This window comes from Aquarana catesbeiana, linkage group LG13 (assembly GCF_042186555.1).
Source record: "Aquarana catesbeiana isolate 2022-GZ linkage group LG13, ASM4218655v1, whole genome shotgun sequence".
Taxonomy (NCBI): Eukaryota; Metazoa; Chordata; class Amphibia; order Anura; family Ranidae; genus Aquarana; species Aquarana catesbeiana.
In genome coordinates this window covers 73912908-73984996 of record NC_133336.1, presented here as the reverse complement: position 1 = coordinate 73984996, position 72089 = coordinate 73912908, and the positions used below count along the sequence as shown (strand labels likewise).

Here is a 72089-nt window from a genome sequence, read left to right as displayed (position 1 = left end):
TAGTTTAATCCGTTTAAATTGTTTTCGGAATTTGTTTCATTTATCCGTATTCAAATCGATTCGAATTTTTGGAATTCAAATAGTTTTGAAATCAATTTCGAATGGTTTTCGATTGCGAATAGTTTCCGATTCAATTTCGAATAGTTTTCGAATGCGAATAGTTTTCAAATTCAAATTCAAAAAGTATTTGAATAGTTTTCTAATTCAAATCATTTTCCATTTTCCAAAGAGAAGAAAATAGAATAGAAAATAAAGGAATTGAATAATATAGAATCATTTTTTAATAATAAAAAATATTATAAAATAAAAAAGAATATAACAGAAAATAAAAGAATATAATGTAATGGAAACTAATAGAATAGAAAAAAAGAATATAATAGGATAGAAAGAGTATAACCATCTTCTGAAATTCAAATAGAAAAGAATAGACTAGAAAAGAATATAATTCAAAAAACAATAGAATAAAATAGAAATAATATAACCATTCCCCAAAATTCAAATAGAATCAATTTGAATTTGAATAAAATATCAAAGAATAAAATAGAAAATAACAGAATAGTATAAAAAAAGAAAGAAAGAATAGAATAGAATAGAAAATAACAGAATAGTATAGAAAAAAACATAGAATAGAATAGAATATTCTAATCTATTCTTTTCTATTCTATTCAAATTTGAATCGATTCTATTTGAATTTTGGGAAGTGGTTATATTCTTTTTATTCTATTCTATTGTTTTTTTAATTCAATTTTTTTTCTATTTGTTTATTCTTTTCTATTCAAATTCAAATTTATTCTATTCAAGTTTTCAGAAGATGGTTATATTCTTTCTATTCTATTCTGTTTTTTTTCTATACTATTCTGTTATTTTTTATTCTATTCTAATCTATTCTTTTCTATTCATATTCGTATTGCTTCTATTTGAATTTTGGGAAATGGTTATATTCTATCTATTTCTATTTGTTTTTTTAATTATATTCTTTTCTCTTCTATTATAGTCTATTCTATTCTTTTTTTTTTTATATTCAATGCTTGTATTTTCTTGTGTATTCGAATTCAAAATTAAATTTCTATTTGAAATTCGAATTTCAGAAGATGGTTAGATTCTCTCTATGTTATTCTTTTAGTCTTTATTTATAAATAAATAAAAAAGAATATAACAGAAAATAAAAGAATATAATGTAATGGAAACTAATAGAATAGAAAAAAAGAATATAATAGGATAGAAAGAGTATAACCATCTTCTGAAATTCAAATAGAAAAGAATAGACTAGAAAAGAATATAATTCAAAAAACAATAGAATAAAATAGAAATAATATAACCATTCCCCAAAATTCAAATAGAATCAATTTGAATTTGAATAAAATATCAAAGAATAAAATAGAAAATAACAGAATAGTATAAAAAAAGAAAGAAAGAATGGAATAGAAAATAACAGAATAGTATAGAAAAAAACATAGAATAGAATAGAATATTCTAATCTATTCTTTTCTATTCTATTCAAATTTGAATTGATTCTATTTGAATTTTGGGAAATGGTTATATTCTTTTTATTCTATTCTATTGTTTTTTTAATTCAATTTTTTTTCTATTTGTTTATTCTTTTCTATTCAAATTCAAATTTATTCTATTCAAGTTTCAGAAGATGGTTATATTCTTTCTATTCTATTCTGTTTTTTTTCTATACTATTCTGTTATTTTTTATTCTATTCTAATCTATTCTTTTCTATTCATATTCGTATTGCTTCTATTTGAATTTTGGGAAATGGTTATATTCTATCTATTTCTATTTGTTTTTTTAATTATATTCTTTTCTCTTCTATTATAGTCTATTCTATTCTTTTTTTTTTTATATTCAATGCTTGTATTTTCTTGTGTATTCGAATTCAAAATTAAATTTCTATTTGAAATTCGAATTTCAGAAGATGGTTAGATTCTTTCTATGTTATTCTTTTAGTCTTTATTTATTCTAATGTATTCTATTTGTTTCTTTTCTATTCTATTCTCTTTTTTTATTTTCTATTTTGTTCTGTTTTACTATATTATATTCTTTTATTTTCTGTTATATTCTTTTCTATTCCATTCTATTTTTTTTTATTTTATTCCTTTATTTTCTATTCTATTTTATTCTCTTTGGAAATTGGAAAACTATTGGAATTTAAAAACTTTTAGAATTTGAAAACTATTCAAAAACTATTTGAATCCATTCAAATTTCTTCCAAATCTTTTTTCGTTATTTCGGATTCGTTTAAATTCGATACTTTTGTAATTTGTAATTTCAATTCGAAATGAAATGAACTGCACATGTCTAATCATCATTCAAATAGGCCTAGTGCAGAAAAATGGCTAAGAGCCTTTCTTAAAAGGCTTTGGGCTTCAGAGATGTCAACCCGGGCAAAAAAAATTATAAAGTGATAAGGGATGCAAAGTGTACCGCTGTAAATAGATGTGATGGCTTATTTAATGAAGATGGTGTTGCTATATAACGTGATAGAAAGAAACACTGATATAAATTATAATTGAATACACACTGTTGCAATGCATGAATCTATCTATTGGTGCTAGAGGGGGTGGCAGGAGAGAGGAGGCAGCGCCATGCGCCCTTATGGACGCACCGCCACTGATGGGCAGACTGGTTAGAGATGACAGAAATGCAACAGTAACTCAAATAAGCACTCGTTACAATCAAGGTATGCAGAATACCATCTCTGAACGCACAACACATTGAACCTTAAAGCAAATGGGCTACAGCAGCAAAAGACCACAGCGGGTGCCACTCCTTTCAGCTAAGAACAGGAAACTGAGGCTACAATTCGCACAGGATCACCAAAAGCGGCCAATAGAAGATTGGAAAAACATTGCCTGGTCTGATGAGTCTCGATTTCAGATGGTAGGGTCAGAATTTGGCATAAACAACATGAAAACATGGATCCATCCTCCCTTGTATCAATGGTTCAGGCTGGTGGCAGTGGTGTAATGGTGTAGGGGATAATTTCTTGGCACACCGTGGCCTACCTGAGTATTGTTGCTGACCATGTCCATCCCTTCATGACTACAGTGTAACCATCCTCTGATGGCTCCTTCCAGCAGGATAATGCACCATGTCACAAAGCTCAAATCATCTTACCACTGTTTTCTTGAAGATGACAATGAGTTCACTGTACTCCAATGGCCTCCACAGTCACCAGATATCCATCCAATAGAGAACCTTTGGGATGTGGTGAAACGGAAGATTCACATCATGGATGTGCAGCTGACAAATCTGCAGCAACTGCGTGATGCCATCATGTCAATATGGACCAAAATCTCTGAGGAATGTTTCCAACACCTTTTTGAATCTATGCCACCAAGGCAAAAGACAAAAGGGGGTCCAAACCCGTACTCGCAAGGTGTACCTAATAAAGTGGCCGGTGAGTGTATGTGTTTTAAGTATATTTTATGGGATTTATCACTGCAAAACCAAGATTTAAAAATATTATGCAATAACAGGGATAAATAAGACGACACATAACGATTACAAAGATACAAAAAAGAAAAAAACAGAAATAGTCAAATAGAATGCTCTAGAGCTCCCCTGTCCTGGAACCAGTGGAGGCTGGTGCTCAAAATTTTTGGGGGGGTGCAAACTAACTAAAATTCTGAAAAAAAACATCAATTCCAGCCTCACTGTGCCCATCAATTGCCCCCACTGTGCCCATCAAACGCTGCCACTGTGCCCATCAATTGCTGCCACTGTGCCCATCAAACACAGCCACTGTGCCCATCAAACGCTGCCACTGTGCCCATCAAACGCTGTCACTGTGCCCATCAAACACTGCCACTGAGCCCATCAATTGCTGCCACTGTGCCATCAAATGCTCCCACTGTGCCATTAAATGCTGCCACTGTGCCCATCAAATGCTGCCACTGTGCCTATCAAACGCAGCCACTGTGCCCATCAAACGCTGCCACTGTGCCCAACAAACGCTGCCACTGTTCCCATGGAATGCAGCCACTGGGCCCATCGAATGCTGCCACTGTGCCCATTAATTGCTGCCACTGTGCCATCAAATGCTGCCACTGTGCCCATCAAATGCTGCCACTGTGCGCATCGAATGCTGTCACTTTGCCCGCCCATTCGTTGTCTGCCTGGCACTTACTCTGTCTCGGTGGGGCAGCGGGTGACGACGGGGGGTGGTGGGTGGCGAGCGGTGTCTCTATGCTGCTCAATGTCCTCAATGGTAACAGACCCGAGCACCTGATTGACGGAGAGGCGGTTCAGTGTTAGGAAAGCAAATATTCATTTGCTTTTCTAACACACCTGGGCCAAGCATGGCGCTCGCAGGTCACCTTTTTTGGCGCCTATTAGAGCCTATGGCTCTAATCAGGTGCTTAAAAAAAACAAAGAATAGGGGATAGCAGCGGTGACCATGGAGAGATTCATACAATGCATGAATCTATCTATTGGTGATAGAGGGGGTGGCTGGAGAGAGGGGGCGGAGCCCATGCGCCCTTATGGAAGCACTGACCAATATGTGTTCTTCTACAATTAAAAAAAAAAAATCGCAATAAGCACATATTGATTGGTTTGCGCAAAAGTTATAGCATTATTGTATAGCATTTATTGGCATTTTTTATAGCATTTTTATTGTTCTTTTTTTTTTACTAGCAATGGCGGTGATCTGTGATTTTTAGTGGGACTGCGACATTGCGGCGTACAGATAGGACACTTTTGACACTTTTTTGGGACCACTGACATTTATACAGAGCTATAAAAATGCACTGATTACTGTATAAATGACACTGGCAGGGAAGGGGTTAACACTAGTGGTGATCAAGGGGTTAAATGTGCTCCCTGGGAGGTGTTTCTAACTGTGGGGGGAATATGCTGACTGGAGGAGAGAGATCGCTGTTCCTGATCACTAAGGACAGACGATTTCTCTCCACTCCCCTGTCGGAACGGGGATCTGTTTGTTTACATTGACAGATCCCTGTTCTGGCTCTCTGTGGAGCGATCGCGGGTGACCGGCGGAGATCGCGGCCGCCGACCATGCGCATTGGCTCTCCCTGCCGTGCAGCGTGCGCATGCGTATGCCTCCAGCGGCGCGGGCACACCTGCTATAGCTCTTAAAAGAGCCGATGTATGGCTATGGCGATTTGCGGGAACGAGCCAGCCTGCCTCGGTATAATGACAGGGGCTGGTCGGCAAGTGATTAAACAAGTTTTCCATTAAATAGGCCTTATACTATATCTAAAGCCTAAAGCTATTTTGTCTAGTTTGGGACACCTGCCAATTTTCTCTTGCTGTCTGTGTACCATTGCGGAGAAGTTCCTTTTATCTCTGTCTCAGTGACACTACAGGGAGTGAGAGGACACCTTCATTCACACGGACACAAAGGCCTGTAAAGTATGAATGAGCCACTTGTTCATGTGGTTGGAGCTGCCTGGAGTTTCATGCAGGCAGCCAATGTTACTGAATGGGGAAACATCAGCTGTAAGGACACCGCTGCACATCCTAATTTGACATGAATGCGGGGGTGGGTGTGCAGCCCTGAACTTAGCTACTGTGCTGGAGTGCTCCTTTACTCGCCTTGCCTCAGTTGTGGGCACAGTCTCCTTTGATTCTTTTACCCACAATCACCTGGGCTCCTATCATCCACTGAACTCCTGGACATGCCCAGGGGTTATAAATATCAGCTCTGTCCACCCTTCAAGGCTCAGAGAGATTCTGCTTGATGGGGTGGCAGCGACTGGGCATGTGAGCTGTACCAATGTGCCTTGGCTTTCATTACTATGTCTGGCATGCAGGCCACCGGAGGAGAGCACTAGAGGACACAGCTTCTTTTATGCTCCAGTCACTATGGTGGACACTGTGCCAGCAAACTTTGGAGTACTGCCCTTCAAGTTGGCTGGCATTGCCTTCAGCCACCTGAATCAATGTAGCAAAGACTCCTTCAGCCATACTCTTGCGGAGCGTGCCTGGGGATATTTGCTGCCAGTTACCTGAACTATCAACCACGGCCAGCCTGCTAGTGAAGTTACTTGTGGTTCCCTTGGAAAGGGATGTAACTGCTGGGGGTGTGGAGGATCTAGTACAGTGGTTCTCAACTCCTCTCCTCAGGACCTCAGATTTTAAGTGTTACCTTGGGGAGATGCAGACTAGAATACTGCAATCACTGAGCAACAAATTATATCACCTGTGATGTATTTCAGTTATCTTGCAAACCAGGCCTGTTGGTGGGTCCTGAGGACAGGAGTTGAGAACCACTGATCTAGTAGGTTAAACTGCTTTTTGCTGCCCCTAGACCTAAACAAGCATTTATCCCTTGCAGTGCAAGGGCAGCCCCTCTGCAAGGGGGGATTTTTTTTTTCTTTCCCAGAAGATGGGCTTTAAGAATATGTAAATACTTTAGTATCTATAGTCTGTACACAAATGTTTAAGCATTTTTATTCATGCATTTTATCTAACTCCATCAGTTTTGGTTACAATACTTAGATTTAAGCAGTCTGGATTTAAGATGCCCTGTTTACTACCACATTAAATCAATGAGTGCATAACTCATCATTACTGCACTGTACAGATTATAAACTGTCCAATGGATTATACTGGCTTCACTTGTCTCATGAAATTTTGAATCAATATCGTACTCCATCAGGAGTGCCAAACTTAAGTGCTTCTGAACATTGGCAAGTTGTCTACCTTTTTTTAATTTTTCCCCTTGAAGTCTGTTTAGAGGACACCAAGCCAAGCTGTGAGGTTTTATGTCTAGAGACGGGAGCAGGCATGCAGTAATGTCAACTTGAATCATCAAATTTAGTTTTCATTAATGAATTTAGTTGTTTGAAGTGCTAAACTAGGGATTTCTGCCAACCTGCTGTACAAAGTCCTCTGTTCTAGCTGCTTTAATTGTAGATGAAGTTTCATATTTGCCAAGAACGTCATTAGTGTGGCAAATAACAGAGCCAGCCCACTCAATAATAACACAATATTTGATATTTATTTCTCAGTTTGCACTTCACTTAACCAAAGAGACTAGGGGATATCTCATATGTAGGCACAATTTCACTCCTGTCCACATGTAGGGCCATAGAACATCTGGCTCAAAAGAACACTTGTTGTTAAAGGTGGGGTGGGGGGAAAGGGGCATAAGAGGATCCCAGCACTACTCACTGGGTAAAATGACAGCTAACAGAACAGGTCCTTGCATTCTAAATGATTGCTCTTTCAGAGTGCCACATAAATGCCTGGATTGAATTACTCAGACTGTCACTTGGATGAGAAGCCAGAAGCGCTTGATGTCCAGAGAAATACAACTTGTAAAGTACGTGTCAGGGACGTGCTGGCCATAGCACTACTAATGCTCAAGGCGGAAGCAAATGCAAATGCGAGATCCCGCAAGTGAATAAAATAAATGAATAAAATGGTGCTGCGCTAATCCTAGCAGGAACACAAATGGTATTATTGGAATGCTCCTAGTGGATGCGATGGAACACAATAAAATAAAAGTAAATCTCAAATAACTAAATGCACCAATAATAAGTAGTAGTGGTCTCTTATATATAAAAGGATCGGCCACTAAAAGGAAATGAAAAATTAGTGAATTATAAAGTGCACTAGTGCTATAATAATAACAGTGACTCTATATAACAATAAATACCGAAATAGTAGAAATAGATGTAGCAATAGCAACTCCTTTATAAAGTGCAAAAAAAATCCAATGTATAAGTGAATTCCAACATGTAGCATACATGCAACACTAAAAGTGACTATGTGCAAAACAATATAAAAAATAAAAAACAACATCCACGTGACACTTGAAATAAACAGTTCAATCAAAGTGTTTCAGCATAAAAAAGTCCTCCTTCATAAAGTGACAACAGCTTCCTAGCATGCAAATATGCAGTGAAGTGCTTGATTGTGACACAATAATGCTCCTCTTCGTGTTCACACACACACTAGTGGGTAGTAGCCCCTTACCTTAAGGTAATGGGGTAACAGCAAATGACCAGTATTGGGAGTACCATCTTTTATATTCCTCCTCAATCCTCACGGTCCTAGTCTTGGAGCATATTCCCTCAGATGATAAGGGGGCACGGAAATAGAAAAAAGGAAGGTCCCACAATAGTATAGTATTGTCTGGCTAAAACTGGTTTTTATTAACACACAGCATGGGTACTCACAGTAAACAAATAAAACAACGCTTATCTCCAATGAGCGGTGACCTCGTAAGCCTCTATCAGCATCGGTGCCTGTCCTGTCCCTACGCGTGACGTCACAGCACACGTGACTTCTTGATCCCCTGAAGAAGTCACGTGTGCTGTGACGTCACGCGTAGGGACAGGACAGGCACCGATGCTGATAGAGGCTTACGAGCTCGCCGCTCGTTGGAGATAAGCATTGTTTTATTTGTTTAATGTGAGTACCCATGCTGTGTGTTAATAAAAATCAGTTTTACCTAGACAATACTATACTGTTGTGGGACCTTCCTTTTTTCTATTTCCGTGCCTCCTTATCATCTGAGGGAATATGCTCCAAGACTAGGACCGTGAGGATTGAGGAGGAATATAAAGGATGGTACTCCCAATACTGGTCATTTGCTCGAGCACTTCACTGCATATTTGCATGCTAGGAAGCTGTTGTCACTTTATGAAGAAGGACTTTTTTATGCTGAAACACTTTGATTGAACTGTTTATTTCAAGTGTCATGTGGATGTTGTTTTTTATTTTTTATATTGTTTTGCACATAGTCACTTTTAGTGTTGCATGTATGCTACACGTTGGAATTCACTTATACATTGGATTTTTTTTGCACTTTATACATGAGTTGCTATTGCTACATCTATTACTACTATTTTGGTATTTATTGTTATATAGAGTCACTGTTATTATTATAGCACTAGTGCACTTTATAATTCACTAATTTTTAATTTCCTTTTAGTGGCCAATCCTTTTATATATAAGAGACCACTACTACTTAATATTGGTGCATTTAGTTATTTGAGATTTACTTTTATTTTATTGTGTTCCATCGCATCTACTAGGAGCATTCCAATAATACCATTTGTGTTCCTGCAGCACCATTTTATTTATTTTATTCATCTGCCGATAGGGTCCGGTTATACCCTATTCGGTGCAAGCAGCTTTTCTTTATAGCTCTTATGCCCCGTACACACGGTCGGATTTTCCGATGGAAAATGTCCGATCGGAGCGTGTTGTCGGAAATTCCGACCGTGTGTGGGCTCCATCGGACATTTTCCATCGGATTTTCCGACACACAAAGTTGGAGAGCAGGAGATAAAATTTTCCGACAACAAAATCCGTTGTCGAAATTTCCGATCGTGTGCCCCCAGGCACTATGTATTTGCAGAAAATTGGGCCTTAGGTGTTGGTGGTGCCTTGCTATTAAATATTATTTCAAAAATTGTAATTACATGTCCGTGTTAAACAGGGGCAGAAAAATTGGGCCTTAGGTAGTGGTGGTGGTGCCAGAACACTGTAACCCCTCACAGTTACGCTTGTTGGGCGCAGGAACGTGCCCTGCTATGAAATATTATATCAAGAATTGTAATTACATGCCCCTGTTAAACAGGGGCAAAAAAATTGGGACTTAGACAGTGGTGGTGTTGGTGGTGCCAGAACACTAACCCCTCACAGTTACGCTTGTTGGGCGCAGAAATGGGCCCTGCTATGAAATATTTGATCAAAAATTGTAATTACATGCCCCTGTTAAACAGGGGCAGAAAAATTGGGCCTTAGGCAGTGGTGATGGTGGTAGTACCACAACACTGTAACCCCTGACAGTTACGCTTGTTGGGCGCAGAAACACGCCCTGCTATGAAATATTTGATCAAAAATTGTAATCACATGCCCCTGTTAAACAGGGGCAGAAAAAGTGGGCCTTAGGCAGTGGTGAATAGGATATTGAGGAGGAATAGGATAGTCACTGCATAGGCAGTATTCAAGGGATCCCACATCCATAGAAAAATCAATCAGTTACATCAGTATCAGGTGCTTGATAGCTGCTGCTGATCCAAGACTGATTCATTTTTATGAATGTGAGCCTATGAACGGAGTCTGTGGACAGGTGCACTCTATGATCCATTACAAACCCTCCAGCAGCACTGAAGGTGCGTTCAGAAAGAACGCTGGATACAGGACAGGCCAGTAGCTCAATTGCATATTGAGCAAGTTCTGGGCAGTGGTCCATCCTGAAGACCCAGTAACCCAGTAGATGGTCTGTTGGAAAGGTCTCTGAGTCTGCTCTTGCCCCAAGATATTCCTGCACCATGTAATGTAGACGATGGCGATGGTTGCTTGAACCGATCAGACCTTGGCGCTGAGGACTAAAAAATTGTCTAAAGGCATCGGTCAATCGGCCACCTTTGCCACCGCTCTTCCTCTGACTGACCGAAGCCTCAGCAACACGTTGTCCAGCACCAGGGTCTGGAAATGCATTGCACAAACCTTTCTTCATGGTCTCCTGAAGATGTTTCATCCTCAGCTCCCTCTGCGAAGGCAGGATGAATTCTGCAACCTTACCCTTGTAACGTGGATCAAGAAGGGTTGCCAGTCAGTAATGATCCCTCTCCTCCTATACGAATCCTAGGGTCCTTTCGCAGGCTTTGCAGAATCAGGGAGGCCATACAACGTAAGTTTGCAGACGCATTTGATTGTGAGTCCTCTGGGTCACTGAGGATGACATTGTCAGGAACTACCTCCTCCCAACCACGTACAACTCCTTGGGTTTCTGGCGAATGAAAACCATCCCTTGAAGACTGCTGCTGAGTGTTATCCTCTACATCCATGCTGACACAATCCTCCTCCTCCTCTTCTTCCTATGTGTTTGGCCCACAGGAATGCTATCTGGATAAAGGAGGCCTTGAGAGGTAAGGAAGTCCTCCTCTTCCTCCAGCTGTTCTGCCTCAAGTGCCCTGTCCATTATTCCAGGAAGCGTGTGCTCCAACAGGAAGACATGAGGCACAGTATCACTGATGCATGCATTGTCGCTGCTCACCATCCTCGTGGCCTCCTCAAATGGTGACTGGACAGTGCATGCAACCTTGATCAGTAGCCACTGGCGTGGCGAAAAAAGCCAAGCTCCCCTGACCCTGTCCTGTGCCATACTCACACAGGTACTCATTGATGGCCCTCTGCTGTGAGTGCAGCCACTGCAGCATTACCAACGTTGTGTTCCACCTGGTGGGCATGTCACAAATGAGACGGTTGGTGGGCAGGTTGCATTCCCTTTGAATGTCAGCCAGCCAAGCACTGGCATTGTATGCCCAGCGGAAATGGCCACAGACTTTTCTGGCCTGCCTCAGGAGATCCTGTAAGCCTGGGTACCTGCTCAAGAACCGCTACACCACCAAATTCAGGACGCGTGCCAAACATGGGTCAAGTGTCCCTGTCTGAGGGCGGAGAGAAGGTTGGTGCCATTGTCCCATACAACCATTCCTGGCTGAAGCTGGCGTGGTGTCAACCACCTCTGGGTCTGCCCCTGCAGAGCAGACAGAATCTGGAGTGTGACTCCTTTCCCCTAAGCAGGCCAACTCAAGCACCGCATTACATCTTTTTGCCTGAGTGCTTGCGTAGGCCCTTGATCGCTTACAGAGCACCGCTGGTTCAGAGGAGAAATCAGAAGAAGAGGCCACAGAGGAAGAAGAAGATGAGGGGGTGGAGGAGAGAGCTGCGGCAGAATGACCACTAGCATTTTGGAGCCGTGGTGAGGGAACAAGCTCCAACAAATAGTGGGGTTGGAGATCACAGATGAGGAGCAAGGAGAAGTCCGTCTTTTTCTTTGATGTGGGTCTTTCAAGTGCTGTTGCCAACGGACTGCATGGGAGGTCGTCATATGTCTAGTCAAGCATGTGGTGCCCAAGCAGCTGCTGTTCTGGCCACACTTGATCCGCTTCAGACATAGGTTGCAAACAGCAATGGTGCGATCTGCTGCACTTGTGTCAAAAAAGGCCCACACCAAGGAACTTTTCAAAGTCAGCGGAGAGTCAGCAGCGCCCTGCACCTGTGGAGCTCTGCGGCGTGATGCAGTAGGGTGGCTGCCCTTAAGCTGCCCCCTAGAAGACATTCTGCCTCTTTGGAGTTGTGCCTCCTCCTCTCTTCTATCAGGCACCCAAGTAGAGTCAGTGACCTTATCATCACCTCCCTCCTCGTCACTGGAGCAAACTTGGCAGTATGCTGCGGCTGGGGAAACATGACTGCCAGTTTCTAGTCCTTCTTGGGCACCCCCTCTCTCTAGGCTCACGTTACTCCCTTCCTCAACCTGGGAACCAACATCGGAGCCTGCTAATTTCTGCGCATCCTCCATCAGCATGTACCCGACACTGTGGTCAAATAGTTCGGGGGACTCCTTTGTGCATGATGGTGGGGCTACAGACGGAGTGACTGTGGGCAAGGAGCCGGTGGAATAGGCCACTTCGGCAGCTGCATTGGAAGGCAAACTACTCTGAGCCTGGGTGACAGAGGATGAGTAGGATGAGGACGGCTTTGTTATCCACTCCTCCAACTCTTCTGCATGTTCTGGCTCAATAACACGGCCAGCAGCAGAAAAAAAGGACAAATGTGCCCCACGGCCACCTGCAGAGGATGCACCATGTCCACGACCAGCACTGTTGACTGTAGACACAGAGACTGCTTGCCCTCTTTTAGTGGCCCGTGAGTGTCTGCCTCTCCTTGGTGGCCTTCCGGACATGATGTATATTTTGTTTGGCAACACCACACTGCACTGTATTGTGTGCTGTGTACACCACCAGAAAAGTAGGAGCAACTGCACTACGGTTGCACTGTTTTGTGTGCTGTGTACACCACCAGAAAAGTAGGGGCAACTGAACTACGGTTGCACTGTTTTGTGTGCTGTGTACACCACCAGAAAAGTAGGAGCAACTGCACTACGGTTGCACTGTTTTGTGTGCTGTGTACACCACCAGAAAAGTAGGGGCAACTGAACTACGGTTGCACTGTTTTGTGTGCTGTGTACACCACCAGAAAAGTAGGAGCAACTGCACTACGGTTGCACTGTTTTGTGTGCTGTGCATACCACCAGAAAAGTTCGATATTTGACAAACGGGCAAACACCCGATGTTCGAATCAAACTCATGTTCGACCCGAGCATCAAGCTCATCCCTACTCATTTGGTATTCTGATGATCAATGATTACGGTAACCATTTGACCACCAGGCTTTTTTCTGACGCCTTTTGTTTACAACCAAAAATCTGTATTTTTTGCTCGAAAATTACATAGAACCCCCAAACATTATACATATATACACATATATACAATATATATATATGGCAACAAAAATGAGTACACCCCTAAGTGAAAATGTCCAAATTGGGCCCAAAGTGTCAATATTTTGTGTGGCCATTATTATTTTCCAGCACTGCCTTAACCCTCATGGGCATGTTGTTCACCAGAGCTGTTATTCACCAGAGCTTCACAGGTTGCCACTGGAGTCCTCTTCCACTCCTCCATGATGATATCACGGAGCTGGTGGATGTTAGAGACCTTGTGCTCCTCCACCTTCCGTTTGAGGATGCCCCACAGATGCTCAATAGGGTTTAGCTCTGGGGACATGCTTGGCCAGTCCATCCCCTTTACTTTCAGCTTCTTTAGCAAGGCAGTGGTCGTCTCGGAGGTGTGTTTGGGGTCATTATCATGTTGGAATACTGCCCTGCGGCCCAGTCTCTGAAGGGAGGGGATTATGCTCTGCTTCAGTATGTCACAGGACATGTTGGCATTCATGGTTCCCTCAACGAACTGTAGCTCCCCAGTTCTGGCAGCACTCATGCAGCTACAGACCATGACATTCCCACCACCATGCTTGACTGTAGGCAACTTTTGTTGCAAGCGGTTTAGACATTAATGGCTGTGTGTTGAGTTATTTTGAGGGGACAGCAAATTTACACTGTTATACAAGCTGTACACTCACTACTTTACATTGTAGCAAAGTGTAATTACTTTAGTGTTGTCACATGAAAAGATATAACAAAATATTTACAAAAATGTGAGGGGTGTACTCACTTTTGTGAGATACTGTATATTAGCACAGGCCCTAGAGAATAAAATGGTGGGTTCTACAATTTTTGTATGTCACACAGTATTTGGGCAGTGGTTTTGTCTCCTCTGCCCTTACAAGCATCTGATCACACCAAGATCGGTGTGTTCAGATGCTTTACCAATTTAAAAATGGCGCTGTTTACAACCGGGAAACCAGAAGTGACGAAGATTCTTGCCACTTCCAGTTTCCTATACCACAAAGATCATCGGGACTTTACAGTCCTCAATAATCTCTGTGGTAACTGCAGGCTTTCCTTCCAGGCTCACGACCAGGATGGTAAAGCCCGGAGAGGCACGGGCAAGCAGCGAGAGTGGAGGGCCGGCGAACCCTACTGCCTGTAAAAGCCATCCAGAAGCTAATTAGCCACTAGGATGGCTTTTACAGAAAAACCGGCCACTGGCAGAAAAAAAACAATATCATGTACTTGATTTGGCTGTAAGTGGGTAAGCAGGACAAACAGAGAGGGTAAATCTCCCTAACGGGACATAGACAGCAATAAAGATGTTCTAATCCTCTCCGCTCTAAAATGAAAAAAAAAAAGTTGTGCCTTTAGTTATACTTTAACAGACCAAAAGTGATCAGATAATAGAAGTTCATTATTAGGGTTTACAAACACTTTAACCTACCACCATAGGTGAATGCAGCCTATTGCATTAGGGTGTGCACCCCAAACCTCAAACACACATACCTTTCTCTGCAGTCTCAGCTGCATGGGACAATGAATGAATGAGGAGTGCTCTGTGCTCAACGGCTTCCTGTTCATTCACAAATTGAAGCATAGTAAACACAATTTACTATGCTTCAGTTATGAAGGAACAAAGTGCGTGAGTGTGTTCACTGTGTTCATTTAGAAAAGAAAGGGAGCTGTAAATTACATATTCACTAGCCCCTTCCCCCGCTCTTCATCCTGAAACATCCGCAGCAGCAACTGGGAGGAGAGGAGGGAAGACAGAAACACTGCGGGACAGAGGGCCAACAGGGGGGGAAGCCCAGGCCTTAGGAGGAATCTGCACCACATGTAGTGATTAGGATGTGCCCAGGCACACCTGGCACACCCACTGCGCACGCCTATGACTACCACTGTGTTTTCATAGGAAATCAGAGAACCTAAAGAAAACATTTTCAAACACTGAGACAACAAAAAAAAATACTAGACCTCACAGTAGAAGTACTAACCATTTATTCACCTCATATGAACAAAATTAGGAATTATAAAAGCGTATTTTTCCTATGTTCTACTGTACTATAGGCTAGCTAGAAAAAAAACAGTCTACTTAATGACAGCCTATATTTTCCCTCTAAATCACATTTCTGTGTAATCATAAATCCATTTATAGTCATTACTGAAGCATATGTTTTTGAGTGGCATTTCCTACTGTAATGCTGTGGCCTATTAATTTCACCCACGCATGTTATCTTGTGTTCCTTTGCATTTTCTTCCTGCTTTCATCATATATAGCAGGGACATTCTTTAATGTAATTTACAGAAGCTTCATTGAAATTCTCTGATGGCTTACTAGGGTAAAACACAACCCATGCAAAAGCTGACAGTTCCTCCGATTGTTGGTTTTCTTCTGAATATATTGTAAGTATCAGAACAGCCTATGCTTCAACATCTGTTATGGAGCTTGTGTTTGGTAATCACTGATTTTATTTTATGATGCTTCTCCTTTAAAGAAATTTTAGAACTGGTTAAATGTGCAGAAGTTTCATGTTGCCAAGAGTCTTGCTGGGTCTCAAAACAGCCTCCAGGCTGCTCCATGCTTTAGTTAGAAATGGGTGGCTTTGGCCAATAATGGTGTGCTTTTTGGAAATGTGATTACAAGAAACTGGATAATGAAATTTTTTCAAGGAACACAAGTTTCAAAGGACCAATCCCACCTTGCACGTCACGTCAGCACCATGTCACATAAAACTTTGTTCACTCATTCTGACAACTACCCGCAGTATTGCACAATGGTCTATACTAGCAACTACAACATTGCCCGTTCCCAATTGGATCCACCAGTTTCCACTGTAATTGAAGCTTACACAGGGCAGAGGGTTTCCCCATCCCCCTGAGACAGCACTTGGACAATCCTCAAGACTCAGCACTGTCATACTGTAAGCAATGATAGGAAGCAGGGCGCGTGCTTTCCTGGATCGAACATACCATTATTTTCTTTGCTCTTGGCAGCTCAATAGAGGATTTTGCTAGTCACTGAAATTCAATTATTTGCTGCTGGGGAGGGGGTCATTAAAGCAAACCTGTTGTTTTGCCGTGATTGGGCTCCAACTTATTTCATTGTAAGCAGCAGTGAGGCTTGTACCAAAGGGCTTGCATGGCTCGCAACTGTTCCTGATATTTAAGGACTGTCCCTGATTTGGAGCAATGTCCCTCTGTCCCTCCTCTGTATCCCTCATTTTAGTCTGATCTATATAGGTGTATATAAAATACACTATTTATCTTTCAAAAGGTGTTTCCCAGTGCTAAATCTTTCATCCAATTTCTAAATTGCTGAATTTGTAAATTTCAAAAAACAAAATAAAGGAATAGTAGTGGTAAAAAAAGCCCTTGCGGGTCTAACTAATCTTTTTGGGAGGGTAATTCTTCTATAAGGGGGCATGGCAGGGGGCGTGTCCTATGCCTACATACTTTAGTTAGTAGGTGTCCCTCATTCCCATCTCAAAAAGTTGTGAGGTATGGGCTTGTACCAAAGGACATCACCTTTCCCTGAATCACAATGACAGCTAAACAGTGCCCTGAGATTCCTTTGCAGCACAGGTAGTAAGCGCATGCAGTATTGTTGTCTCTGCCTGCCACCAGTCGGTCCATAACTTTTTTTTTTAAATAAAGTATATTGGTTATTATGGCTCTTTGATACAGAAAGACAGACATTGTCAATATACAGTACTTTACACAATAATCAGGTACATCATAGAAAATAAGAAAATGCCAGCAATCAAAAAACTGAGCCTCAAGAACTCGAACGTGCTAAGTGTATTAAACCCAGGACAGCACCTGACAAACTCAGCCCCAGTGAAATCTACAATATAGATTTTGCTTCTCTTTGAGATTCTGGCCCGGGGGGACAGGGATAATTCAGGGGCTGTTGGTGACTGGTAGCTATTACCTTCACAGTAGTGGAAAGCACCGAGCATAAATGAGGAGCCACACAAAGAGAAGGTAGAAGAAAAGTGTGGAGGGAAAAAAGGCAAAACAAGAGGGGTACATGAGGGGGGGGGGGGGGTCAGCCAATCTTAGGAAAATGTAAAATAAAAAGCATATGTAATGGTTAAAGAAAGGGCTTTAGTTTGGCAGAGTTTGGAAAATCAGTCCAGGTGTACTACAGTATCAGAAACTTCAGGTAACACTCCTGAAGGCAAGCAGTTATTAGACTTGTGCACAACAGGAAATTTTGTTTAGTTTTGGTTCGTTGGCATTCGTAAAATGCATAATTTTGTTCTGTTACATTTGTTTTCAGATAATTTGTTATTATTCGTAGAGTGTCGATATACATTATTCTGAATCTCGAATCATGTCGAATTAATTCGTTATATCTGCTATAATTTCTTTTGTATTAGTTGAAATTCGATATTTATGTATGTATATATATTCGTGATGATTCGTAGTTTGGAAAGTCGTTTGTTTATTGACTCTATTAACACACCCAAAGACAATATCTCTTCTCCTCTGCTCAGATACAATACAACACCCTTCTCACTCAGTTCTCAGGAATACACTTTGCTAGTAATCCAACCTCCAGCACAAAATTAATCAGCTGATTGGACTGTAAGATTTACTTTGAGTTGACCTTTTTTTTTCATTAGATCTTTAACGAACTACCGAATCATGTCGAATTCATTCGTTATATCCGCTATTATTTCTTTCATATTAGTTGAAATTCGATATTTATGTATGTAGAGTCTGGCAAAAAATTATTTAGTCAGCCACCAATTGTGCAAGTTCTCTCACTTAAAAAGATGAGAGATGCCTGTAATTGTCATCATAGGTATACCTCAACTATGAGAGACAAAATGTGGAAACAAATCCAGACAATCACATTGTCTGATTTTTTAAAGAATTTATTTGCAAATTATGGTGGAAAATAAGTATTTTGTCTATATCAAAAGTTCATCTCAATACTTTGTTATATATCCTTTGTTTGCAATGACAGAGGTCAAACGTTTTCTGTGAGTCTTCACAAGGTTGTCACACACTGTTGCTGGTATGTTGGCCCATTCCTCCATGCAGATCCCCTCTAGAGCAGTGATGTTTTGGGGCTGTCGCTGGGCAACACAGACTTTCAACTCCCTCCAAAGGTTTTCTATGGGGTTGAGATCTGGAGACTGGCTAGGCCACTCCAGGACCTTGAAATGCTTCTTACGAAGCCACTCATTGGTTGCTTGGGCGGTGTGTTTGGGATCATTGTCATGCTGAAAGACCCAGCCACGTTTCATCTTCAATGCCCTTGCTGATGGGAGGAGGTTTGCACTCAAAATCTCACAATACATGACTCCATTCATTCTTTCATGTACATGGATTAGTCGTCCTGTTCCCTTTGCAGAGAAACAGCCCCAAAGCATGATGTTGCCACCCCCATGCTTCACAGTAGGTATGGTGTTCTTTGGTTGCAACTCAGCATTCTCTCTCCTCCAAAGTTGTGTTTCTACCAAACAGTTCTACTTTGGTTTCATCTGACCATATGACATTCTCCCAATCCTCTTGTGGATTATCCAAATGCTCTCTAGCAAACCTCAGACAGGCCCGGACATGTACTGGCTTAAGCAGGGGGACACGTCTGGCACTGCAGGATCTGAGTTCCTGGCAGCGTTGTGTGTTACTGATGGTAGCCTTTGTTACGTTGGTCCCAGCTCTCTGCAGGTCATTCACTAGGTCCCCCCATGTGGTTCTGGGATTTTTGCTCACCATTCTTGTGATCATTTTGACCCCACGGGGTGAGATCTTGCGTGGAGCCCCAGATCGAGGGAGATTATCAGTGGTCTTGTATGTCTTCCATTTCTAATTATTGCTCCCACAGTTGATTTCTTCACACCAAGCTGCTTGCCTATTGCAGATTCAGTCTTCTCAGCCTGGTGCAGGTCTACAATTTTGTTTCTGGTGTCCTTTAACAGCTCTTTGGTCTTCACCATAGTGAAGTTTGGAGTGTGACTATTTGAGGTTGTGGACAGGTGTCTTTTTTATACTGATAACAAGTTCAAACAGGTGCCATTAATACAGGTAATGAGTGGAGGACAGAGGAGCCTCTTAAAGAAGAAGATACAGGTCTGTGAGAGCCAGAAATCTTGCTTGTTTGTAGGTGACCAAATACTTATTTTCTACCATAATTTGCAAATAAATTCTTTCAAAAATCAGACAATGTAATTGTCTGGATTTGTTTCCACATTTTGTCTCTCATAGTTGAGGTATACCTATGATGACAATTGCAGGCCTCTCTCATCTTTTTAAGTGGGAGAACTTGCACAATTGGTGGCTGACTAAATAATTTTTTGCCCCACTGTATATTGATTCGTGATAATGATTCGTAGTATGGAAAGTCGTTTGTTTATTGAATCTATTAACACACACAATGACAATATCTCTTCTCCTCTGCTCAAATACAACTCACTCAGTTCTCAGGAATGCACTTTGCCAGTAATCCAACCTCCAGCACAAAATTAATCAGCTGATTGGACTGTAAGATTTACTTTAAGTTGACCTTTTGTTTCATTAGATCTTTAATGAATTACCAAATCATGTTGAATTCATTTGTTATATTCGGTATAATTTCTTTCGTATTAGTTGAAATTCGTTATTTTTTTATTCGGACATTCGGATGCATCCGAATGTCCGAAAGATGCAACATTCGGCCGAATTTCGATTCGTTATGAAACGAATTGCACATGTCTAGCAGTTATCTCTTCGATCCTCATGATGTAATTGAGCTCTGCTACTCATTCCTTGATTGTAGGGATGGTAGATGTTTTCCAGTGTCTGAAAATGTGCAGCCAGCTGATAAGAGAAAGCAAGGCATTCCCTTTTTAATCTTCACAATTGATCTAAGTATGATTAATTGAAGTGCTACTTCCAGGGTTTCTGGCCAGGTCTTTCCAGGGATTAAGTGTCAATGCTGAAAGATAGATTTCCTAAAATGTCTGATATAAGAAATGGTCCACCACAAGAGGCTGCCACCCGGCTCTCCGGACCTCCAACACCAATCAGGGATCAACGGAGTGATCTTGGGTAAGATGGCCAGGCTTCTATACCACCTGATCAAAAGTTTAAAGTCTCTCTCCTAGGTTTGAGTGACTATGCACAGTTTGAAGGTAAAGAGCAAAGACTTATCACAGTCCTCTTCAGAAATAGGATGTCCCAATTCTCTCTCCCAATCTTGGCGATAGAAGGGATGATTTGGAAAAGCTCCTAATAAGAGAATTTTACACAACTGAGATATAGCATGTGGACAGTCTGTATCAAGCAGGCATAGGGCTTCCAGTGGTGTAAGGGACCTGTGCAGTCATCCAACTCCTGCAAGCTTGTTATGGAAATGTTGAAGCTGTAGGTAGTAAAACTATCTCTTCCCTGGCATGGAGGCTTGGAGGTTAAAATCTCTGTAATCCTAGTCGGTCCTGTTGCCTGTCTAATGAGAAAGGAGTTTCTGCAATCTCAGTCGTATTTTCACAGGTTGCCTAGGTTATAAAAAGATCAAGTGTATCATCAGTACGCCCAACAATGCAGATGCTACCTGGCCTTACAATCAGGTACCATACATGATACTTCTTGCAAGAAAGTCCAAGGAGAAAGAGCCCCACGCAATGCATTTTTCCCAAAGATTCATCATGGTTAGCTGGGCTTCTATACTTGTGGTTCAATCAGTAACTACATGAAACTATTCTGATATTGCTACAGTTGTGGGCAAACACAGGCTTACATGCAATTCAGATATGAATTTTACTGTGTTGAAGCCTACATATGAAAAAACATGCCATCCCCAACGTGGTACTTGCTACTTAAAGTGGTTGTAAACCCCATTCATATAATTTACATACTGTACTATATATCCGTATGGTTTACTTATCTCTCACCAAAGCTCGAAGTGTCATTTCTCTCTGGTGCTTCGTTCCTCTGTTATCAGTATGAGTCACTTCCGACAAGTTCTCAGACACATGAGGTAACATGAGCTAAAGATTTGTGTCGGGGAGGGTGCTTAGAGGGAGATAAGCACTGTGCTTGTCTATTCAGAATACAGTGCTACATGTTCCTTCATTCCTCTGCCTATGTGAAGTGGGGGTGTGTCCATTTCCTCCAATCAGCTCTCACACAGTGTAAATGCAGTCTCTTCACCCTTCCCTATGTACTGCTGGACATTGAAGACAGTTTTTTAACACGATATGCACTTTTGAAAGGGTGTAGAAAGGGGAAGACAGCAGATATAAAAGTAAAACTTATGTAGGAGGATTGTTTTAACCACTTAGGGACCGGAAGGATTTGCCCCCTTAATTACCAGGCCATTTTTTATGATACGGCACTGCGTCTCTTTAACTGACAATTGTGCAGTCGTGTGACGCCGTACTCAAATAAAATTTATGTCCTTTTTTTCATGCAAATATAGCTTTATTTTGATGGTATTTGATCACCTCTGCGGTTTTTATTGTTTTTATAAACTAAATAAATAAATAACATTTTGAAAAAAAAACAATACTTTTTACTTTTTGCTATAATAAATATCCCCCAAAAAAAGTTTGGTTTGCCCAAAAGTTAGCGCTTCTACAAAAGAGGGGATAAATGTATGGCATTTTTATTTATTTATTTATTTTTTTTGCTAGTAATGGCGGTGATCAGCGATTTTTAGCGGGAGTGCGACATTGCGGCTGACAGATCGGACACTTTTGACACTTTTTGAGACCATTGACATTTATACAGCGATCAGAGCTAAAAATTGCCACTGATTACTGTATAAATGTCACTGGCAGGGAAGAGGTTAACACTAGGGGGTGATCAAGAGGTTAAGTGTTGCCTAGGGAGATGGCCCCTCATTTATCCAAACTATACAATTATATTTTACAAGGCAATAAATTCTCAGAGAAAATGCTTCTAGCCAATATGTGTCTATTACCTAAGCCCCATAAAGATCACACCTCACCACAGAACTACTGCCCAATATCAGTTATAAATATTGACCTCAAAATTTTTGTCCGTTTGCTGGCAGACAGAATTGTGGTAGTCATCTCCTTATTAATCCACCCAGATCAAATGGGTTTTAATCCAGGCAGACAGATCACAGACAATTTAAGGCTTGTCACAAATATAATACAAGACGCTAACCTACATGCAAACCCAGTAGTTAAACTTAGCCTTGATATCCCCAAGGCATTTGATAGTGTCAGTTGGTCTTACCTGGAACTATTACTCCCCAAATATGGTCTTTGCAATGAATTCATGCATGGTTTTAGAGCTTTATATCAAAATCCTCAAACTAGAATTAAACTTCCAGGTGAAAATTCATAGATTTTCGCATTAGGTAGAGTAACTAGACAGGGATGCCCTGTTTCTCCTCTCCTTTTTGCCCTGGCTATTTAACCCCTCACTTGTGCCATTCAAATTAATGTTAATATTAACCACTTCCCGCCTGGCCTATAACAGAATGATTGCCGGGAAGTGGTTCTGTTATCTTGACTGGGCGTCATATAACGTCCAGCAGGATAACATGCCGGCGCGTGCCCGCGGGGGCACGCAGCGCGGCGATCACTAGTGCGGCGTGTCAGTCTGACACATCACATCTCTGATTGTGATAAGAAACCTCTGACAGCTGATCATCGCGAGAACCAGGAAGTGCCGGTAAATGGGATTCCTCGGTTCGCGCTGACAGGGAGAGCCGATCGACGGCTCTCCCTGTCAGAGGGAGGGTCTGTGCTGATAATCAGCACATTGATTATCAGCATAGATGCGCCAATCAGCTGCCAATCAGTGCCCAGCAGTGCCCCAATAATAAAGTCTGCCAGTGCCCACCACAGTGCCAATCAGAGCCCACCACAGTGCCAATCAGAGCCCACCACAGTGCCAATCAGTGTCCAGCATTAATACCTGTCAGTACCTGCCCAATCAGTGCTGCCCATCAGTGCCATCTATTAGTGTCCATCAATGCCACCTGTCAGTGCCAATCAGTGCCGCCTATCATTGCCAATCAGTGCCGCCGGTCAGTGCCCATCAATGCCGCCTGTCAGTGCCCATCAGTGCTGCATATCAGTGCCACCTATCGATGCTCATCAGTGCGCATCAATTCTACATATCAGTGCCTCCTCATCAGTGCCCATCAGTGCCAACTGATCAGTGCCCATCAGTGCCGTCTCATCAGTGCCCATCAGTGCCGACTCATCAGTGCCCGTCAGTGAAGGAGAAAACAAAATTTTATAACAGAAACGAATTAAAACCTTTTTTTTTTTCAAAAATGTCGGTCTTTTTTAGTTTGTTTAGCAAAAAATAAAAACTGCAGAGGTGATCAAATACAGTTAGGTTCATAAATATTGGGATATTGACACAATTCTAATCTTTTTGGCTCTATACACCACCACAATGGATTTGAAATGAAACAAATAAGATGTGCTTTAACTGCAGACTTTCAGCTTTAATTTGAGGGTATTTACATCCAAATCAGGTGAACGGTGTAGGAATTACAACAGTTTGTATATGTGCCTCCCACTTTTTAAGGGACCAAAAGTAATGGGACAATTGGCTGCTCAGCTGTTCCATGGCCAGGTGTGTGTTATTCCCTCATTATCCCATTTACAGGGAGCAGATAAAAGGTCCAGAGTTCATTTCAAGTGTGCTATTTGCATTTGGAATCTGTTGCTGTCAACTCTCAATATGAGATCCAAAGAGCTGTCACTATCAGTGAAGCAAGCCATCATTAGGCTGAGAAAACAAAACAAACCCATCAGAGAGATAGCAAAAACATTAGGTATGGCCAAATCAACTGTTTGGAACATCATTAAAAAGCAAGAACGCACCGGTGAGCTCAGCAACACCAAAAGACCCGGAAGACCACGGAAAACAACTGTGGTGGATGACCAAAGAATTCTTTCCCTGGCGAAGAAAACACCCTTCACAACAGTTGGCCAGATCAAGAACACTCACCAGGAGGTAGGTGTACGTGTGTCAAAGTCAACAATCAAGAGAAGACTTCACCAGAGTGAATACAGAGGGTTCACCACAAGATGTAAACCATTGGTGAGCCTCAAAAACAGGAAGGCCAGATTAGAGTTTGCCAAACAACATCTAAAAAAGCCTTCACAGTTCTGGAACAACATCCTATGGACAGATGAGACCAAGATCAACTTGTACCAGAGTGATGGGAAGAGAAGAGTATGGAGAAGGAAAGGAACTGCTCATGATCCAAAGCATACCACCTCATCAGTGAAGCATGGTGGTGGTAGTGTCATGGCGTGGGAATGTATGGCTGCCAATGGAACTGGTTCTCTTGTATTTATTGATGATGTGACTGCTGACAAAAGCAGCAGGATGAAATCTGAAGTGTTTCGGGCAATATTATCTGCTCATATTCAGCAAAATGCTTCAGAACTCATTGGACGGCGCTTCACAGTGCAGATGGACAATGACCCGAAGCATACTGCGAAAGCAACCAAAGAGTTTTTTAAGGGAAATAAGTGGAATGCTATGCAATGGCCAAGTCAATCACCTGACCTGAATCCGATTGAGCATGTATTTCACTTGCTGAAGACAAAACTGAAGGGAAAATACCCCAAGAACAATCAGGAACTGAAGACAGTTGCAGTAGAGGCCTGGCAGAGCATCACCAGGCATGAAACCCAGCGTCTGCTGATGTCTATGCGTTCCAGACTTCAGGCTGTAATTGACTGCCAAGGATTTGCAACCAATTATTAAAAAGTGAAAGTTTGATGGATGATTGTTAATCTGTCCCATTACTTTTGGTCCCTTAAAAAGTGGGAGGCACATATACAAACTGTGGTAATTCCTACACCATTCACCTGATTTGGATGTAAATACCCTCAAATAAAAAGCTGAAAGTCTGCAGTTAAAGCACATCTTGTTCGTTTCATTTCAAATCCATTGTGGTGGTGTATAGAGCCAAAAAGTTTAGAATTGTGTTGATGTCCCAATATTTATGGACCTGACTGTACCACCAAAGGAAAGCTCTATTTGTGGGAAGAAAATGATAAAAATTTTGATTGGGTACAGTGTTGCATGACCGCGCAATTGTCATTCAAAGTGTGACAGCACTAAAAGCTCAAAATTGTCCTGGGCAGGAAGGGGCGAAAGTGCCTGGTATTGAAGTGGTTAAAGGCTATACCAAAGACCTAAAAGACTTTAAACTGAGATTATATGCTGATGACGTTTTGTTATTCCTTTCAGACCCCTTAATAGCCCTTCCAAACCTTATCAAGCAACTAAAAACATTCCAAGATCTCACCAGCCTAGGTGTTAACTTATCCAAATGTACTGCAATGCCTATAAATATTCCACCATTGTTGACAACATCTTTGTACTCTTTAAAATATTTGGGCATCCTCCTTACCCTATCTTATAAAACTCTTTTTCAAACCAATTATCCACCACTATTCACAAATATTAAAACACTACTAAAATTGTGGTCTAATTATCACATCTCCTTTTTGGGGAGAAAAATTGCTACCAAACTGGTATTCTTGCCTAAACTACTTTTTTATTTTAGAGCTTTACCCATACTGATCCCTAAAAGCGCTTTAGACTCCCTTCAAAGAGAAATTAACACATTTATATGGCTCAACAAAAAGCCAAGGTTTGGTTACTCTCTCATGCATCGATCTCAATCAAATGAAGGTTTAAGCCTTCCTAACTTATGGTGTTATTGCCTAGCAGCAAGATTTACACAGTTAGCTCAATGATTTGCTCCTTCAAATCAAGTTCCTTGGTTACATTTCGAAGAACAATCAATTATACCATTTCATCTTCAAAGTATTTTATGGTACAAGTCGATTCAACCCAGAGAGATCTGTCCCTTAAATATGGTGGTGGCTCACTCATATCAATTATGGCACGGATACAAATATAAATTTGACTTTATTTCTATCACTCCCCCTAGCATCCTTTTATAGGAGACCCCTGTTTCTCCCCAGCCTTTAGAAATAGCGACACTTTCTATATAAGGAAACTATGCAACCCCACTACTTTGAAATCCCTCTCCCTAAATAATAAATTTCACCCTTTTACAGATCCATGTGAAATATACAATCGGCCAGTATCAGAATTACCACATTATACTCAAATTGTAAATTCTACCAAAAAAACTACTCTCTAACATTACAATCCCTATATTCCCATTTTGAACAAATCTGTATGTCCTCACCACGAGATAAGGGATTGATCTCTCGTATTTATAGCTGCTTAAATTATTTTTCCCTGTAAGAAAAGTCAAAACCAATGCTTCAATGGGAAATTGACTTGGACCAATATTTTACTCTACCAGAATGGACCACTATGATCCAAAACCTACTGAACAGTACTCGCTCAATTTCAGTGAGAGAAACAGTCATCAAAATACACACCAGATGGTACCTAACCCCGTATTAAATAATACAAATTTTATCCATCGGTATCTCCCACATGTTTCAGGGGATGCCCAGATCAAGGTACCATTTTACATACCTTCTGAAACTGCAAAATTTGTAATCCCATATGGCTACAAGCAGCTGCTAAGATTGAACATATTATAGGCAAAAAAAATCCCCTCACCCCTCAGGTGTGTTTATTATTTGCATCTATACCAAATGTACCCACACATAATATTAGACTAATACACACACTGTTTAACTCAATTCATTGGATGATAGCTCTTAATTGGCATTCATCAATGGTTCCTTGGCCCCAGGTATTGAGTAGAATGGAACAAATAAAACTCTCTGAGCATATCCACCATACACTCTTTGACACCATGCGCAATTTAAAAAAATAGTGGTCCCCTTGGGACATACCACTACCCTAAATATGACCTTATATAGTCTAACTACACTTATCATTATAGAACAAAAATGTGTTTTGAATTATACAACCTTATAGGAAAAATCATACTCGTACCTCATCCTTATTGTTATTTTGTTTTATTGCTATGTTTTTTTTTTTTATATATACTATACACCTCATGTTAAGTACATATTTGATATATTTGATGTACCTATGTTTCTTTTACACATTTGTACTAAACTATGACCTTTTACAATAAAAAAATTGTTTGTAAAAAAAAAAAAAAGTGTTCCATGGGGAGCTGTTTCTAACTGCATGGGGGCTGGGCTGACTGGAGGAGGAGAGAGATCGCTGTCCCTAATCACTAGGAACAGCAGATCTCACTACTCCCCTGACAGAACAGGGATTTGTTTGTTTACACTGACAGATCCCAGTTCTGCCTGTCTCTGGAGCGATTGCGGGTGGCTGGCGGACATCAAGTCCGCCGGACACGCTGGTTGGCTCCCCCGCTAGCAAATGGGCGTGTGTGCTTCCAGTGGGGCGCGCGCGCCCACAGACCGCCGTGTACACGCCCAACGTACAATGACAACGATTCACGCAGGGGAGCCAATGTGCCACAGTACAACTAGTTAATCTCTGTGTATCATCTGATTCTATTCACTTCGCTGGGTATATGTGATGGTTTACAACCACTTTAGTGGTTAGTCTTACCTGGCCTTTGTACCTAGGTTGATGTGCATTCCCCCCCCCCCCCCCCCCCCCAGTATCTCCCATTTTACCAGTGTTTGGTATGATTAAATTCTGAAAAATATGCCCAAGGGAAACAATTTAAAATATATTAAATAATATTGAAAAAATATATAATTTTCCTTCTAAAATATATTAAAATAACCATTTTCATCAACTCCTTAAGCCAGATTTTCATAAACCTGAGTTAATGAAAAAAGCCTTTCCATGTTAGTCATTCTTATTTTGCTTAAAAAATATTTTCATGCACATTTTAATTTCTTCTGCTCAGTGATTTGAGTGATAAGTGCAGGGTCATGCTCAGTTCAGGACGAATCTGCATGTGACCTAAGGACCCGCTGTCCTCCAAAACTAACAGCACAAAAATGTTAAGTTCTGTGTCATGCTCTAATGTTCAATGTGTAGCTCAGAATATTACCTTTATAGCCAGGCAAAACTGCTGCCTTTACTGTGTTTGATATCTCTGACATGTTACAATGAATTTGATTTTCAGTGTCAGAAAGAGAACATCGGATAATAAATGATGTAATGCTTGGCAAGCACATAAACACTTCATCATGGTATTATGTACACATCTTAAAACAGAACTAAACTCTCTCAATCAATAATAACTATTTTTAATCCTTATGCTGCTAGCATTAGTAAATAAAATAGATAGAAAGGTATTTTATATTTAGTTACTTTAACTTTTTTTTTCTTTTTACATTTCTTTGGTTACTTCCTGGTTTCTGGCCTAAGCCAAAATGATGTCATACATCCCATGAATCTTCATGGGGTTTTTTTCATTCTTTCATCTGAAGGAGGGGCTTTCTCAGTTAAGCACACCCTCCTGTCTGCCTGTCTGAACTGAAGGCAGATGGAATGGATTCTAGGAAGTAAATGCTACATGAATCATCTGCTCTTACTCAAGATGGCTAGAAATGCTAGGGGGGTGTTTTTCAAAGTCAAGCATGTAGATATGGGTAGATACGCAAATTTGCTTTCAATATGAAAAAGGAATTCAATAGTGTTTTCAGTTTGTGGTGCTCAGATACAGTTGAGTTCTGTTTTAACCACATGTTGATCACGCTATAGCCGATAGACGGCTACAGTGCAGTCGTCCAGTTCTGATCACAGATCGGGGTAAAGGGCCAATCTCACAGCCCTTTAACATGTGATCAGCTGAGTCCAATCATAGCTGATCACATGTAAACTAACATGCCGGTTATTGGCATTCCTTTCCTCACGAACTGTCACAGCATGGGGAGAGGAGAGCCGATAACTGGCAAACATGACAGGGGACATTTACACGGATAAGCAGGACACTGATCATAGGTGCAGCCCCAACTGTGCCCATTAGTGCCCCCTATCAGTGTCTATCAGTGACTCTTCATCAGTGTCCCCTATCAGTGCCACCTATCAGTGCCCATCAGTGCCCCAATCAGTGTCTATCAGTGCCGCTTTAGCGTCACATATGGCGACCCATCACATTTCGGTACCCGCTGGAGTGCGCATGCGCGACGCCTCCAACACTTTTACAACAAAAGTCCACCCCTAAGTCCAGGTTCAAGCCCCACCATCCAAGTGGACATAGAGTTAGATCATAATTATGCTGAGCAAAGTGAGGCCATGCCCAAAGCATGGCGAGCGAAACGAGGCCGCGCCCGAAGCGTGGCGAGCAAGTTTTGTCGTAAAAGTGTTGGAATGCATATGGTGGCATCGCACATGCGCACTCCAGCGGGTAGAGAAATGTGATGGGTCGCCATATGTGACACTACTTCCCCACCAGTGCTGCCTATCAGTGCCCATCAGTGCCACCTATCTGTGCCCATCAGTGCCACATATCAGTGCAGCCTCATCAGTGCCCATCAGTGCTGCCTCATCAGTGCCCATCAGTATCTGTCTCACAAAAATTATAAAAATTAGTACAGTGTTGCATGGCCATGCAAGTGTTATTCAAAGTGTGACAGCAGTGAAAGCTGAAAATTTGCCTGGGCAGGCAGGGGGTGAAAGTGCCTAGTGGAAAATGGTTAAAGTGGGAGTCCGGCGACCAATCTTTTTTTTTTTTTTTTTAGGTCATTGAGACACTTTGCTAATCCCAAAATAATACTCACAGTTTGGGTGTAATATTTCCGCCTCTGTCTGTTTTCGTACTGAAGAATAACTTTAAAAATGTGATGCTGGCTGTTTCCATCTTGCTTGTGGGCATGTGAAGCCCACAAGCATTGATTTCCTGGATGCGGTGAATGCTGTTCATTCACAGCTTGTTCACAAGCATGATCATTGTTCCCGCACTGAATCTTGGGAAGCCTGACACTAAGCTCCCAGGAGACAGTGCGGCGCCGGGGAAAGGCAATAAACACGCCTACTCCCATGGGAGGAGAGACAGGAAGTGCCACAATAAAGTACAATATAAATGTAATTACAGCGATAAAAAAAATGTTCGTGCGGCATTTGAACATATATGCAATTAACTGAAGGGGGTAAGATTAAGTTAAAAATTTGACTTCAGGAAAGCAGTTAGATAGAAAATATGAATATATATGAGAACTGTTTTACTTGCAAAATGATTTGTAATTCCATTTATCCAGTTCTGAGATTTAAACATCTGTCGCACAACACAGACCTATCTAGCAGGGATGGGGACCTGATTTTTCTTTACTGCAGTTTCACTTTCACTTATATGTTCCCCCCTTCCCACATACACACTGTGATAGGACAGTGAGAGGAGAAGCAGCACTGATGAGCTAAACTCTCTGTCACTCTGCTCTCTCCTATCAGCAAGCCCCTTGCACTGCAACATATCTGGCTGGCTCTGTGTGCTGCTTCTCCCTCCTACTATCTGAGTCTGAGTTCTGCTGTACAGACTAAGGTCCCTTCCACACTGGGGGCGGTGTGGGCGTCGGCGGTAAAACAGCGCTATTTTTAGTGCTGCTTTACCGTCGTTTTTGCGGCGATATTCGGCCGCTAGCGGCGCGGTTTTAACCCCCGCTGGCAGCCGAAAAAGGGTTAAAACCGCTTGCATAGCGCCGCTATAGCCGCAGTATAGCCGCGGTATAGCCGCGCTGCCCCATTGATTTCAATGGACAGGAGCGGTGAAGGAGCGGTGAATACACCGCTCCTTCACTGCTCCAAAGATGCGGTTTGCAGGAGTTTTTTTTTGCTCCTGCCAGCGCACCCTCGGGCTTTCACACTGAAGAAACAGTAGAGGCAGTTTTAGGTCGGTTTGCAGGCGCTATTTTTAGCGCAATAACGTCTGCAAACCGCCCCAGTGTGAAAGGGGCCTTACAGTAGATTGCATGAGGCTTATATCTATACAAATTCAAGTACTTACAGGAGCTGCAGGATTAATCTTTAAAAAATTGTGATCTCGCTCCAACCCCCCCTCACGATCTTGTTTCAGCATTTCCCCCATTCTAAGTAACAAGTGCAGAGCCCTCAGAGCTGTCAAAAAAAAAAAAGCCAGCAAATGTTTATTAACATTCCTCAGCACTGGGAGATAAAGAGAAACATTGTAAAATTTTGTTCTTTTAGATCAAAGGGAAGAACTTAGGTCTGTAGATGAAGGCAGTTTAACCACTTAAAGACTAAGCCTCTTTCTGACACGTGTTGCTTACAAGTAAAAGTCAGAATTTTCTGCTAGAAAATAACTTATATATTTTTTAGCAGAGACCATAGAGGCGACAATGGCGGTTTTCGCAATGTCATACTGTATTTGCGCAGCGGTCTTTCAAGCGCAATTTTTTGGGAAAAAAGAATCGTGAGAGAATCGTGATCTTTATTCAAGAAAAAAAAAATCATGATTTTCATTTTAGCCAGAATCGTGCAGCTCTAGTTCTTACACTATATTACCAAAAGTATTGGGACGCCTGCCTTTACATGCTGATGAACTTTAATGGCATTCCAGTCTTACTCCGTAGGGTTCAGTGTTGAGTTAGCCCATTCTTTGCAGCTATAACAGCTTCAACTCTTCTGGGAAGGCTGTACACAAGGTTTAGAAGTGTGTCTATGGGAATGTTTGACCATTCTTCCAGAAGTGAATTTGTGAGGTCAGGCACTGATGTTGGACGAAAAGGCCTGGCTCGTAGTCTCAGCTCTAATTCATCCCAAAGGTGGTCTATCGAGTTGAGGTCAGAACTCTGTGAGCCAAGCCTTCTCGTCCAACACCAGTGCCTAACCTCACAAATGTGCTTCTGGAAGAATGGTCAAACATTCCCATAGACACACTCCTAAACCTTGTGGACAGCCTACCCGGAAGATTTGAAGCTGTTATAGCTGCAAAGGGTGGGCCAACTGAATATTGAGCCCTACGGACTAAGACTGGGATGCCAATAACGTTCATGGGCATGTAAAGGCAGGTGTCTCAATACTTTTGATAATATGGTGTATGCTGCTGTCATTTACAAAAATGCATTTATTATGTATTAATGAATACAGTGCTGTATTAAGTTGTTTCATTTATATGTATGTGGAGTTAATGTTAATCATAATGTACACCTAGGGTTGCCACCTGTCTGGGATTCACCCGGATAGTACGGGTCTTGAATCATGTGCTCGGGTTTTGTACTGCCTGTAACCCAGGCACATGATTCAGCCCAGAACAGGGACAGACCATTCAGACAGGGGGGACCATCAGCACACCTGTCACTGTGAGACAGCAGCAACGGCATTGTAAAGAATACACTGTGCCTGCGGTGTGTGTTCGGCATTCAAAGCTTCTTTCTGTCTCCGCCCCTCCAGTCTCCTGCAGGGTCCCTGTTACCTCTAACTCAACCCCCCCCCCCCCTCCAATCACCAGTGCGGTGTGTTGAGAGAACTGGGAGGCGGAGCTCACTGTAGCTCCTGTCGGGCTGGCCAGAGGTAGGGAGGAGGTGAGCTGAATTTTTTCTGGGAGAAGTCTCCTATTGTGGAAAGTTGCAAACTTTCAGGTTGCTGTGTTCTTCAGGAGATGCAGTGAAGGGTTAAGTTGACAGAAGAGGAGATAGTGAGTGGGGGGGGGGGAGTCTGCAGCCCAATCACATTTGACAGATAACTTCTAAGCCTGAACAGTCTGTCTATGCAAACATCCCCCAATTGTTCAGACTAGATTATGTGAAGTCATTTATAACCATTCATGTAACCCTGTATATATATATGTGATGAGTTTACACCTCTGATTGTACAGACTCAGAGCTTGGATAACACAGGGTTATATGAATGGTCATACATTACATTCACATCGGTTATATGAATGGTCATACATTACATTCACATCATCTGTACATACAGAGTGCTAGGAGCTGGATTACATAGATCTGTACTTACATACACTTAAAACAGATTATTTCCATCAAGTAGTACTGTTGTATGATTTATTGTTGTATGTGTTTATTGGATGAGCACAAGAGTTTTTTTTTTTTTTTAAAAACATCGCTATCTGACTACTTCTCAGCCCCCAACTATCTTACGTCACCCCCAGATCACTTCATACAGACATCACTCCGAGCTGCTTCCTACACTCCCCAGCTGAGGGACATCATTTCATGGTCACTTTCCTTCCCTCGTCTTCCCAACATCACTCCCTGGTCACCCCATAGACACTGCAAGAAATCCTTCCCCATTCTGCCACCGCCATACCCTCCACACTCCTCTCCTGTACATACTGCACCCATTATACCCTCCACACTCCTCTCCTGTACATACTGCACCCATTATACCCTCTGCACTCCTCTCCTGTACATACTGCACCCATTATACCCTCCGCACTCCTCTCCTGTACATACTGCCCCCATCATACCCTCCGCACTCCTCTCCTGTACATACTGCTCCCATCATACCCTCCACACCCCTCTCCTGTACATACTGCCCCCATCATTCCCTCCGCACTCCTCTCCTGTACATACTGTCCCCATCATACCTGCTGCACTCCTCTCCTGTACATACTGTCCCCATCATACCCACCGCACTCCTCTCCTGTACATACTGCCCCCATCATACCCTCTGCACTCCTGTGCATTCAGATGTAAAGGGGAACTCTGCTGAATCAGATGTTGACTCTGAAATAAAGGGGGACTTTTGTGATTAACTCCATATGATTAGAAATTTTAATAAATCACAAAAATATATGTACAGTGTATACTACATAAAAAAATATAGCTGTTCATTGCTTTGTACAGAGGTAATGAATTTAATGTACTACAAAAAAAATAGAAAATATTGGCGTACGCAGCTAATGTGTTCGGGGTTGGCTTGCCGAAAAGGTGGCAGCCCTATGTACACCTTAAATAAAAGAATTTACAGAGCAACCCCTGGTTAATGCTATTCAGAGAACATTTCAGATTTGTGAGTATGAGATGTCTAAGCTCTTCCATGGGCCTCTCCTGTTGTGAGAAAAGGTGATAGTGGTGACCTCTCCTATTAAGCCCAATCAAGGTAAAACACATCAGTGGGTAATGATCACAGTGACTCTCTGGAAAGCCAGCTTGCTGGTAAAAAGTTATAAAGTATAAAGGTATATGATGTGACGTCATCAGTGTGCAACCTCAATTCCATGTTTGTTAGGGTTATAGTGGTGTTGCAGGAGGAAGAGTTTAGAGTAATGTTTCTTCAACTATCTATTGGTATGCAAATTGGGGTGCATGTTTCTGAGGGGTCATTACTAGACTGTGTAGCCTAGTTTGTCCAAAAACAAAAAATGTGAAATCAGTTGTGTTATTTTATGTCTTTTATATCAGTCTGGAAGTTTGTTGTAAACAGTTTTTTGTCTAATATTTATGTAGCGCTGGTAGATTTTAATCTACCGCTGATAGGTAAATCTAGTGGGTTACTTATTATAGGAAGTTAAATGCCTCTGTTCCAGCTTGGCTGACGTTGCGTGTAGTTCCACACTGTGCCTGTGGGTGTTGTTGTCGCCATGGTCCAGTGTTGGAAAAGCAACGTGTTGAAGCGTATGAGTGCTCCTCTGTCCCGGAGATAACTCGGTGGAGATGGTCCTCCGAGTTGCATTCTGGGAGAGGGTATTTATGGGACAGACGCCATGTTCTGGGGTTCGATTTCAGCCACCTGCTGGCCCTCCTGGCCAACAGGTATGTGTTAAGAGTACCACCTCGTGGTCCTCCGTTCCGGAGGCCCACGTCGCTGCGGCATGTGGGTGGGCCCAGAAGCCTGTCTGGGGCCTGCCACAGCAGCAGGGAATGGTCCTGAGCTGTCTATCCTGAGTGAGGAAGCTGGACAACCGAGGAGATCCCAGGGGAGGACCCGTCATGGAAGGATCATGCAGAGTGCTGGTCTGGAGAGGGGCCTGGTGACTCGGTTGGAGGACGTATCCTGAAGTAGTCTTACTGCATAGTACTGCCGGGCTGGCTTAAAGGTTCAAGTACTGTGTCTGACATTCATCGCAAACCATTACATCCTGCGGCAGAGGATCGTACTGGTTTTATTCCAAACAAGTCTGTGGCAGAGACTTTTGTTCGTGCTACGTACTGGCTGCTAGACAAGTGAGAGAGGTCTATCCAGGCGGGCAAAGATTGAATCCCACAAGGGGAGCGCATTCAACTACAAGTGTTCAATTACAAAGAATGTTCTGAAGAATACTAAGGAAAGGTATTTGAGCTTCCCTGCAACTTTCCTTCTGCCTCTTTCCTGCTACTGCCTTTATTTGTTCATTAAAGCATTGAAAAGCCTACTCAAGTGTTTGGTGCTTATATCATCCAGAGGTAAACTCAACGGAACCCTAGACCCGATGCCGGTGAAACAGAGGTATCGAGAGTGAAGGTAAAAAGCCCGCTTTAAACCTGCAGCTCCACCGAGAGTTAGTGTTACATTTATATACATTTACATTAGAATGACAATCTAAGGAATGTATTTTCTGTTTTAAATTATAATTTTATTTTATTAATTACATGTTAGCTTTTCACACTTCTCCTTTAAAATGAGAAACTATTAAGAAATACACATGCATGGAAACAAATATGTTTACTGTTTGTGTGTTTGTTTTTATTATACAGCTGTTTTTTTTTAATTTGTATGGCTTTCATGACATTTGGTTTAAATTTCTCTTCTAGGGTCCCAGTAAGTTTTGTTTTGTTAAATATATTTGTCTTGCGTTGTACAGCAGTCTTCAATGACGTTTAGGCATTTACAAAGACAAGAAAGAAAACGGATATCCTTATGGAGTTAAAGTGGTATTAAACCCCCCCAAAAAATGCATTAAAGGGGTTGTAAAGGCAGAAGGTTTTTTTATCTTAATGCATTTTATGCATTAAGATAAAAAAACCTTCTGTGTGCAGCAGCCCCCTTCAGCCCCCTAATACATGAGCCCGTCTTATCCAGCGATGTTACAGGAGTGTCTAAGCTGCCCGGGACTCCACTCCTCATTGGCTGAGACAGCAGCGCAGCACGATTGGCTCCCGCTGCTGTCAATCCAAATCAGTCGGCCAATCAGGAGAGAGAGGGCAGGGCCAGGTCATGGCTCCCTGTCTGAATGGACACAGGGAGCTGTGACTCGGCTCGGGTGCCCCCATAGCAAGCTGCTTGCTGTGGGGGCACTGAACAGGAGGGAGGGGACAGGAGCACAGAAGAGGCATCTGAGAAGATGAGGATTGCTTTGTGCAAAACCACTGCACAGAGGAGGTAAGTATAACATGTTTGTTATTTAAAAAAACAAAAAACGAGAGTTTACAATAACTTTAAGATAAAAAGCCTTCTGTGTGCAGCAGCCCTCCACAGGTCGAGATGAGCCCCATCTCTACCTGTGGAGTCACTCAAAAGGACGGAGGGGCCAGGAGCACCAAAGAATGACCCAAGAAGAGGGGGATCTGGGTTGTCCTGTGCAAAACCACTACACAGAGCAGGTAAGTATAACATATTTTTTATTTTTATAGAAAAAAAAAAACGAGATTTTACAATCACTTTAAAGTGGAAATCTGGGTTAATACTATCCAAGATTAAACCTGCTCCCACCCCCCTTCTAAGCCCCATACTAACTATCCTGTAATGGAGAGATGGGTATACTTATCCAATTTAAGGGCACTCTGGTCTGCTCACCCCAACGACAGGCTTCAGTGAAGAGGAGAGAGCAGTGACAATGGCTGCAATGCCTGGGCGGTGATGTCACCCATAGGCTTTGTATGGGGCATTCATTGTCTGCATTCCTTCCTCTCCCTCTCTATCAGCTAGAGCTGGGAGCCAATCAAGTGGCCGAACCAGAGCATTCTTCTATTAGGTAAGTATACACATTTTTTCCATTACAGGATAGTTAATATAGGGCTTAGAATGGGGGTAGGAGCAGGTTTAATCTTAGATAGTATTAGCCTGGGCTTTCAGAGTTTGACAGTGCTGCTGTCCAAAGTGGCTCTATTGCTTTTCCATAGAGTTGAGCCACCCTAATACAGAAATTTGTTATTAGCCGGGTCACAAGGTGAAAATAAATGCAAAAACAAGCATAAAAAAGATAACTAGTGCAGCTATCACATTTAAGACTTAGTTAGCTTCCATATTTACAATGAGTTTTTTGTTTTGGGGCTAAGATATGCTTTGGGGCTCATATAGACTGAAATCCCTGCGTTTAGCTTGCGGTTCCACATACATGTTGACATGTTTTTGTGGCACATGTTTTGGGGCATTTTTCTACTGAGTTGCATTTACATGTGTTTGCATTGCATGCACATGCATATTGGTGCAAAGAAATGCAGCATGCTGTACTTTTTTTGTACTGCAGGTGAAAGCACCACAATGTTGTAAATGAAACTCATTGGGGGTTATTTACTAAAGGCAAATCCACTTTGCACTACAAGTGCACTGCAAGTGCACTTGAAAGTGCACTGCAAGTGCACTTGGAAGTAAAGTTGCTGTAGATCTGAGGGGGACATGCAAGGAAAATTAAAAACAGCATTTTAGCTTGCACATGATCAGCAGAGCTTCCCCTCATTTCAGATCTACTCCTTAGATTTAGAGTGACTGCACTTTCAGAGAACTTTCAAGTGCCCTTGCAGGGCACTTGTAGTGCAAAGTGGATTTGCCTTTCGTAAATAACCCCCATTGAATGCATTTGTTTGCATGTGCATTTGTACTGCATTTATAAGTGTGTTTGAATGCATACGTGTAAACAAGCTCCTAATGTTTCTCCCATCAATATTTTCCCAGTGGAAGTCTGCTCCAATTCATGGACATGAGACTGTAACAACGTAGAAGTCTTTATGAGAAGTTTAAAACAGAGCTGGATCATCCTCATGGCAACCCAAATAGGAGTCTATGGCCCATTGGATGTCCAGTCGGCCCAGCTACCACCTTCATTCTCCTGCAGTAATTCAGGAGGATAGTTTACTTGTGTGCCTGGAAGGAGGCAGCTTGTGTCCAATAGGAAGGGCCATGGCAGTACAGACTTTGTAAATGGAGTGGCTTCTCTTCGCCTATCGCAGTCCTTAATGATCTCAATTGAAGTGTTGGGGACAAGATTGCTAAGTTACCTAGAGCCCCTTTTTGCAATCATATTTCTTTGGCCTAAAGCAGAATTAAAGTGGTTGTAAACCCTAGTCATGAAATTTGAGTTAACCACACAAATGTGTCTGTAATGTTTACTTGTCTCTCTCCAAAGCTCTAATGCCGCGTACACACGAGCGGACTTTCTATCCTACTTGGTCCGGCACACTTTCCGACGGACTTTGTCCGCCAGGTGCGCCGGACTTTAAAACGAACGGACTTGCCCACACACGCCGGGATTTTCCGGCGGGCTAAGTCCGCCCGTCTTTCCGACGGACTTTCGCCGGAGTTCCGGCGGACTTTCAGAATGAACGGACTTGCCCACACACGGACAAGTCCGTTCATTTTGAACGTGACTCAGGTGCGACGGGACTAGAGAAGGATGTCAATCTTGCCGCTTTTATCGGCGAGATTGACACCTTGCTAGCCCCGTCGCGGGGCATACCAGGCCCTTAGGTCTGGTATGGATTATAAAGGGGAACCCCGCTACGCCGAAAAAACGGCGTGGGGTCCCCCTAAAATCCATATCAGACCCCGATCCGAGCACGCAGCCTGGCCGGTCAGGAAAGGGGGTGGGGACGAGCGAGCGCCCCCCCCCCCTCCTGAACCGTACCAGGCCGCATGCCCTCAACATGGGGGGTGGGTGCTTTGGGGGAGGGGGGCGCCCTGCGCCCCCCCCCAAAGCACCTTGTCCCCATGTTGATGAGGACAAGGGCCTCTTCCCGACAACCCTGGCCGTTGGTTGTCGGGGTCTGCGGGCGGGGGCTTATCGGAATCTGGGAGCCCCCTTTAATAAGGGGGCCCCCAGATCCCGGCCCCCCACCCTATGTAAATGAGTATGGGGTACATGGTACCCCTACCCATTTACCTAGGAAAAAAGTGTAAGTAATAAAACACACTACACAGGTTTTTAAAATATTTTATTAAACAGCTCCGGGGGGGGATCTTCCTCCGGCTTCGGGGGTCTTCTTCCGGCTTCGGGGGTCCCTCCGCTTCATCTTCTCCCGGCGTCCGGTTGGTTCTTCTCCGCTCTCCGGCCTCTTCTCCCGGTGTCGCAGGTCTTCGGCCGGCCCCTCCGCTCTCTTCATGTAGCTCTATTGCGAGCGGAGGTCCGGACTTCTGGGCTTCTTGGCTTCTTGGCTTGGCTTGGCTTCTCTTCTCTTCCCCCAGATGTTGACACGACGCTCTCTCCGGCTGGACTGGTTTCTGAGGGCTGCGTTGTGACTTATATAGGCGGAGACCCCGCCCCCATATGATGTCACAGTCCCTGGGCATGCTGGGACTGTGACGTTTTAGGGGGCGTGGTCGGGGGGCGTGGTCGACCACGCCCCCTAAAACGTCACAGTCCCAGCATGCCCAGGGACTGTGACATCATATGGGGGCGGGGTCTCCGCCTATATAAGTCACAACGCAGCCCTCAGAAACCAGTCCAGCCGGAGAGAGCGTCGTGTCAACATCTGGGGGAAGAGAAGAGAAGCCAAGCCAAGCCAAGAAGCCCAGAAGTCCGGACCTCCGCTCGCAATAGAGCTACATGAAGAGAGCGGAGGGGCCGGCCGAAGACCTGCGACACCGGGAGAAGAGGCCGGAGAGCGGAGAAGAACCAACCGGACGCCGGGAGAAGATGAAGCGGAGGGACCCCCGAAGCCGGAAGAAGACCCCCGAAGCCGGAGGAAGATCCCCCCCCCGGAGCTGTTTAATAAAATATTTTAAAAACCTGTGTAGTGTGTTTTATTACTTACACTTTTTTCCTAGGTAAATGGGTAGGGGTACCATGTACCCCATACTCATTTACATAGGGTGGGGGGCCGGGATCTGGGGGCCCCCTTATTAAAGGGGGCTCCCAGATTCCGATAAGCCCCCGCCCGCAGACCCCGACAACCAACGGCCAGGGTTGTCGGGAAGAGGCCCTTGTCCTCATCAACATGGGGACAAGGTGCTTTGGGGGGGGGGCGCAGGGCGCCCCCCTCCCCCAAAGCACCCACCCCCCATGTTGAGGGCATGCGGCCTGGTACGGTTCAGGAGGGGGGGGGGGGGCGCTCGCTCGTCCCCACCCCCTTTCCTGACCGGCCAGGCTGCGTGCTCGGATCGGGGTCTGGTATGGATTTTAGGGGGACCCCACACCGTTTTTTCGGCGTAGCGGGGTTCCCCTTTATAATCCATACCAGACCTAAGGGCCTGGTATGCCCCGCGCTCGCCGCAATAGGAAGATTTGTTTTTCCTATTGCAGCGAGCGCGAGATGCAATACCATCCCCTCGTGTCGTATTTGGTCTGTCGGACCAGCCTACACACGAGCGGGCTTTCCGTCGGACCAGCACACACACGAGCGGACTTTCCGCCCGAAACTGAGTCCGACGGAAAGATTTCAAACATGTTTGAAATCTAGGTCCGGCGGGCTTTTGGGAAGAAGTCCGCCGGAAAAGTCCGCCGCCGCCCACACACGGGCGGATTGTCCGGCACACTCTGGTCCGCCGGACCAAGTATGCCGGAAAGTCCGACCGTGTGTACGCGGCATAAGTGTCATTTCTATCTGGTGCTTCGTACCTCTGTTATCAGCATGAGTCACTTCTGAGAAGTTTTGCCGACACATGAGATAAAATTTTTGTTGGGGGGGAGAGCTCAGCACACAACTTGTCGATTCAGAATATAGCTCTGCATGTTCCTTCATTCCTCTGCCTATGTGGAGGGGGTGTGTGTCCCTTTCCTCCAATCAGCTCTCACACAGTATTTCAAAGCTGTAACTGCAGTTCTCCACTCCCTCCTCTGTACTCCTCACAGATGCATAAGGATTTTGTCACAAATCAGCACTTTGAAGGGTTGTAGACAAAGGAGACTGGAGATAAACAAGTAAAACTTATGCAGAAGGATTTGTTTCATCTCTGTGTATCATCTGGGGCTTTTCACTTCACTGGGTATATGTGAGGGTTTACAACCACTTTAAAGTGTCTTTTTAATGCAAATACTCTGAAATTGAAATTACAGTGAAATGTGTCACAGGAGGTAGCTCGTAGGCAGGGACAAAGACACCAAACACGCTGCATGCTGTCTGTTGTTGAATAAAGCTTTCTTGAAGTAGTGTTGCCATTGATGTGCCGGCTTGCACATGGTTACATTCTTGGTACCGGGAGCATGAACAGGATTTTTTTGGTAGCACCCAACACTGCGGCCTGTAATGCAGGGCGCATGGGCACCACCCCCGCATTTATGCGTCCAGCCCCTAATCTACATGCAGGTTGCCAGACGCATGGATTCCAATCAGGGTTTTTTTATTTTTTAAACATGTGATTAGAGCCTGGGGCACTAATAGGCTTCAAAAAGGGGTGGGCTCGGGGCGTAGAGCACTGCACCCCGAGCCCACGAAGTTGTGTGACAATAGCGAATGAATATTCGCTATTATCACACTGATTCTCCTCCTGCCCAATCAGGACCCGTTTCCTGATTGGCCGAAAGGAGAAGCGTTCCAATTGGCTTAGGAGGAGGAGGGAGGAAATGCCGTGATGCAGAGGAGGAGAAACAAGGGGAAGCCTCCATAGATGGGGTAAGTGTCGAGCTAGGAACCGACCAGGGGGGTGGTTGTGGGTGCATTGTTTTCCGCCCCTCCCCAGAAATATACCACCAGCCGCCACTGACCCAACATGTCAGTGTCATGTGGACGAGCAGCTTGTCTGGAGTGGTTCCACTTAATCCAGATCATTTAACTGTTAAATTGCAAGTCGTGCATGCATACATGCAATGTGCTTTCAAATCTGTGTTATCTGTTACATTACCCATATTTTATATTATCCATAAGCCATCTTGTAGAGTATCTTCTGTTTCTGATCTTGAAGGTGTTTAAAGCATTACTACTGTGGGCAGTAATATAACCATTCCCTCACGGTAGGTTCTATATAGAAACCATATTCCTTCTCTGCCAGGAACTAAGCTGGTATTTGTGAATTTCTATCCCTCCCTAATCTTCCCCCTCTCCTCTTTTATCTGAGATGTGTTATTGTTTTACTTAAAGCAGAGTTCCAGGCAAAAATGTAACTCCTTTTAAAACATAAGCACATACCAAACCCCAGCTGACCATACAAGCCCCCCCCCCCCCCCCCCGTTCGTTTTTTTTTTAAATTTTTTTTTCATACCTTTTTGGTATGTTTTCTTCAGTACTTCCGTCCCATGGCGCCGCTGCAAGGTATGTCACTTCCACGGGTTTTTTGTGCCCTCCTCCTTCCCCCCATCCCATTCTGGGACCTGTGTGTATGTCAGAAGGCTACAGGACCATTCAGAAAGCCCACAAGGCTTTACTTCCTGTTTCCCTTAGTAAGACATGTACGTAGACAGAATTGCAAATGTAGGCGCAGGACATACATGACAGGGTGTAAGTAACTTGCAGAGAGAGAAGGGTTAAATAAAGTAGGTGTGTGTTGAGAAAGTATTAGACTTACCGGATTGGTGGATAAGTCAGGGGGGGAGGAGTGGTATGCGAAGTCCACGAAGGGAGTGAGATCAGAGGTCAGCAGTTGGAGGACGAAGGCAGGTTGAAAAGTTCTGGGCTTTGGAAAAAGACAGAGATGAGTGAGTTAGACCAGCTTTTAGGACAGCTTAGGGCTGCAGCAGAGATTCATGGCACTAACTGGCTACAGAGTCAGATTGCTGCATCTCTGCAGGGGGTGACGCAGGGCCCCCCTACACCGGGGCCTGCTCCCACACGGGCTAGGAGGTCCAGGCCTCCTGAGCGCCTTAGTCCTGACAACACCCCCCGGACTCAATGCCGGCTTGGGAGTCCTAGTTGGGCCCCTTCAGGCCCCTCTGCTAAGCAGACTCCCTCGTCAGATGGCAGAGTGCCTGGGAGGAATCCCCATCTACGGCAAAGTCCGAGAAGGGGGGACACTCACCTGGTGCCTCTGCCTGTCCCCTCTGTCGTCATCCAAGCGCAAGTACATGCGGCTGCCACATCTGTCGATGCTCCGGTCAGGGTGGCAGCCCGGCGTGGGAGAACAGCGGCATCGGGCGCCGGCCATTCCTTGTTTGCGGCCGGCGGCTCGCCTCGTGGGGGCGCCATCTTGCCTAGTGGGAGAGGCTATGCTACATCCCATCAGCGTCAGTCGGGAGGCCCCGCCTCCAGGCACAAGTCAGGGCCTGGGAGGGTTGGCCGGAGAGATACCTGTGCTCTGGCCGTGTCATCGGCGCAGCTCGATGATGTCATCGAGGAAGGACACAGCAGCGGTGGACGGAGCCCTCAGGGGGAAGTTAGCCTCACACCGCTGGTCACTCAAACAGCAGCAGAAGGGAGGGGGAGAGCATAAGAGTAGCGGCGTCGGTCGCAGGGCCAAGTAACAGCAGCAGAGAGCAGCAGTGAGGACGGTGAGCTGACTGAGGAGCCCCAGGAGGCAGCGGTGGTGACGGGACCGGCGGCTGGAGGGTATTCTCGCCCAACGCAGCCTGGTAAGCAGTCTGTGTCTTTGTCTTCTCCTGTCTCGTCTGTCTTGTATGCTGTGGGTAGTAGCAAGGGGGTTAGTGATGTACAGGGCTCCGCAGGGGGAAGTAAGGAAGCGGGGCTCTGGGGTCTGTTGCTTTGAAGGCGGTGCGTCGCAAGATGCGGCACCGGTTAGGCCATGGGTGACAACCCCCTCGGGGGTCAGTGAATCACCGAGCGGGCTCGGCGGCGGTAGTGGCGCAGAAGGACAAGGACGCAGAAAAGGTGCGATTGGTAGATGCGGCGCGGTGTGAAGTGTATGTGTGCTTCGAGGGACCTTTGGGGGCTCATTTGTAACAGGAGGTGAGGGAGAAAATTTGGAAAGACGAGTTTGTGGAAATATTTTCTCTGCTCCCATTGGAGAAGTTTAATCTGGATCGGGTAAAGCCGGATGAAAGTAAAAAAGAGGAAGAAGAAAAGAGGAGGTACAGGCTTATTCCGCGGACGTTTGCAAATTGGTTGCAAGCGTTTGCGATATTTGCAAGCGTAATTGGGGAGAATGCCCCTGAGAATTGCTCGGCTTTATTCTGCTATCTGGAAGCCATCAGTGAGGCGCACAGGGTATACGGTGGTTTAGCGTCGCTTCGGTATGACGAACAATTTCGTCAGCGGAAGGCCATCCGTCCTTCTATTGGGAGGGACCATAAAGATATCAGCCTCTGGATGAAGTCGATGACTTCATCCAGGGCTACGAGTCCGTTTTTTCCAGGGGGGGGGGGGCGGCGGTGCTTTCTCCACAGGAGGAAGTTTAATGAGGGAACGTGCCGGTTTGGTAGCTCATGTCGCTACAAACACGAGTGCTCCGGGTGCCGTGGGACACACCCCCTCATGCGCTGTTTTAAGCAAGGAAAAGGTAGGTCTGGGGATGTCGCTGGAAAAAGGGATGACGCTGGTGAGACTGGAAAGGATGCTACCTTTTCTAAGTAGGTATCCAGATAGGGCAGCGGCTAGTTTGTTAGAAACAGGGTTTAGGGAAGGATTTAGGATTCCGAGTACGGTGCGGGAAGTTCCTCCTGTATCAGGAAATTTGAAGTCGGCACTTATCCATAATGGGGTGGTGTCGGCCAAACTGGGGAAGGAGGTGGCGTTAGGTTGGATGTCTGGCCCATTTCCTGCCCCGCCGCTGCCAGACTTGATAGTTTCACCGTTAGGTGTGGTTCCGAAGAAGGAGCCGGAGCAGTTTCGGATGATTCATCATCTGTCTTATCCCAAAGGTAGTTCAGTGAATGATGGTATCGACCCGCAAGTTTGTGCGGTTACCTATACATCATTTGACGCGGCTATCTCGTGGGTTAAAAAATATGGAAAAGGGGCCCTCATGGTGAAAACGGACATGGAATCTGCGTTTAGGTTGCTACCAGTTCATCCCCAAAGTTGTCATTTGTTAGGATGTTGTTGGCAAGGGTCTTACTTTATAAATCGTTGCCTTCCAATGGGCTGTTATATCTCTTGTGCCCTGTTTGAGGCCTTTAGTTCGTTTTTTGAGTGGGCAGTTAGGGAAGTTGCTGGGGTTAACTCAGTCATCCACTATTTGGACGACTTCTTATGTATTGGCCCTTCGGAGTCCCGTTGTTGCGGGGTGTTGCTAGGAACAGTTCAACACCTGGCTGAGTGGTTTGGTATTCCGTTGGCGGCTGATAAAACTGAGGGACCAACTTCAGAGTTGGTTTTTCTGGGAATCACGATCGATTCTGTGGCCATGGAGTGTAGGTTGCCAGTGGACAAATTGGTGGCCCTCAGGAGGGAGGTGAGTATGGCGAGTGTCAGGAATAAGCTTCGACTGAAGGAACTGCAATCCTTGTTAGGTAGATTGAATTTTGCTTGCAGGATTATTCCGATGGCTCGCATTTTTTGCCGACGGCTGTCGGCAGCGACATCGGGGGTACGGGTACCCAATCACTTTATGCGTCTTAACAAGGAACTTCGGGATGACTTGAAGATTTGGGATGTATTTCTGGAATCTTTCAATGGTCGTTCAGTGTGGCAAACGGGGCCAGTCAGCAATGCTGACTTGGTCTTGTTCACGGATGCGGCTGGGTCTGTGAGCTTTTGTGCTTACTCTCAGGGGCGATGGAGTGCGGAACCATGGCCGGCGGTTTGGAGGGAGGCTGGGTTCCTGAAGAATTTGGTTTTGTTGGAACTATTTCCCATTGTTTTGGCAGTGGAAATTTGGGGGGAAATATTGCGGAACAAAAAAGTGCGGTTCAATTGTGACAACATGGGGGTGGTATCGGCGATTAATAACATTACAGCGTCCTCCCCACCTGTGATAAGATTGTTGAGGCACTTGGTGCTTTGCTGTTTGAGGTTAAATATGTTTATATATGCAGTACACATTCCCGGGGTGGATAACAAGTTAGCGGATGCTTTATCTCGTTTCCAGTGGGAAGAATTTCGTTCGCCGGCACCGGAGGCAGACCTCAAAGGGGAGCCATGTCCGCCAAGTTTATGGAAACTTTCTCTGGAGTCGCCGCTGGATTGATCAGGCAATCTCTCAGCACTGGAACATGGACAGTGTATTCGAAAGTGTGGCAGGAATGGTTTGCGCTTCTGGAGGAGGTAGGCGGGTCGGAGGACTCGAAGGATATACAGGCTTGTTTGTTGTTTCTCATATGTAGTAACTACTCGAATGGTGTTTCTGGGGCTGCGATTGGAAAAAAGATGGCGGCCTTGGCCTTCTTATTTCAATTAGCAGGTTATGGAGATTTCACAAAATCTTTTGTGGTCAGGAGGGAGTTGAGGGGCTACTGGAAGGGCAGTTCTAAACCGGATTCCAGACGCCCTGTGTCCTTTGAGGTGCTAGGAATAATTCTGGAGAATCTAAAGAAAGTATGTTCTTGGGCCTATGAGCAGGTTCTTTTTCGGACAGCTTTTGTTCTGGCCTTTTTTGGGGCATTTAGAATTGGTGAGCTGGTTTCACCCTCCAGGTGGGTAGCAGGGGGTCTGCAGCTTGGGGATATACAGTGCTCGGTAGGGGCGGTACAGATCTGGATCAGGCGGTCAAAAACGGATCAGCTGGGTAAAGGGATCCAGGTAGAATTATTCAGGGGCTGTTGCAAAAAATGTTGCCCAATGGCAGCCTTTAACCACAAGGGGAAGGGGCATTGCTAGTACAGCTCGATGGATCATGTTTGTCCAGGTTCCAATGTACGGCAGTTTTCCGTAAGTGCCTGCAGGCAGGTGGACTTAGTCCGGAGGAATTTGCAGCTCATTCATTTCGTATCGGGGCGGCCACTGAGGCGTCGCGGTGGGGGCTTCCTTCAGAAGCCATAAAAAAGATTGGCAGGTGGGAATCCACTAGATACCGGTCGTATGTTTGTCCTCATTTGTTATGATGTGTTGGTGTTGTTTCATGTTGATTGTACGTCTTTTATGTTGTGTTGTTGGCCCATGGCTGGGTATGTCTTTGTTATGTCTTTTCAGATTTCCCCCGATGTCTCATCTGGCTCATGGGACATTCTTATGTTTTTTGGGGGGCAAAAGGGCAGATGTTAGGCCAGAGGGTAGACAGTTGAGGCTGGCTAGGGAGGAGGGCAGGATACGGTGGATTGGGATGCCAGGTATGATGTGGCATAAGGTGGTACCTGAGGTTCATCGCTTCGCACGGCTGGACCAGCCTCCGAATATTTTGGTGCTTTACGTGGGGGGTAATGATTTAGCCATTAGACCCATGCAACAGGTCATAAAAGATATAAAATGGGACTTTCTTAGGTTGATGACCTCTTTCCCTGACATGATCATAGTATGGTCGGACATTGTAGCGAGATTGGATTGGAGGGGTGCTAGGTCCATTGAAAAAATTAATAAGACCCGTATCAAGGTCAACAAGGAGCTGGGTAGGTTTATTGCCCGTAATGGTGGATTGGTGGTAAGACACCTGGAGTTGGAGGTGGACACTTGGAGGTACTTGCGGGGGGATGGGGTACATCTCAACCCAGTCGGGATTGACCTTTGGGCGTTGGGTTTGGAGGATGGCATTCGCAGAGCACTGCTGGTGTGGCGGCGGGCACAAGTGTAAGGTTTCACACTTGTGCCACAGTGGCGGTTGGGCCCTTGGTGACAAGCATAAAATGAGGTATTGAGAGAATGGGGACCCATTCTCAGGTTTTGAGTCTTCCCGGTCAGTCTGGTTTTTAACTTTAGACTATTGGGTAATAAGTTGTTGGGGGTCTGTGGTCAGTTAGTGGTCCTCAAGGCAATTTCTGACGGCTGGGAACAGATGCTAACCATAAGTATTACAGACCAAAAAAGTGGAAGAGGGGGTCGTCAGGGTCCTGCAACCAAGGAGTGGGATTGGAGCTGGATTAGTTTCAGAATAGTTTTGAATATTTTTGAATAATGTTTGAATAATGAGTTATTTATTTGGTTTTGATAATAAAAGGCCGAGCAGGCCATTTACATCCAGCAGGTGTCAGTGTCATCATTTATTAATAATGATAAGTTTGTATACATGTATGTTTGGGGTAGTGAGTTATCTGACTGCCCTAGTCAAGGATGCTGGCGCCTGGGATGGACGGGTTGGCTTCGGGTGCCAATATCACAGGCTCCCTGGACAGGTAAGTGTCCTTATATTAAAAGTCAGCAACTATAGTATTTGTAGCTACTGACTTGTAATTTTTTTACCCAGCCTGGAACTTTGCTTTGATGCTACGGTCAATCAAACAAAAAAGGAGAACACAGAGCAAGACTAGGAGGAGCCACATTGTTCTCTGTAGTAATGAGCTCTGCCTTTTATGCAAATATTGGAGCATAATGACAGATATAGCACGCTCCTAGTATAGTTTTTTAGTTAAAGTTTTTATAGTTAAATTTAGTTTTTGGCTCCTTTGTAATCATTGGAGCAGCTTTGGAGATGCTGAGATTGGATGAGCAGAAGTGAGTAGTCAGGTAACAAGCTGAGTTCAGTATCAGCCAGACATAGGCAGGCAGGGGTCAGCATCACACTGGCAGTAAGGTACAAAATCAGCAGGAAGAATCTGTGTCAAAAGACCAGGCTGGGGTCAGTAACATGAATCAGTAGCAGAGATGAGATAAGCAGGCAAGGGAAATCCAAAGAAGAATCACACAGAGTCAGGTGAGTAACAGGATTAAACAGGCTTTCAGGAACACACAAGGTAGTCAACAAGGGTAAAGCTGAAGACCATCCATCAATGATACTAGACAAACTTCTGGGTTTTCTCATATGCCCCCATAAGAGTGCCCCTTTACTCCATATGTGCCCACCACAGTGTCCCTTTACAACATATGTGCTCACCACAGCACCCCTTTACATCACATGTGCCCAGCAGAGTGCCCCTTTACATCATATGTGCCCACCACAGTGCCTGTTTACATCATATGTGCCCATAACAGTGCCTCTTTACATCATATGTGCCCATCAGAGTGCCCCATAAGACTTCCCCTTTACTTCATATGTGCCCATCACAGTGCACCTATAAATCTCATCCAAGTGAACAGCTAACCTGCATATGCCCTGTAGCTGGGCAAGGCACAGGCAGACGATGGGAGAAGGGAGGAGCTACAGGGGGCAGAAGCTGGCAGAAGGACGAGCTGCAGGGGGCAGGAACTGGGTTGAGAAACTTGCTATAGGCTGCACTTGGGACATCACTGGTTGCTGGGACCCCGGCAGTCTCTAACTGCAGCAACTAACTGCTGAGCAGTGGGGATTGGGCATTGCAGACTGGCGGGCTGACGGTCCGGATCGCGAGCCGTCATTTAACAAAGGTGTGGGACCGTGCTTGATTGACTGTCAGCCTCTGTACTATTGGTGGGAGACCTGGCAGCCCCTCCGGGGTGAGCGTTACAAGTACCTAAGGAGTAAAACGTTTAATGCAAAAAATCAATATTTATATGTATAAAAGCAGATAAATAAACATGCATTTACCTAAAGGGACACAAAGCAGGTATAGCTTTCTGCCCTAATGGTGCCCTAATCAAACTAAATATATTTTATTCATGCATGTGAATATTGTTAATTATCTATTATAGCTAGCAGACCAGAGACAACTAACACCAGCCACCCACTGATCAGACAGGGTGGAGACCTTACATTGTTCCATGTGGCAACAGTATATGCTAATGAATTAAATTATAGCTTTCATTTTAAATTATAGTAATTATCACAGACTCAAGAAGCTGATCTATAAGCCCCCAGGATGGTGTTAGCACAGAATAACGGTATAATTATATTGAACTAGTCACTACTTCTCCCTGCTCTGACCTCTAATACTTTAGTGGTACCTGTCAGATTGATAATACAGTGAATCCAGTTAAAATGCAACTCTTGTTACAAAACCACAAAAGGTAATTTTAATAAACTGATAGACTTTACTGTATAGTCTTTGTATGGGAATACCTCCGGAGAAGAAATATGTAAACAGGAAGGAAAATCAGAAAGAAGGAAAGTAACATTTTATGTGTGTGCTATTCATTCTTGTGCAAGCAAATCTGCTGTTGCTATAAATTAATGTTACAGAAAACATTCAGTATAAATTTTAATGCCCTTCCTAGTTTTTATCCTCCTTTTCGTGTTTTTTTCTGTGTCTGTATTTCCCTGTTTTTTTCCTCCCTTCTTCCACTTTTTAAAGCAGGACTAAACTCTCTCAATCAACATTAACTATTTTTAATCTTTATGCTCATAGCATTAGTAAATAGGTATATTATATTAACTTGTTTTAACCCTTCTTTTTAAATACAAAGTGGAACGTTAGTCAGAAAATTAAATTCTGCTAGATCACTTCACGTTGGCCCCTTTTGCAGATATCACAAAAGGAAACAGATGGCGCGGGTGCTTAGTGCATTATCCTCAATACATGTTTTTATTGAATAAAACAAAGGTGACAGGTGGATCCGTTTTTATCTGATTCCCCATAGAGGAGAGTAGAGATCTGACAGATCCATCTCTCCACAGTGAGCGGAGACGGACCTGTCATCCGCCGGCTCAGCAGGGATCAATGGAGCAATCTGTGCTGAGCAAGCGGAGTCCGTCAAAACGGACAATCAGGTGTGGAAGGGGCCTTAGAGGGATGTCAAGCAGGAGGGCACTGAGAGGGCAACCCACTACGTTAATTTAGGCCGGTTAATCAGGAATCGTCCGAAATTTGTAAAGTGTGTGTCTAGCTTGAGTCTCTCTTTTATTCTTTCTCAGTCTCTCTCTTTTAACCTATCTCAGACTTTCTCCACTCCAATATGAAAAAACGTGGGTATGGGGACTTTGTATATACCTCCAAAAGTAATTACACCTTATTTAAAAACATTTGATTTTTATTGTATACAAAAGACATAAAATCATGGTCATTCAATGCATATTAAAATACATTATTACTATTATTATACAGGATTTATATAGCACCAAGAGTTTGTGCAGCACTTTACAACATAAGGGCAGACAGTACAGTTAGGATACAATTCAATAAAGGAGGAATCAGAGGACCCTGCTTGTTAGAGCTTACAATCTAGGAAACACACATTACATATCATGTGCATAGGGTCGGCCAATACTATCAAAGAAACATCTCTAGGGCATCCTACATGGAATGCCACAGATATGTAGAAGTAGGGTCAGCGCGTTTCACGAGGATACCGCTTCCTCAAGACCTCTTTGGCCTTTCTTGTATTCACATATAAAACAATGTATAGTTAGAACTCAAAACCACATGTAGCAGATAACACCCATAATAAAGTGGGAGATAAAGCTTCGTTCCAGAGATAGTGGGTTCTTTGCGGCCCGTGAGGGAAACGGGGAGTGCTCCACAGAATGTTGTAAATAAATTCACCCAGCAGGGCCAGAGGGGATGTTCAAGAATGTGACGAAAGTGAGGAAAGTGCCGAGATCTTAAATTAGGGGAAGAAAGATGCTCTCACCCCAACAGGTATATGGCTCTTCACTTGGTATGCACAGAGAACAAAATCACACACTACATGTGTCTATCTCATGGTGATTCCATGTAGGATGCCCTAAAGATGTTTATTTTATATTATTGGCCAACGCTATGTACATAATACTGTATGTAATGTATTTTTTTATGCATGGAATGACCGTGTCTTTTGTATATAATCAAATTGGAGTGTATTTAAATAAGGTGTAATTACTTTTGGAAGTATATACAAAGTCCCATACTCATTTTCCATATTACATTGCTGTTTTAGGGATGATACCTCCTTGAGTATTGTAATATTAAAGGGGCCACCATTTACTTTTCTCTACATCTCTCCACTCTAAGTAGTTACTCTAAGTAACTGGAGGAAAGTCCAAAACCAATTTTAGAAAGTATTATTTTACTAAAAGGGTAGTTGATGCTTGGAATAAACTTCCAGCAGTGGTAGTGAGACAGTCAACAGTAAATGGCTTCAAACATAATTGGGACAAACATACAGTATTTCACAAAAGTGAGTACACTTTTATATTTTTCTAATATTAGCAGCATGCATTTTTATACCTAAAAATATAGAGCATATATCGCAGTATATTTTCTTGAGACATTTCTGCATGCAGCAGTAGGTTATATGATTATTTTAACTGTATCCTTGCATTTTTACTACAGTTGCTGATTGGTGCTCGGGACTCCATGCTGAATCAATTTTAACACCTGGCTTACCAATAACTGGCATGTCTATGAATGAAGCTGAAAAGGACGTTGTATCATCTCAGCTCAAACCAGCCGGTGAGAATCTTTTATTCAGTATTGTGCATTTTACATCTGGAATTTCTGAATGTGTTTTTTCTTAAAAGCCTCTATGGCCAATATAGAGAATCCAAAAACCAAAACCAATGTGTATTATTCAGATTGAAGTTTTCAGAGGAGACATACCTCCCAACTTTTTTGAGATGGAAATGAGGGACACCTATCAGCAAAAGTATACAGGCATAGGACACACCCCTTGCCACACCCCCTTAAAGGAGAATTGTACAAAAAAACAAGATTGGTTAAACCCACAAGTGCTTTTTTTACCACTACTATTCCTTTATATTGTCTTTTGGAATTTCCAAATGCAGCAATTTAGAAATCAGGTGAAAGGTTTAGCACTGCAAAACACTTTTTGATAGGTAAAAAGTGCATTTTATATACATCTATTTAGATCAGACCAAAATGAGGGACAAATGAGGAGGAATGAGGGACAGAGGGACATTGCTCCAAATCAGAGACAGTCCCCCCGAAATCAGGGACAGTTAAGAGCTATGGAGGAGATGTTATACTTGTAGAACATCTGTGTGTGGGCAAGGCCCTCTTCGCCCTGCACACAGGGGCACCTTTCACGTGAAGTGCACTCATCAATGCTCGGGACCAGGTGGAGACTGCATGTGAAAAATCCAACATTAAGGCAGTTCCCCGACTTAGAGATGAGACTTCACTGTGTGCAGTAAAATAACAGAGTTCTTCTGTGAAGTGTCTTGTCTCATGTCACTACACTGTAACTTGTATGTTGCATTTGGAAGGATGTGCTGAGTCTGCGCCCACTCCACCAGTCCAGAGCAACTCTGTTACCTCACTTCCAGTAACAGAATGGGGTCCCGTCGTGCATCTAGCATGGACCTCATGCTTGCACTTATTAACTCATTCACTTCCTGTACCCAGGGCCAGTGCTAGACTATTTTGCATCTTAAGCAAGGCCAGCTACTTGCACCCTCTCATGATGAGGGGGGTAAGGGTTAACTGAGGCAGTATGGGGGCATAGGTGAGGCAGTATATGAATGAGTGAGGCAGTAAGAAGAGTGGGGGAGACAGTATGGGGGGAGGGGGGGCAGTATGAGGGGAAGATGAGGCAGTATGAGTGAGATGTGAGGCAGTATGGGGAGAAGGTGAGGTGGTAGGAAGACATTTTTACAGGTACCAGCAGCAAGATATTCAGCTCACCTAAGTCCCCCAGTGCCGCTGGTCAGCCTGGAACAGCCTGGAACATCTGTGCAGAGCCCGCACTGTGCCCCAGTTTCCTGCCTGCAGTGATGTTACTCCTTGGCTGGGTAGGTCTGATGGAGAAAGTTCCATCCTTGCCCTCCTACTCCTCTCTGAATGTTGGGGCCTGGGGGAAGGGCAAGCACGTGATTGGTTGCTAGGACCGCCAATTTCCTAGCAAGCAACCACGTGCTTGCCCTGCTCCCAGGCCCTGACTTTCAGAGAAGAGAAGGGCAAGAACGGAGGAGGGGGAAGTCTGGGGAACAAACTGCCACTGTCGCTCGGCCTATATTCTCTGACAGATCGGCTCCATGCGGCAGCAGGGGCTAACTGGGCATTTGGACAGGGTGTGAGTGAGTTCAGACCCCTCTAACTCTCCCTTATCTATGTTCCTGCGAAGGTAGAGTAAGGAAACCAGCGGGCATGGCTGCGCCCTAGGGGACAGTGTGCCCTAGGCAGCTGTCTAGTTTGCTTAGTGGCAGCACTGGCCCTGCCTGTACCTCATGACCAGGCCATAGATGCTATCCATGGCCTGGCCTGGATAGCATGGCTGCTATCCAGGCTATTGGATAATGACCGCTAGAGAGGGAGCCAGATAGTGACCCCCTCGCTAACAGAGGACCTGTCACCTTACAGGGTACCATGCCTAACAACTGGTTGCTTTGTGTCTCGAACTTGTACATGGTTACTCTTAGCAACTACACTCCTCTTGTTGTCTTGATGAGTTAACCCTTTGTAGTGGTGTTACTGCAAACCCCACAGTGCTTTACAGACCCTGGTTCTTTAGATATGCCAGTACCAACATGCTCCCCTTTGAATAACTTCAGACCAGGCTTAGAACTGTTAATGTAACTTTACTGAACAAGTGTGACAAAACAATATGAACAACGTCCTTTTCCCTAAACTAACTACTGTACTGTGGCTGCCCAGGTATACAGTACCTTCATGAGGTGAGTCCATCTAGGCATTCTCCTTGGCTTGGATGTCTCAGAAAGTCCCATGCATTTATCATTCCCAGTACCTCCCACCATGAGTGGGAACAGAACCAACCAAATGGGCAAAAAAGGTTCCAAAAAGGCCCTCGGACCTCAGCCTTCCCCTTTTTTATAGCACAGGTGGGCTGGCTAGGAACAGAAAGCCTGGGAACTGAGCTTACAACAGTTAACCCTTTCCCCTGGCTTGAGACAGCCGCTAACTTGCAACCAGCATAAATTTTAACCTGCTTGCAAGTGCATGGCTCAAGTCTGCCCTCCCCTTAAATTTTCAAGTGATAACATTTTTAGATATGTGTGAAAAAAAAAATCAGCTTGATATACTCTTTCTTATCAATGTATATTAAAGCTCAACTCCAATCTAATGTAAAACCTGTGTGTTTTACGTGTATTTTAGGTGCAGCCCACTAAAAATAGTCCTGAATGCTTCCTGTTTGATGCACTTTCATCAAAATGCACATTCTATAGAGTTTGATTGTAGCACACATAAAACACATGTAAAGTGTGCCTAAAACACAACATGCTAAAAAATGCACCGCACAGATGTAAACTGATCGTTAGTGTTGTGTTTTATTTGCTTTTGAAAATGGCAAGCGTACCTTCCATTTTGTTTTCTCTCTCTCTGTGTTCTGTGTAGGTCTGGCTTTCAGACAATGGCTGTCAGGTAACCTCAACGCTGGATGATGTTCAGCATCAACCAACCCTCCTCTCAATTGCTTGGCCATTAAGGGAATTATGAAAATGATGACATCATAAGTGGGTGTTACATGGCGCTGTTTGCATACTAATGCAGCCCTCACCATAATACCTTCTTCAGTGACACATCCTGCCCTGCTCAATGCTTCAGTGATGATAGGCTAGTTCTGTATCCCCTATAATCACCCAATTAGCCTCTGTCAGCCTGCCCACACAACCACCCACACAATTACATCCCACTATCGATACCCTACACTATATTTTGACAGGGTGAACATGCATCAACTGGAGCAAAAATAGGTTGCCCTGCATACTCCTCTGCCTGGTGGGTGCGTATATGGGGTCCAATCAATTCCAGTGATGTTTTCATAATAATCTTACGTTATTGTAGTAGGTAGTGGGTAATGTATAATCTCTACAGCTAATACAATAGCAAAAACAGAGCAAGCATGTAAATATATGTTGTGTGTGTATATATAAATATATACATATATATATATTATATTGCACCCATGACAAAGGATTCCCAGAGCATTATGAGTATTTAAAAGAGAAAGTACAGCAGAAGTTATTTCCTTTCAAACTGTCTGCCTTTAATAAAAACATAGTCAACTGTCTGAAAGGTGGAGGGAGGGGGGGTTTATACTGCTCTCATTCATTTACTTTTGTATTGATCTCTATGTAGAGATACCCTCTCAGGAATTTTCCGGCATCCACTTAGTAGTAAAAAAAACCCCCAAAAAACAGTCCAAGTTGCTTTGTTTTATTTTTGGTTTATTATGGGATAAACTTCGATAGGGATGGGAGAGTATGGGGTGCCCAGAACTGTAGTTGAATGTAACTTGAGGACATGAACGGTCTCTGCTACCAAAAAACATCACACGGCTGTCCTCCCATAGGATAAACCGATCAGCTCCACTGGTCAAAGAAAAGATTTTAAACACTGAATGCAGATGAGTTCTCTCTGTAGAAAAATACCAAGGCACCTGGCTTCTTTTTAGAATCTCCATGCAAGAGGTGTAGGGTAGCTGTGCTGGCTTTAAGTGGCTCTAAGCTGTAGATAGCTAGCTGGGTATTGCACCTAGCTGCTTCTCCTTCATAGGCTTTGGGGTGTAGTGGTTGAAGCTACTTATCTTTGAAAGATCATGTAGCTCATGTGGTGACTGCTGAACAGGCCTCCTGCTGGACAGGTCCCAGTGGTTCCCAGAGTGGCTCAGCTAAGCCGAGGCTGAAAGGGTTTGAGGCTTTATCTGCAGCTCTCTCTCTTTCTTCATATGGCACCTTCCTTCTATCCAGGGGCAGAGCCCCCCAGCATATGGGTCCCTTCTAGGAAGCAGGATACTGGACTCTGCTCCCACATGGCCAGGCTCCAGAATAATTATGGGCTATCATTCCACCTTCTGAGCCTTCCTCACGCAGGAATTGGAGGAGACTCCATAAATATTCAGGCCTCATCTCTGCTCCTCTGCTCTCTAGGTTTTAGAACTCTCCAGCAATTCTAGAAGCCAGGGGGAGGTGACAAAGACTCAGCCCTTGGAGCTCTGCCAACCTAACTCTAAACAAATTAACCTTAGCTCCTCTGGCTACAACAGTATCCCAAATAAAATGACCTACTGTATACAGGGGGTGCTATATCTATAAAAAGTAAATATTGGAAAACATGTGGACAGGAGCGGAGACCCGTTGGCTGCAAGTGGGAAAAAAAAAAACGATTAATATGGAATCTGTGGAGTCTGTGGCAGGGTTGACAACCGTCAGTAAATTTACGGACAGTTTGAAAAAAAATCTGTGATTTTTACAAGTGTCTGTAAATATCAGTGACTGATAATTTGTCATGCTGTGTTGACCTTTTAAGTGTAAACCAGGCAAATTACTTGTTATGGATATTGTCAGTGTTTCCATATTGTGTTTATACTATTTAAATATCATTTGTCTTGGTTTTTAATAGGATTTCTGTCTTTTTTCAGTTTGCCAGTAAAAAATGTGCTCCATCAGTAAATTTCCCATGTTTTGTTAGTAAAAAATTCTGCAGAAGGTTGGCAACACTCTGTGAAAGTCAGTGCCAAAAAGGAGAGTATTGCAGTGAGAGCCACTTTGTTTTATTTTACAGCTGCTGAGAAAGTAATTACAAAGTTACTTAAAGTTGATTTGGGCTTTAAGTTTTGAAAGTAAGCATGTGCCAGAATCAAACAAGAAGGCCCACCATCAAACCACTTGATTTTTTAAGCTGTTTTTTTAACAAACAATTCACTGTGGATTTTGGATGTTCCATGGGTTAAACCTATCTGAAAATACTGTATTATTACAAAATGTACTATTAGCCATATAGTGTTTTTTTCAGTGGTTACTTAGGTATGTCTTTTTTCATGCTGAAGGAGAAACGTGTGACTTTGAAACGCATTGTTCTTGGACATCGTCTACAAGTAGGAACGAAAAACCACACTGGGTGCGAACACTCGTTGGAGAATTGTCATTGCAAGACCAGATACAGCTTCTGAACAAGTCTAGAAGCCTTGATGGTAACTATTTTTGTAATACAAATATATATATCTGCAAAATATTGATTGGAATTATTTTGTTTTTTGAAATAGGCAACAGAATTTAAAACTTTAGCCATACCCTTGAACATTACTTTCCATATGCCACTTTCTTTAAAGCAAACGTGCTCAACCTGTGGCCCTCCAGCTGTTGCCGAACTACAATTCCCACCATGCCTTTGGTGGTAATGCTTGTAACTATCTGCTTTGAAATGCCTTATGGGACTTGTAGTTCTGCAACAGCTGGAGGGTCGCAGGTTGAGCACCCATGCTTGTTTATCCAGAATAAACATACTTACAAACCCATTGAATCCCAAACCATCTCTTTTTTTCTCTGCTGCTCTTCCCGTGTACATCCCCTCCAATGCTGCTATCTTCAATCTAGAATAATCAGGAGCCGGTTGTCTCTTCCTGATTTTTAAACCCTGATGGCAAGTCCTGGATCTTGTGTATGGGCAGATGTGCCATGAGTCCTGCCAGGTGCACCGGATTAAAACACCACAATACTTTGGCTCATTTTGAAACACAGGGGTTGATTTGCTAAAACTGGAGAGTGAGAAATCTGGTGCAGCTGTGCATGTGGTAGCCAATCGACTTCCAATAAAACCTGGAAGCTGATTGGCTTTCTATGTAGAACTGCACCAGATTTACACTCTCCAGTTTTGGTAAATAAACCCCATAGCCTCTTAGGATATGTGACATGGATATGCCAAGGGACTGCTGGCAGCCAAATATACCTCACTCTTACCAAACCGAGATATTTAAAAGTGGGAAGCTGCACTATTATGAACCCCTTTATGACTGCCCAGCACATATTCATCAGCAAATGGATGGGTTTAGCTCCCATAGGCCGCACATATGTGTCTCGGGGCGGTCCATGTTTATGCACTGAGAGCACTCAGTAAGCTGTCAAAGACAGCTCTCAGTCTGGGCTAAATATCGTTAGCCGGCGGGACTAGCTTCCAATCATATGACCACTTTGACAGTTCTGGAGGCAGCCAGCGGGAAGGGGTTAATATGCAGAAGGGTAGCCACTCAGTACAGACCATGGCCATCACTGTAGCAGCTCAGTATATTATAGTGATTTACAGCTTTCACAGATGCCGATCAGATATCACATATGCATACTCACATTGGCCAAGCTGGCCTGTGTATGTATGTAAAATATATAATCCGTGGAGTTCAGTTTTAACCTGAGTTTTAGTCCCTGCAGCTGAATAGCTGTTGGTAAATCTAAAGGAGATAGTATGATCAGTTTTTAGCTGAGAAAAGGCCTTTTTAACTGGAAGATTTTACCCCCTTCCTGACCAGAGCACTTTTTGCGATTCGGCACTGCGTCGATTTACCTGACAATTGCGCGGTCATGCAACGTTGCACCCAAACAAAATTGTCGTCCTTTTTTTCCCACAAATAGAGCTTTCTTTTGATGAAATTTGATCACCTCTACGGTTTTTATTTTTTGCACTATAAACAAAAAAAGAGCGACAATTTTGAAAAAACTTATTTTTTACTTTTTGCTATAATAAATATCCCCCAAAAAATAATAAAAAAACATTTTTTTTTCCTCAGTTTAGGCCGATATGTATTCTTCTACATATTTTTGGGAAGAAAAATCGCAACAAGAGTATATTGATTGGTTTGAACAAAAGTTATAGCGTCTACAAAATAGGGGATAGTTTTATGGCATTTTTATTATTAATTTTTTTTATTAGTAATGGCGGCGATCTGCAATTTTTATCAGGACTGCTGCGGCTTTATGGTAGACACATCAGACACTTTGGACACTATTTTGGGACCATTGTCATTTATACAGCGATCAGTGCTATAAAAATGCACTGATTACTGTGTAAATGACACTGGCAGGGAAGGGGTTAACAACTAGGGGGCAATGAAGGGGTTAAGTGTGTCCTAGGGAGTGATTCTAACTGTAGGGGGGATGGGCTTCAACTCCATGACACGATTGTCGGGAGACCGGCAGACATGGAGTCCGCCGGTCCCGCGGGCACGGTCACGTCGTACACGGCTTGCGCGCGCGTGCCTGCTATACCCGCCTCTTAAAGGGGACATACAGGTACGCCCATTTGCCCACCGCTGCCATTGTGCAGACGTATATCGGCGTACAGCGGTCGGCAAGTGGTTAACATATGTCTGTCCTTGTAGGAACCTGTCCAAATGCAAGTATATGAACTGCACTGTTGGCTTGTTTTTAATGCAAAAGGCTGTCAATGTTATCCTGGCGTCACTACCTTGTGACTCACTGGTTTGGAATACGCAAGCCAGCTAAGTCAGAACTCTCAATCTGCAGAATTAATGTATTTCAATGACTCACTTGGTAGTAAAGTCACAATCTGAATAGCAATCTCAAAACTTGCAGTGGTTGCAAGCATATTTGTAGCTGACAGGTCCACTTTATATCACTTTGAAGGGATTTAAAGGCTTTGGCTTACCAATGTTTTTTTTTTTCTCAGCCTTCATCACTTCTTTGACTAATTACATGCACAACTGCATGCTTTTAATGTCTACCCCACACATGTCATTTTAACAAACTGATTTTGATAAAGGCGTGCAAAACCTGACTGCTCTAATGCAGGTGTGGTTGAGCCATTGAGCCCCTAATAGACCAGCTTCATTATCTACATGAGTAATACACTGGTTTTCAACAAGGTTGAATATATTCCCTACTTATAGAGAGCTATATGTTTTATCCACAGATTTGCTTTCTGTAATGGCATATTCTACCTGCATAGGAATGGGAAATGATTAATTCATGAACTGATCTGTGGGTTATATAAATATGCATGTGTTGATGTTATTGTTCTACCAGAAGGGAGGTCAGTAAACAGGCAAGTTAACAAACACAAATATGACATGAAATTGGTGAAAAATTGATATTTTGACTGATAAAAGCGATTTAAATTATTCCCCAAACACGTAAACACAGTGGTAACTTCATAATCTGTTCCATTGCTTGTTTGAAATGTACTCCTTTCTTCCACAAAAATGTGCAGTGCACATAATTTGCATCTCTGATATGCAAATTTCGACTTTGTATCAAAAGTCAGCAGTTCTGATGAAAGTTAAACAAACTTGAGAAATTGTACTTTAAACTTGATTTTAAAGTGTCACTCATAGAACAAAAATGTGTATTTAAGACAGAGCTGGACCAATAATGGAGTCTGGCATCTCTAGAGGTGATCCATGATATAGTGCTCTTCAAAGGAATCCTATGGGTAGATGAGGGTGAATAGAAATGTAGTCCTGATGGGGAATTGGCTGGTAGCGACGTGAAAACGCTCCAATCCATAGATAAGGTAGGAGACAGGCTCGATATGCAGGGATGTCACACTCATAGAAAAACACTCATTTAAGACTTATGTGAAATGTGATTGTAATTCACATCTTTGTATTTTCTTTCTTGTGTGCTAAATATAGACTTTTTTTAAAAGGCAGCATCTAAGCCCTCGGTTCTATTTCTAACCATTTCTCATGTCAATGGCATATGCAAAGAGCAGAGATAAATGCCCATCACAGGAAGAGCAGGGGTATCTTTGATTTGCAGCCTGGTCCCACTTTCCTTATGTTGTTCAAGAGCCTAGTACATAGGTGGTTAAATTACCTAATATAGGGGTGCCCCAAGTGTGCCCCCAAAGGTTTATATATAATGATCAGTGCATTTGATGCTACAGAAAATGGTCAAACTAGACATACTACAGTAGATGGTTGGAGACTGCAGGCCTGCAACAGGAGATGGCCAAAGACTACAGACCTGCTACATGCATGGTTGGAAACTGAGAAGATGCTGTACTGGGCAACCAGAGATAGTGGATACATTACAAGAAACTACTAGAGATCAGTTATGCCATTACAACTCTTTCTCAAGTGGGTGCTCTCTACAGCCCTCTTTAACAATTACTGACACACATGATATTACTCTCAACATCTCCGGATTCCCGATGCCTCTGATGGACTGCAAGGGATAGCAGTCTTCCTCCACAGCAATCACAGCATTTAGGGCTAAGAGCGGCCCGCGGACCCCAGCCTACCCCCTTTTTAAATCACAGGTGGGCAGGCTGGATCCAAAAAGCTTGGGAACAGTAGCACACACATTAGCACATGCCCCCCCCCCCAGCCTAGGCCAGCAACTAACTGAACTAGCATTTCTGTAGGCAACCTGCCTACAAACTGCTCACTGCCAATGACAGCTGCATTGCCCATAGCTAAATATAAACAAATGGGTGGGGTACCATGGGTTCTGTATTTGACCAAAAGTGGATATGGCCATATTTGGTCGGTAACATAACAGGGCATCCTGGATGAAGTCATTGGCCAAATATAATTATGTCTGTATTTGGTCAGGCCCTTTATTTACATTCAGCAAAGGAACAGGGAGCTGTAATTTGTGGCAAGCAGTCAGGAGGAGATGTGTTAGCCGGCTGGTGCCTGTGCCTCTCATCTCTGCCTGGTCTTTCCACTATCAAGTGTTCATTTCTCAGATTTGTAAGGTGGGCACTGAGTCATCAGTTCATTCAATTATCAAAATCTTACAAGGTGGATGTGGCAGCATCAGCTAATGTCAGGTTTAGGCATAAAGTTTTACAGATGGCAGTCTGACTGGTAAATTTGGTTTTGTTTGAGATGCTTAGTCTGGTTTTTCCTTTTATTTTTTACCTGTCTTTTTGTGGTAATGCTTTGGGATGTCCTAGTAGACGATGATCTAAAACAGAGCTGTACTTTCCAATAAACAGAAGAGAAAACAGGATTTTTTGTACTCACTGTAAAATCCTTTTCTCTGCCATTATTGGAAGACACAGCACCCTCTAGTTTAGCTGCTGCCTGTGCTTTTAAGTACTCGTTTACTTTAGCACTGCACTCTGAAGAGCGATCCATGATCATGTCTCCTCCTCACTGCCTGTTGTAACCCCTAAAAGTCCACATCACCACGCAACAGCCACAGTTATGGCGCAGCCCCATGTCAATAAGTCATATTCGACAAGGGGTATAATCCTTGCACTGCAAAGTATTGCAGCTGTGATAGGTGTACAACCGTATCTGACTGCCTTTGCAGCTTAAGGAGGAGCAGTAAAAATCTCTCAGCCGCCTGTTTTTACTGCCCCAGTTGCAGTTGCATAGCCTACATTATCTGAACTTATTCCACCGTGTGAGGAATTTTGTCCATCAGGAGGTGCCGCCCCTGGTTTGACATTTGTTTTTTTTTTAGTTGTACTTAGTGTCCTACTCCTGCAGGTGGTACTATACCCAGTAAGTGATGATCTAGAGCAGAGCTGTGTCCTCCATTGAATGCAGAGAATAGGATTTTAAGGTGAGCACAGCAAATCCTTTGCTTTGCATCTAGGCATAGAAAGCAGTAACTACTGGCTTCTGAGGCCTGAGGGCCACAGAATACATACCCGCAGGTTGGGTACCAGAGGAGCAGTTTGTGGTACCCAGAGCCATCTTAATAGCATCATGGGCCCCAGGGCAAAGTAATGCACTGGGCCCCTACCGTCCGGCACCAGTTTACGCACCTACTCTCAAGAATTACAGTATAAATAGTTGATAGCATTAAAAAATGTATTTATTATTATTTTCAATAAAATTTACTTTAAAGGGGTTGTAAAGGTAAGATTTTTTTTTTTTTTAAAATAACAAACATGTTATACTTACCTTCACTGTGCAGCTCGTTCTGCACAGAGTGGCCCCGAACCTGGTCTTCTGGGGTCCCTCGGCGGCTGTTTCAGCTCCTCCCCGCAAGCATTTACCACCTTCATGCGAGCTCCCTCGCATGGTGGTGAGTGCTTGCGGGCGCGCTCCCGTGATACAGCCGGCGGCTATAGCCGCTCGCTGTATCACTCGGCCCCGCCCCCCGGCGCGCCGCGTCATCGGATGTGATTGACAGCAGCGCGAGCCAATGGCTGCGCTGCTTTCAATCCATCCACTGCAGCCAATCAGCGACCAGGCTGAGCTGCAATGAAGATGACGAGAACGAGCAGCGAAGATTCGAGGCGTCAGGTAAGTAAAACGGGGGGGCTGGGGGCGGCGGTATTGTCAAAAGTTTTTTCACCTTAATGCATAGAATGCATTAAGGTGAAAAAATTTTTACCTTTACAACCCCTTTAAACAATAAGAACCCATTCCATAAATCAAAGACAAATCAACACAAAGGGCACAGTACAGGGGTGAAGGCAGAAGGGCACAGTACAGGGGTGTCTGGAGGGCACAATACTGGGATCAGGAGGGCAGACTACGGGTTCCAGGATGCTGCTTGGGACACAGCCATCGTGGGACAGCTTAGTAAAAAAGCGTGACTGACAAATCCGGGACAGTTGGTGAATATGATGTAATGCAATACTATCATGGGGTCCTCATTCACCTGGGGCTCCTGGGCAGTGCGCAGGAGTGCCCATGCATTAAAACAGCCCTGGTGGTAACCAGCCAGAAAAAATTTTTCTAGGGACAGATTGGAGCAGAGTTTTTGTTCATCAATTATGGCATGCTATACAGTATTTGCCAGCGATTTCTGTAAACATTGCTTTGAAGGTAGATAATATTCACTTCAGGTTTTCACCCTGCAAATGCTTATAGAAAAGACTGATCACAAAAAGGAATTAGGGAAATCTATCTACAATTAATTGAAGTAAACCATGGAAAAGGAAACAGTTGCTTTGAATGCAAATAACATTGGCTTCAGGCAGGGGCGGACTGACAACTCATGGGGCCCCCCCGGCAATAGGAGATTATGGGGCCCCCGGGCAATAGGAGAAGTTTATGGGGCCCCCGGGCAACAGGAGATAATGGGGCCCCCAGGCAATAGGAGATTATGGGGCCCCCAGGCAATAGATTATGGGGCCACACAGTATACACAGACACATACAGTATAGACACACAATATACACACACACAGTATATACACACAGAATACACATACACACACTGAAAAGGTACTGGAGAGGCGGGGCAGCTATAATCTTGGGATTTAAAAAAAAACACATATTTTTACATACTGTGTCTGGTTTTATTGAGGCTGACAACCCTGATGGGGCCCCTTAGTGTCATGGGGCCCTCGGGCAGTGCGCCCCTGGCTTCAGGTTTTCTCCCTAATAATGGTTATCGAGAGAGCGAGTCACTAAAAATAATTATAAAAATAAATGAAAAATTATTTAAGACTAAAATCCAACACTATTTTGGCTGTAGACAGATGCTGATATTGTACTATATTGCTCCCAACTTTATCTCATCTAAATTTCTTGCTCGTTATTTCCACTCAGGAATATGTACAGTATTTTCTAATTTCTTAATTTATAAAATGAGAACTGTATTTTTTTGCATTCCTAAAGGTGCCCATAGATATTATCACTAGCCAGTATTCAAATTGCTAAGCATTAGTCTGAAATTAGCTGTGGATCAACTGCGTTACATGGCTATGCAGTTTAGCATTTTCTGCTGTACTGGAACTTTTTTTTTCCTTTTTTATCATTTTTTGGAGTTTGACACTAAACTCTATATTATTTTTAAATCCATTTCTCTTACAGATGGAATTCTTCTTCTGAACACAAGCCTGTTCTCTGAGAGCTGCATTGAGACCCAACTACTGAGTCCTTTGTATTCTAGGAGTTCCGGGACGTGTCAGCTGGAAATGATGTTCTACTCTCAGGATGAGTCCTTGGCTCAGAAACTAAAAGTTATGATGCAGGACAAGAAATCAAACCTTACCATAGAACTACCACCCTTCAGACAAGAGGAAGCCAGCCAATGGTAAGATCGGTCACAGCCATACATATCCTGGCGACATCATTTTTGTATTGATATTTAACTCAGACATTTACAGTGAACTTATTGGCTATATTCTCATAATTCTGACAAAATGACTGACTTCACTGTTCAGGGATAGCTTTGCGTTCTAGGAAACTAATTTGCGTTTGGTAGCGGGGCCAAGCAATTGGTACCCCGTGAGGAAAGAATTCTCACTGAGACCGCAGATCGCAGTATTGTATATTAGTATCACAGTTCTGACAAAGTATTAACAGAGTCTTTATAACAAGCCCAAACTGGCACAGCAGTTTGCAGGGAATAGCCAGAAACAACTTATGATGCTGAAAACATCTGACAGAGGAGGTGGCTGAAAGGCGGTCTGGCAACAAGGCACCTGGATGCAAAGGGGTTCCTGACTGCTGCACAGGCGAGCAGTCCCTACTCTGTCACTCTTCCTCAGGAACCATTCCCTGCTCTACTACACTGTACCTGACCAGTGGGTTCCAGTGCCTGACCTAGCGACTTCACATGTGCGCCAACTGAAAGGGCACAGTGCTTTTTATTAGCACTGCCCCCACTAAAGATGGCTGCTGAGGTCATCCAGGGCAGCAGCGTCCGATTAGACATCTACTCTCCTGATGACACCTAGCTGATGACACCTGCGGAGGCCTCATTGGAACATGAGGTCCCCCTTTCTTTTGTTCTATTTTATACTATTCTATTTAATTTTAATCTATTCTATTGTTTTCTAATCTCGTTTATACTATTTTTTTTTATTCTGTTTTATTATTTTTTTTTCTGATCCCTTATTTTTCTATTCTAATCATTTTTTTCTATTCTAATCATTTTTTTCTATTCTTTTTATTTTATTCTGTTCTATTTTATTCTATTCTGTTCTGCTTTTATACCTTACTGTATGTATTGCAATATGTTTCCATTTCGAATTCAAAAACATTTTTCCAATTCAAATTTTTTTTCAAAATTAGATCATTTGTTTAATTATAATTTATTTTGGATTCATTTTAATTCATTACAAATCCGGATACATCAAAACAACGAAAATTTCATATGAATTTCGATTCCTAACTAAATGAATCGCACATCACACCATCACATGGAAGCACGGGCATGGGTAAATGACAGGTGACTGGGACACCGCTTGTTTTCATCCTTTTGGTGGGTCCGGTCTCATCTGAGCAGCCAGCTTACATGATCGGTTTTCTGTGTTATCCAGCTGCTGCACAGCTTCTTCCCTCCTGCTCTCCTGCTGTTCTTCAGGTTCCTCTGATGTAAGTGTGCTAATTATTCCTGTTCGATAAACCATTCAATACTCTGATCCTGTGCCTTATGGTTTACTCCTTTGCATGTCAATGGAGCGATCTATCCCAGATCCTTGTTAGGAGCTGTAGTTCTCTGCGTTGAATTAACACTCTCCACTCACGTGTTTTTGGATTTCTTCCCTTACTGAACATTCTGAGCGCTGGAATTTTTCTATATGCTTCTAAAATATTGAGTGTGTTGTGTATCACCTAAACTAGGGTTGTATATGACATTTTTTGATAATATTCAGTATTAGTTATCAGTGGCGCCCCTTCCATTAGGGGCACCTGGGCGCCGCCCACTCTCTCCTCGCCACCCCCCTATATACAGTGGATAGATTCATGCATTGCATGAAACTATCCACGGCCGCCACGGCAGCCCCCTATTCATGTGTCCAGCTCTTTTCAGGGGCTCTAATAGGCTTCAAAATAGGGTGGGCTCGGGTCGCAGAGGCTGTGTCCAGAGCCCACCCAGGTGTGTTACAACAGCGAATGAACATTCACTGTTGCAACACTAATCCTCCTCCCGGCCAATCAGGAAGCGGGTATAAAACCTGTTTCTTGATTGGCCAAAACGTCAGGTGATCCTATTGGACACCTAGCGCTGAGAGGAGCAGAGAGGAGATGCACCGTGGAAGCTGCTCCAGTAGAGGACACTGGAGCAGCTTTCCCCCAAGCCCGCCACACTGGAAGATAGCCGCATCATCACCGCCAGGGTAAGGTCAGCGGGTGGTGGGGGTGGTAGTGCCGCACCGCGGGGGGTGTAGGTGGCAGTTGTGCTAGTGCCGTTCCACCGATGGCAGCAGGTGGGGTTGTTTGCCACCGCCCCCCCCCCCAAAAAAAAAAAAAAACCCACCAGCCACCACTGTTCATTATTAGAACCCATATAAGAATACAGTTCGGCATAAAGTATTGAGATCATGTATCTTTATGAAGCCATATACAGAATATCCTAAAGAACACTCTGCTAAGAAGATCATGTAAATTATTGGCGCCCAGTTATTATCACATACCTGGTGCTGGAGGCCAATGGAGAGAGGGCTTCCCTTGCAGCTAAGCTTCAGACTCCCCTGAAGGTGGAACAGGAGGAGTCAGGCTCAAAAAAACACGGGTCGGCTGCTGTAGTACTTGCAGAGATGTTCTTGACTGAGGTGTCGTCAGAGGAACCCCCAGGTATACAGCTGATGCACTGGAATGGTGTCTGCAGGCAGGTGGCGACGGTGAGGAGCAGCAGGTTTCAAGCAGAACAGAGAGCAGGAGAGTAGCTGATTCAAAGCCATGGTCAGGTACCAGGTGTGGATAAGAGCAAGCATAGTCAGGAGGATAGCTGGGGTCATAAGCAGGAGAGCAGAGAGAGATGATCCATAAGACAAGCCGAGGTCAGGTCAGGAGGAAGGGAGAAGGCAGGTCCAGAGGCAAGTAGAGTTGATAGCAGGTATTCACAGATGAAGAGGTACAAAGGAACAAGCGCACTGGAGATCCTAAGATCAACCAGCAATTGCAAAGTGAGACTGGCCTCCTTATCAAGGCTATTTGTTGCCAAACTGGGCTGGGAGCGTACATATGCGTGTTCCAGTGCGCATCCTCATGCACCAATGGGCATTCCTGTTGTCATGCAAAGTACTGGCAGGAATGGCAGGTCTTCGAGCACCTCTGCTGCAGACAGTGCCCTGACAGTTTTACACACATATATCAATTTTCCTGATATAGTGTTACAGTATAATATTTTATATTCTAGTATACTGTATTCTATCTATATACAATGGCCATCTTCAGATGCCTGTTTTTTTCAAGGGATTTGAATAACTATGGAGACCCTTCCAAGCAATGCAAAAAGCAACCATGATGTGGAAAGTGTATTGTCCCTAGCAACCAATCAAAACCTTTTTCTGATTTCATATTGGTATTGCAGATACAACAGTTGGAAGCTAATTGGTTGCTAAGGGCACTAATACATTTAGTGCACTTTGAAGCAGCCTAAATGTCCAAAATTCTATTTTAACAGTTGTTCAGGGCAAAGGCTAAAAAACTGGAACATAGATAATAATAAAAAGAAAATGCTACAAACCAGTATGAAAATGTAGTACAGGAAGCATATAAAAATGTGTCGCAGCAAATATTATGTTCAGGAAAATATTTCAGTAATAACTTGGAATATTTGCTCATTGAGCATCCTGTCTGAACCCTTGGATAATCTTGCTTTGTACCTTGTTTAACGTGAACCTCCCATGAACTTCCTATTTAAGCCATGCATTTGCACTTTCTGCCAGATTACTTATCCAGCTGGTCAGTGGGAGCCTCTGTTCGGTGTTACCTACCAAGAAAAATTTAAAAATGTGGTGAAAGGGTTGGAAAGGAGGAAGACAGGAATCCATGCTCTGCAGAAACAAATACTGGACTTACGTTTCTGAGATGATGCTGATGTGCAAATACAGTACTTCTGCTGCTCAAGTTCAATGGCGCATTTATATCCAAATGCAACCTGCTGCATTTATTTCTGAAAAAAGATTATATTGTTTGCTATCAACCTCTTGACCGAGGAAGCCGTAGCTTGAGCTTCCTTAATGTTGAAGAACTATGTACTATGTTACTACTTCTGGACCTTTCGACTGCCTTTAATAAGGTTGACCACCCCCTCCTCCTTAAAAAAAATTACTCCTTTGGTCTCCGTGACTGAGCTCTTTGCTGGCTCTCATTCTACCTATCCCACCACACCTTTAGTGTCACTTACAATTCTACTTCCTCCTCTCCCCTTCCTTTCTCCTTTGGGGTTCCCCAAGGTTCTGTTCTTGGACCTCCTCCCTGGGTCAGCTGATAGCCTGCCATAGCTTTCAATATAAATTTCTATGCTGACAAATCTAACTCTCCACCCCTCAACTCACTCCATCAGTCTCCTCACGCATCACTAATTTACTAACAGACATATCTGTCTGGATATCACACTACTTCCTCAAACTCAACGTGTACAAAACCAAGATCTTAATACTTGCACCCCCACATTCCTCTTTCCCTGTTTTCTTTGTCCAGAGCAATGGCACAACCATCAACCCCTCCCCGCATGCCAGGGTACTAGGTGTTATCCTGGACTCTGAACTCTTTTGGCCCCACATCCAATGACTTTCCAAAGCTTGCCGCCTCAACTTCCACAGCATCTCCAAAAGACGTCCCTTCCTAACCAACGGAACCACAAAGCTCCTAGTTCACTCCCTGGTTATCTCTCGCCTTGACTACTGAAACTCGCTCCTCATTGGCTTACCTTTAAATAGGCTATCCCCTCTTCAGTTCATCATGGATGCTGCTAAAAGACGCATCCACCTTACAAACCGCTCAGCATCTGATACCCCTCCCTGCCAATCCCTCCATTGTTGCCACCCAACAAATTAAATTCAAAATACTAGCAATAACTTACAAAACCATCCATGAGTCTGCCCCCAGCTACATTACTAACCTAGTCTCAAAATACCAACCAAATTGTCTTCTTCTTTCCTCCCAAGACCTCCTGTTCTCTAGTGCCCTCATCACCTCCTCCCATACTTGTCTCCTGGTCTTCTCCCGAGCATCTCCCATCCTTTGGAATTTCCTACCCCAATCTTTTCCGACTATCGCCAACTCTATCCACCTTTTGGCATTCCCTGAAAACTTTTCTCTTCAGAGAAGCCTATCCTGCCTCCACGCAATAACTGTACTTTTATTTTCTTCATTAGCTCATCCCGCGCAGTTATCATCTTTTGTATCACTTGACCCTCCCTCCTAGATTGTAAGCTATAACGAGCAGAGCCCTCTGATTCCTCCTGTATTGAATTGTATTGTAATGTATTGTCTGCTTTAACGTTGTAAAGCATTGTGAAAATTGTTGGTGCTATATACCATAAATCATGTATAATAATAATAATAATAATAATATAGAACAAGTGCTTGCTTCGGCAACACATATACACTTATGTAGAGCAAGACAGCACCACTCTGAATAATGTTGAGACTTTGGTGACCAGGTTAAATCAGGTTTTTGATGATTCCAACTGCTGCGCTACTGCCACATCAAAGTTGCATAGTTTGCAGCAGGGCGTACGTTCTTTTTTTGAGTACACAGCTGAATTTCAACTTTGGATCTCAGATACCTTTTGGAACCCAGCAGAGCAAAAGAGTGAGTTCTGCCAAGGGCTCTCTGAATAGGTAAAAGATGAGCTTGCCAGAATAGAGACTCCTAATGATCTCCAGGTTTTCATTCAAATATGTATCCAAATTGATCAGAGATTTACAGAAAGGAGGAAGGAGAGACTGGGAATGTTTGGAAGTAATGGTGGCATGTGTTTCTGTGCTAGTCAATTTGTTCAAAAGAATCCAAAAGTTTCTCCGGAGTCTAACACTCCCCGCAGGTTGACACTACTAAGAGATCAATTTCTACTCAGAAAGAAAGAGGAAATGGGATCGCAGGTGGTATTGGAATCCAAACATGCAAATAACAAACAATTGACACCAGTTGGATGAAAATGCCCGCGGCCTTATTTATTGGTTTTCATAAAATGTATCTTTTAATATATAATTCATGATATTTTATCACATTCAAATCTTATCATATTATCAACTGTTTAAAACCAAAAAAACAGCTCAGTCATTAAGGCTTGATCTGTAAAATACATTAAATCCAGTTCAATAACTGTCCCTTTTCTAGGTGAAAAGGACCTACCACATAAAAAGGCCACAACGGGTGGCGGGGGGAGGGGTGGGGAGCTCCTTGGGATCCCCTGTCAACTGGCAACGATTCTCCTCAGCTACCCCTTTAAATAGGGGCTCATTCTGCTTCTAGAAGCTTCCAAAGGGCAAGCTAACCTCTCTCCACCTATCACAGCTGACCTCTCCACAGCTTCCAGAAGCCCCCCTATCGCAAGCCCCGCATTGATTTTAAAATCAACGGGGGGACTTGAAACTTCTCAACCGCCATGATCCCATTAGGGAAGGGGGGCCTTAAGACAGGCACACCACTTCTTTTCCCTATGGGATCACAGGCGGTATTGGAATCCAGACATGCAAATAACAAACAATTGACACCAGTTGAATTAAAATGGCCACGGCCTTATTTATTGGTTTTCACAAAATATATATTTTAATATTTAACCCCTTCCCGCCAACCGTACGTAGATATGCGTACTCGGCTTTCCGGGGTTATACCGGGATGATGCCCGCAGCTGCAGACATCATCCCGGTACCGTTGTTTAGAGCCGGCGATCGGCTACCCGAGTATAACAACCGATGCGG

At 43.6% G+C, this 72089-nt stretch overlaps 1 protein-coding gene across 1 annotated transcript; it reads left to right on the top strand.

Annotated features, from left to right (window-relative positions):
- The first annotated feature begins 46308 nt into the window (after nucleotides 1–46308).
- Nucleotides 46309–65521, top strand: LOC141116534 (uncharacterized). Its single transcript, XM_073608934.1, has 4 exons — nucleotides 46309–46552; nucleotides 52191–52310; nucleotides 57604–57747; nucleotides 65295–65521. Exons 1-4 carry the CDS (start codon nucleotides 46309–46311, stop codon nucleotides 65519–65521), a joined length of 735 nt encoding a protein of 244 aa, XP_073465035.1.
- The last annotated feature ends 6568 nt before the right edge of the window (nucleotides 65522–72089 follow it).

Coding starts and splice junctions, on each gene's coding strand:
- LOC141116534 (XM_073608934.1), top strand. CDS start 46,309: ATGGCGGCCTTGGCCTTCTTATTTCAATTAGCAGGTTATGGAGATTTC. Junction 46,553..52,190: donor TTTTGGGGCATTTAGAATTG/GTGAGCTGGTTT, acceptor TTTTTACTACAG/TTGCTGATTGGTGCTCGGGA. Junction 52,311..57,603: donor ATCTCAGCTCAAACCAGCCG/GTGAGAATCTTT, acceptor TTCATGCTGAAG/GAGAAACGTGTGACTTTGAA.